This window comes from Pseudopodoces humilis, chromosome 17 (genome assembly GCF_049639895.1).
Source record: "Pseudopodoces humilis isolate 2021_Gansu_Grassland_sample_001 chromosome 17, ASM4963989v1, whole genome shotgun sequence".
Classification (NCBI taxonomy): domain Eukaryota; kingdom Metazoa; phylum Chordata; class Aves; order Passeriformes; family Paridae; genus Pseudopodoces; species Pseudopodoces humilis.
Genome location: NC_142216.1, coordinates 142,352 through 197,274, shown reverse-complemented (window position 1 = coordinate 197,274; position 54,923 = coordinate 142,352). Strand labels below are relative to the sequence as shown.

At 42.1% G+C, this 54,923-nt stretch overlaps 1 protein-coding gene across 6 annotated transcripts; it reads right to left on the bottom strand.

The window, feature by feature from the left end:
* Positions 1–11,040: 11,040 nt before the first annotated feature.
* JAKMIP2 (janus kinase and microtubule interacting protein 2) lies at positions 11,041–54,524 on the bottom strand. 6 transcript variants are annotated; one of them, XR_015773998.1, is made up of 23 exons: positions 54,446–54,524; positions 41,138–41,403; positions 40,041–40,538; positions 38,633–38,842; positions 37,643–37,741; positions 36,794–36,940; positions 34,925–35,065; positions 33,984–34,040; positions 31,101–31,220; positions 29,493–29,621; positions 28,417–28,500; positions 28,055–28,117; positions 27,788–27,886; positions 26,311–26,409; positions 25,940–25,993; positions 25,110–25,175; positions 24,205–24,273; positions 23,098–23,175; positions 22,415–22,618; positions 20,461–20,526; positions 19,735–19,807; positions 16,554–16,713; positions 15,066–15,193 (listed from the first exon to the last, which is right to left on the bottom strand). XR_015773998.1 is itself a non-coding variant. In XM_088063459.1 (22 exons), exons 2-21 carry the CDS (start codon positions 41,264–41,266, stop codon positions 19,757–19,759), a joined length of 2,463 nt encoding a protein of 820 aa, XP_087919585.1. In that variant the 5' UTR covers positions 41,267–41,403; positions 54,446–54,524; the 3' UTR covers positions 11,041–15,193; positions 19,735–19,756. The 6 variants fall into 6 exon arrangements, 4 of the variants coding, with proteins under 4 accessions (XP_087919585.1, XP_087919586.1, XP_087919587.1 ...); XR_015773997.1 differs by having other exon boundaries at positions 15,089–15,193; positions 16,560–16,713; XM_088063459.1 differs by lacking the exon at positions 16,554–16,713 and having other exon boundaries at positions 11,041–15,193.
* Between the last annotated feature and the right edge of the window lie 399 nt (positions 54,525–54,923).

The window sequence follows — 54,923 nt, the reverse complement described above, 5'->3', positions numbered from 1 at the left end:
ATGGGAAGTTCTGTAGTGGCAAGTTTCTAATTCATGTCTTTCTGGTTCACTAAGAACTGTCTAAGGGACACTGAGAAATGGAAATCAATCATGTTACGAGGTGAGCTGCACTGGTTATGAATGGGGGAATGGTGTAGCCTTCTGGGAAGTGGTCTTTAAGCAAATCCCTTTTTGCAAAAGCATTAGTTAACAAGATGGGACATAATCACCCTGACTGGGGTGCGCGTTTTCTTGTTCTGTGCTCTCAAAACGCCAGTGCTGGTTTTCTTTGTTCTCACTGGCTGCTGCCAGAGCACCAGCTGGGGTTCCCATCAGAGCCTGTGCAGGGAATCACAGGCTCTGAGTGCTGGCAGCCCAAGCCTCAGTGTATCCAGGGAGAGGCACAACGTGTCATGTAAATTTCTCAAGCATTTTCTCCATGGAGGCTGTAAAACTTACAGTTATCTTTTGAATGTTTGAACTGGAATTTAAATTTCCAGCTGAATCATTCGAATAGCAAAGGTATTGACAGAGAAGTCATATTAGGTCATCTTCCCTGCCACTGCCAAGGCATTGTGGTCCTCCAATGGGTATTTTCTGATGACTTTGCTAATTTATTTTCCATTTGTCAGGGCAGTGGGCAGTTTCTTAGTTGGAAAAACTCTACATCTTCTACTGGCAAATACCTGTCCTGGCTCCCAGCTTCCAGATGCTTTGTGCAACATCATTCTATCAGTAATAAAAATAGAAAATTGTTTAAAAAGAGCGAAGCATGTCCCAGATTGTGACATACTGTTCACACAATTCTGCCTATGTCACTGGAAGTTGCTCATTACACCAGGAATCATCTCAGGCTCCATAGCTGTGACTACAATGCTCATTAGATTCAGAGAATATTGTGTTATTTGAAGGAAACAGACTGTTGACATTAGGTGGGATTTGACCCCTTCCTTCACCAATGCTGACAAGTTTGAGCCACGTCCTGAGTGAGGACATTTCCTTCCTTGATGCCAGATCCGTACAGAATGGTTTTGCACTGATTTTCCCGTGGGTCTGGAAGCAGCAGATCTTTGATTGCATGTGAAAAGGATGTGATGTAACAACTGCATAACATTGCGAGCAGGATAAATGCACATCAGCTTTTGTAGCTTGTTTTCTTCTAAGGTCTGTGGGTTCAGGTGGAGAAGCAGTAGGACAGTGGTAGTGGAAGTTTAACACCGATTTCTTCTGATTCCTACAGGATTTGATAAAATTGCATCTCTTTATTATATGCACGTTAAGTTGCAATGATGAAGTAAGTCCTAGATGTCTTGTTTCATGCAAAGTTAGAGCTGCTTTCTCATACTCTGCAGTCATGATTTACAAGTGTGTCCTGTTTTTGGAGTCTGCCAGATAGTCAGGGTTGTTCTACTATCATTCTTGCAGCAGTGTCAGGACATCCCCCAGAACTGCCTTTCCTGTGCCTCAGGGAAAGTCAGGCTAAGTACAAATGCAGAAGAAACAGTGAAAGGGCCAAGAAAATCTGATTGTCCCACTTACATTTAGAAGCAGAGGTCAGAGATGGGTAGGCTCTTTTGTTCACCCAGAAATGGCATATTTATGAAGGGCAGGTGACTGATGAGCCTGCTATCTCAATCAGCTGGGGAAGGCCAGTAGCTGGTGTCTCCATCACCACATTCCAGTTTCTAAACTTTCAGACACAGGCATCTTAGAAGATGAGACAGAACTTTGTGATCATCCAGGCTGCTCTGCATATCAGTCCCTGGGGAACTGCTGTGCACAGGGTGTTGTCCTTGGTGAAATCCTTTACCAAAGCCAAACCACTGCAGAGTCAGAAAGGCAAAGCATTGACTCTGTCAAAAGTTTATTCAGTATTTCATGCCAAAACCACAGGGAGAGTGGGTTAATAGTGTGGTAAATTCTACTGCAGAATGCTATTGTATTGTTGGAGGGAGCAACTTCAAGCAACACGTACAGCCTGACTTCAGCATGCTGTCTGTCTGTCATACTAACAGAGACCACAAATCTGATAAGCAGCTGGAAGTTATAATCCTCTATGCTTGGTTATTCCAAGAATATTTCTGAAATGCAGTAATGCTTTTTGCTCACAGATTTGTTAAGTGCTGAGCAAAACCCTATGTAAAATTCCAGTATTTCAGCACATGAGGTATTTTTTTATCTCCTGAAATGAACTGCTAGTCAAAATGTTAAGAAATAGTAATTGTGGAAAAAGAGTTCTGAATTTTTTTTTCCTGTGGGGAATCTGGACTCTCCTGCTCTCTCTCACCAGGTCCTCCAAGGAAGGACTGCTATCTTCTCACTGTCAAAGGACTCCCGTGGCACTGCAGGCCTTGCAGTCAGATGTAAACTGAGCCACGCAATTACAAAGTTGTTAGGGTCAAAAGGCACCAGAGACAAGTAATGTTTTCAAGAGGGTCAGAAGCATCAGGATGAAATCCCAAATATTCCAACCTGACTAGAGTCTGCTGGGCCCACCAGAACTAACAAGGAGGAGCAGGTGGTGACCCTGGAGGTTCTGCACATCAGGTGAGCTCCAGCCACCTTCAGGTAAGATGGACCTACCCAGAGATGCAACTCCAAATTTCTAGGAACAGACAGGTAAACTTGCAGACATTTTCTGTTGTTTGCATGTCAATGGGTACCTTCAGGATCACAGCTTCAGGAATGGTGAGATTTCAGCCACTGTAACAGCTGTCTGTCTCAGTGTGGTGTGGACTGTTAGGGCCTGGATGAGATGGATTTATGTAAGAAAACATGCATTCTGTTTAAGTTTGCAGCCCAGAATATTCTGCCAGATATGTGCCATCAGATTCACTTCAAGAGCAGTCAGTCTCTTTCCACCTGGTGCTGTTTGCTCCCTGCTTCTTGTACAGCATCATCCAGCATCTTCTCTATGCTGTGAAGCCTGGCTTGGCTGGTCTCATTCTGTGTTTGGCCTCTGTTGTGATGGCAAATGCTGACTTGCTTCCAAGCATATCTGCTGTTGTGACTCTCTCTCATTGCAGTTTACCTTAGGGATCACCAGCTACTCTCCTCTGTGCCTGCTTTTATTCCCAGAAATGACTTGGGCTAAAGAAAGGACTAAGCTGAGATTTCCTTGTTTCCATGGTGTTGGACTTGACCTAATCAACCACTGCAGACCTAAAGTGTCCTTGCCTTCAACCTCTCTCTCCTTCAACCTGTGGCTTCAGGGGTGCACACTGATGGAAAAACAGGTGGTGTATCTAGAGATAATTAGTGATTATGTGCCAGTGATTACAAGCCTATAAGAAGTAATTAGATGTCAGCAGAGTAGAATTATAGTGGATTTAAAGGTACTATGTTTGCTTGTTTGTTTATATGGTTCCTTATGACTGTGAGGAGGCAAGCAGTCAAATATACTTTGGCCAGGCTGGTGAAGGAAACAGAACTGCCATTTGTGCATTTTTTGTCACGGCCCTGAACACCCAGGTGTAACGCATGAAAGAAGCTCTCTAAGTAGCACAGGAACCAGGCTGTGACAGAAGATCCTGGTCTGCTTTCCTGTCAGTCCATTTGCTGCTGCTTTGGAAAACCATATTCTGTAAACTGGAGTGACTGATGCCATGCAGGAGCTAGAACCTGTGCTCGCCATGACTGGGACTACTTCTTAATTTTTCACTTAATTTTCATACCTCCAGCTGATCTAGTTATATTTAGATAAAAAGAGATAATGTCCATCTATGTTGCTCACAAAGCATGTCCTAGGGAAAAGCAAGCACAGCTTACAGTTCCCCTTTTTCAGGGAATAGAAGAAAAAAAAGGCTGCTGTACTACCAAAATCCATCACCAACATAATCCTTGGTGAGACCACTCTTTTGCAAGCAGTCTTGGAATTGGTTGTTCTCTCAACTCTTTTTCCAGCTGCCCAAGACTGTCCGAAGGGCAGAACCTAATCTCAGCAGCATCAAATACACCTGGAAGAAATCATATTAAAAAGGAGGACTTAATCCCAAATAAAGCCTGCTACATCAAGGCCAGTGTCAGGCTGTGACAGACCCAAAGGTTGAGAAGAGCAGGTTGTGCCAGTTTCAGACCACCCTGCATTGCTATTTCCCAGGGAAATCCTCACCTTACCTTATGAGATTACTGTGTTGCACAGGCATTAAATTAAAATCAAGGTTCTCTCTGTATGCTTTATACCCACCTTTGCTCCTTGCTTTTCCTAACTTCTGGCTTGGTTCTTTCATCTCAGCTGTTTTTTTACTTCTAAACCAGTGGACTGTGAGTGGACCTTGTGCAGACAGTGGTAGAAAGAGCTGGGATGACTCATCAGACTGCAGGCTGTCTAATAGGGAATTGTGTACCACAAAATTCCATTGTGCTGAGTGTCACTGCTTTACGAATTTTACTAAGTAAGAAAAAGTAAAGACCGAAGAGAGAGACAGTGAACAGATAGGGAGCCAGATGCTTTCTTGAACCCGAGGTCAAACTGCAGCATTTTGATGCTGGTCCTTTCCAGAAGGTGAGTTACCAGCATCAATTGCTGTGAACTTTCAAAACACAGTGAGATGTTTTGAACTGGGAAATTATGAAAGGCAGTTTGTTAGTCATTTCCCTATGAAAGCATATGAATGTTGCATCTGTTGTGATAAGCCTTGAATTGCTGAGACTGAAATGAGTCTGCACCCCAGATATACTAATGCCCTACCTGCGGTAGAGTTTTTACGCATCCATAAAACATATAATTTTAAGAATTTCAGACCTATGACTGCCAAATGAACCACTCACATTCTGCAAAGCTAAAATCCTTTTCTCTTTCCCTGTGCTTGTTCCATTGCTATGGAGTAAGAGATTTCTCTTGGTAGAACATGACTAAGAGTATAGCAGGTTACTTTTGCATTGTGGCCCTTCTGATTCACTGTTAGTGGTTTACCTTTCCATTGTTTTTGATGCATAGGTTGATACAGGTATCTCTGTGTGTCACCCACACCTTTGTGCAGGTTAGGTGCAGGTTTAACAGTGTTTGGTACCATATCCATGGTTTGTCCTTACAGGCTTAGACTGTGTCTGTCCCTCAGAATATTCAAATCTTTCATTCAGTGACTAGGCTAGCTGATAAAAATCCAAGTATCAGATACCACAGTAACCTCTGGAATTTTCTGTGCTGAGAATGTAAAAACAGAGGCTTGTCTTCCCTGCCAAGTTGGAATGCTTGAGTTCTTTTCACAGCCCCTATCAGTTAAGGAATTGTAACTATTGGCTGGCTTACCTGGGGCTTAAAGAAGGAACTTGGGGGAACTGGCCACTTTAAAAGTTCTCTGTTTTGTACACAAAGAAGCCCAAACTTCAGCAGGTTTTTACCATAATACTTGGTTGATTTTGCTCTCCTTATCTCTTCTTAATTTTAGGAAATGACAGGGAAAGTTTAGCACCAATGTTTTCTATCTGTATTCAAAACCAAGCATCTGTTTTGAAAGTGTGTTTTGGGTCGGATGACGAGGTTTACACATAATGCTTTCCCAGCATCACCTCTGGAACTCCTAATGCTGCAGGGGGTCTGACCTCCAGCTCACACAGCTGCCCACTGCTCTCCTCTGGCTTGTTTTATAGACATGTAGTATGTATGCAATAATCATGTTAAAGAGTGTGCATTGTCTTTTCTGTAATTTTTCTGTACTTAACGTTGTTTGAAACTTGCTTAGTAATAGTTTCTAATGCATTCACGTTTTTCCTTTGAGTATTACTAGCACTTTCCGCAACAATAAGGAAGAGACCAGAGGGATTCAGATTTTCCTGGAAGAGCTCTAACAACAAGGGCAGCTGTGGAATAACCCAAAGTGTAGTGCTGGGGACAGTGCAGGCATCAGTGAGTGGTCTTCAACTGAAGAAGCGTTGCTGGGAACATGGCAGGGAAAGCCCTAAAGCACGCTGACTGAGAGAATTATTGTGGTTCAAAGATATTGTGGTTCTGTGCTGGTTTCAGCTGGGATCATTTTCTTCACAGTGGCCAATACGGGGCTATGTTTTGGATTTGTGCTGAACACAGAGTTGATAATATAGAGACTTTTTAAAATTAAAGCTGAACAGGGCTTACACAGAGCCAAAGCCTTTTCTGCTTTTTGTACGGCCACAATGGCAAGGACGTCAGGGGTGCATGGGAGGCTGGGAGGAGACACAGAAAAGACAGGTGACCCGAACTGACCGAAGGGATATTCCATATTAGATGATGTCATGCTCAGTATCTGACATGGGGGGAAGAAGGAGAGGGGGACATTTGGGAGGATGGCATTTGTCTTCCCAAGTAACCATTGTGTGGGATGGGGCACCACTCTCCTGGAGGTGGCTGAACACCTGCCTGCCCTTGGGAAACAGTGAATTAATTCCTTGTTTTGTTTTGCTTGTGTGTGCAGCTTTACCTATTAAAGTGTCTTTATCTCAGCCCATGAGTTCTCTGTCTTTTACCCTTCTGATTCTCTTCCCAATCCTGCTGGTGGAGGAGTGAGCAAGCAGCTGTCTGGTACTTTCTTGCTGGCTGGGGTTAAACCATGACAGGTTCTTATCCTGAAAAACTGTTTCACACATTCTACACTGATGACTAATGATATTTTTGTAGTTTAGAATATTTCTCCGGATTTAAATTAGGGAGATTATCACAGCTTGCAAACTCAGGACCTAAAACATAACTGCCTCCAGTGCTACATGTCAGAATGATCCTGTAGAATTTCCTTGGCTTCCATTCATAAAAATCTATTTCAGATGACTAATGAAAACAGACTGATTTTCCTGTGTGCTGAGCACTTCCAAATCTGCCATTTTCCTTCTTTTTCAGTGTAGTCTCTCCATTAATCCTAAAAAACATCCACTTGTATTCTCTGCATGCCTGGACAGGAGTTCAGATCAGTAACTTGGAAACTGTTGTTGAAATATGTTGTTTTCTGCCAGGTCTCAGACCTCCTTTATCTGTCTCCAGGAAGTGAAGCTCATTATGTTTCCCCTGGACCATTCAAAGCAGAATAATAATCTTGTTTTGTAAAGTATATTTTCTGTCACGTTAATGTGACTTAACTTCTGGGATGATTGAAAACATACAAAGAATGTACAAACAAAAGACTTTCAGTTCCGTTCAAATCTCTGAATGCACATAACTATGCCTATTGTAAAGAAATCAGAATTAATGAGTTACTGATCCTTACTGCAGAAGGGTCATGCTGAAGATGATCCTTACTGCATTTTTATCACAGTTTGTTATTAAAGGAAACAGTCTGCTCAAGACCAGAGCATTTAAAGCACTTGAGGGTCAGCAGCTGATATCCCAGCACACAAGAGAGTTTGTCTTGCTTGCCTGGGGACTTAAAACTTTGGTGAGTGGGCCACTTTGTGCCATATGTGGCTCAAATATGGGTGTTTTTCCTGTGTCTGAGGCAGTTGGGGAATTTGGGCAATTTATAGCATTAGGTTTATTTCTGCATTTTACAAGGCAGATTGGTGTAGTGTAAGGCCAGAAGTTAACCAAAGAGTTATCATTCAATTAGGTACGACCTGAAGCAGGGTTGGTGACAGGGCTCTGGACTCAAAGCCCTGCTGGCTCTAGCCAGGCGCTCAAGGTTTATCAATGCCAAAGCTGTTTTCTTTCCCAGTCATTATCATGTAGCTAGGTCTGGAAACAAGTTACACAGGGACAGGCTAACAGTATGGATTGGGATTCTTAGGGTTAGGTATCCGGAATAAAAGAGTTGTTGACCTTAGTTTATGGATGACCCGTGTTTGACCCATGACAACGGGGTCACCTGCTTGGTTGCTGATGGCTTTTAGTTCTTGTGTCCCAGGGCTCAGAGGTATCAGTTGAGTATAGCGCTGGTTTTGTGGGCTCTGTACATCCCACTATACGTACAGTACAGTATAGTACAATATACATATTATATAAATGAATGGAACAAAATTAAGCACAAAGGAGTGGAAATAGTGTTTTCATCTGCTCCAAGGCCAGAACTCAGTAAGATGGGACCCTACAGGGACTAGTATTTTGGTCAATGTTGAGGTTTGTATTTGAAGGTGCTGAAAATTTGTTACTGGTTCTTGGGGGCTCCCTCTTTATATTGAGAAATGTGACTCCCTGACAGCCAATCCATCCCCAAGGGAGTACCTGGTGTGGAGTAGCCTGTTTCATGCAGCTGGAGTCCTGCCTTTGAGTGCACACCAAGCCCACCAGACATGTCCCAGTTTCAAGATCTGCAGTAGACCAGAAATCCATGCAGCACTTGAAGATACAAATGAGCAAGAAAACGGTACGGTGACATTTTCCAATCTCTGTTATCCCTAAAATGGCATTCAGCTGTTGAGCACTGACCTGCAAGATCCCTCCGTTGGCAGAAATGCATCTCATAAATGGTAAATGTTAGTGTTTAATTATGGAGTCTGTAATCCATAGATTAGTGGCTCCATGCTCTAAAGTCTCCATCTGTTGTACACAGTAAAATCATTATGTCTCTAGTCTCAGTCCTGTTTCAGGCTTCTAAAATGGCTTTCACAGGATTTTCTTTGTTGTGCAAAGCAGTTCGTTCATGGCTGTCACTTGCTGTCCAGGCACTGGAGCAGACATAGCACAATGGCCTCCTGTCAGTGTAGCACAAGCTATGGGATGAGCCTCTGCCCAAGCAGGAACAAGGCTTTGAAATGTATATTTTGGTCATGTTCAGACTTAGCCCCCCTCAACACAAAGCAGATGGCACATTGCCAGTTATTAGGGTTTTTACTATGTTTAGACAATATCCCAAACAATGGAAAACAATGGAAAACATCCAAAGGGGCAACCCAGAGATCTTCTAAAGCAAGACTTCACTCTAGCCATGAGCACTCACTGTGCCTGCTCTGGCAGAAGCACAGTCTGGTACCGGGCTTAGTCCCTCGCTTGCCAAAGTATTTTATGATAAAATACCAGACAAAATGGAGATGCCTCAAGGGTAGCCCACACGGCTGCAATCTGGGGCCTCATACGACTACCAAAAACCCTGCCTGGGCCAGGCTGATGTGCTGTCATGTACCAGGCACAGACTCGCACCAGGCCCACCCATGGCTTGTCCCAGGACAGTCTGCAACTCCCTTGCATTGTCCCATCCTTTTATTGTCTTGTAGCTGAAGTTACTTCGCGGCTGTCCCAGAGAAACACCCCAGAGCATTCTGGACCCAAAAGCTGATGCAGAGCTCTTGTTATTGTCACAAAAAGGATCCCTTGGATGGCCATGCTTCCATGTGTACACAGGAGAAGCAAAATCAGACATAACAGATGTTATAACATCTAGGCTTACCATTACGAGCTGTATCTGTATAGGATGCAGGTTTTCTTGCACTGTATCTTCATTCCATTAGCAAAGTACTCCTGGTTTACTCCAGCAGGTGTTCAGACCGGGGGTTCATGCAGAAGCTTTTCTACACCCCTACTGATCCCACTCCCGTTACCAGCAGTTTCCCGAAATACGTTTCTAATTTTATTAGGGGTTTTTAGAAAAGTGGATGCCTCCTAGTCTGGTCACTGGGCAGCTACTGTGTTGCACATCATCTGGTGCGAGGGATGTTTGTACAGGCAAATGAGCTGCACCCCACAGCCTTATCCAGAGAGGATCCGCAAAGTCCTTCTGATCTGACCTCATCCTACAGGCCCTGTAGCACACATCTATTTAATACTGTGTATTATCATCTTTAATTCTAAATTAGTGTATTTTAATATTAAATGTTCCATTTTTTTTCCAGTCAAAGGAAACAAGACTGCTTGGTTCAAATTCTTTGCTCCGTTCGTTATTTGAAGATTATTGTGCAAGGGAAATGAACATGTTTGAACTCTTTTAATAGTAGACAACCGAATCTGGATCCAAATTTCTGTGTTTCAGGCCTATTTAATGTGTTTCAGTCTTCCAAGAGCACTTTAAAGATATGAACTGCTGCTCTTGGGGACTAGATCTTGGGAAAGATAATGTTTGGGATTTTTTTAGTATAGAATACATTAATGTATTTGGGATATTCTGTAACAATCTGATATTCTTTAGCTTTGATTTCTTGAGTGTAAAAAAGGTTGAGGTAGGTATAAATACCTGGCTACAAACGTGCTTTCCATTTACTTTCTAAGATTTTCTTGACAATTTTCTCCTCAAAAGGCTGTCTGGCAGCGCACACAGCTCCCTGTGCCCTCAGACTGGAAGTGCCGAGCATTTTGTCTCTGTGACATCAACTGCCATGAAGTGCTGCTGTGCACTGCCGACCCACTCCTCGAAATGAAATGATTCTATGATTTAAAATTCATTTTAGGCAGAGAAATTGCAAAGATACGATGGGGAGGGAGGCGATTCCAGAGTCTGAGCTTGTCAAGGGCCGAATGTGCGGCGCAGACTCCCTCAGTGGAACAGAAGCGAGAGCCAGCCGCTGCCCTACAGCCGGTCACCGCCGGGTTACGGTCACTTCCAAGGGCTACGGTCACTTCCCTGCGCTTCTACCGAGACTTTTCCAAGCCGCTCGTTCCGTCCCCGGTCCGGCGTCCCCACTCTGCCCTCTGGTGGCAAGCGCGGGGAGCGGCCCGCCGCCTCAGCCCCGGCCCCGCCCCCGCCCCGGCCCCGCCCCGGCCCCGGCCCCGCCTCGGCCCCGGCCCCGCCTCGGCCCCGGCCCCGCCTCGGCCCCGGCCCCGCCTCAGCCCCGGCCCCGCCTCGGCCCCAGGCCCAGCTGAAGGCAAGGGGCGGCGGTTGATTCATTTCAAATTGCTGCATGAGCGTTTGACAGCTCCCAGGCCGTGCGCCGAGGACTGCAGAAAGGCAGCAGCTTGCTGTTGTGTTTTTGTTTCTGCACAGGCCTGGAAAACAGCACTGAATTCATCCTTGGCCCCCGCTGGGACTGCTACCTGCCGTCCCTTTTCCTAGTGATCGTGCCAGGACCTCGCTCACTCTTTAATCCGTGTACTCCCCACGCCAGTGTGCCCCCCACTCCTTGCTGTGTCACAGCCCCCCGCGCCCCAGCATGTGCCTCCGTGGCTCGGCTTGAACGTGATTCCTCTGAACAGACTCCAGATATGCTGAATATCTCTGTGAATGTAAAGTGTTTTTTTGCTTTTTTTTTTTAAAAATGCTGCAGTTTTATTTTTTTATACAAACTAAAACACCAGAGGTCATTGAATCCTATATTAAATACATAAATTAAAAAATAACCATTAATAAAACTTTACATACAATAAGGATTCTCTCCTACACATTAATACATATAGTACATATACATGTCCAGTGTTTATCAAAGGGTCATTCTGCCAAGTCATTTACAATTTGTTCTGGAATAGACACAAAAAAAATATGGAACAAAAAGTATATATAAAACCACAGAGGTGCTGATGTGAGAGGGCAGGGGAAGAGAAAACCCTTTGGATCACCAGCAGCTGTGTGTTTGTTCTCTGAGCCCTGCTCATGTCAGGAGAGCCTGGCCTGAGCAGTCCTCATGGGATGCCATAGAACTGAAAGCTTTGGGTTTCAGAGGATGTTTCCCACTGAGATGATGGTAGGGGGTTGGAAGATGAACACCTAAAAAAAATTCTCCATTGTCCTCCATGCACATTAGTAAGATGATGGAGCTGCAAGCCAGGCTGGTAACACTGCAAGAAATACCATTTCCTTACTGCAACTCCAATTGCCTAAATTAATTTCACATAACTGGGCCCTCCTCTGAGGTGCTTAAATTAAAAAAATAGTCTTCAAAATCTTCCAGCTTTGTCATTGGAAAAAAAAAAGCAGCAAGTCAAATTGTGGTCAAGCTGATTTGTACTATCTTCTGTGGCTCACCTCCTGCTTTGGCAGGATGGATAGCCTGAAGTGCTGCTACTCCTGAACAGCCTTGTTCAGGGATGCATGGGAGGGATTCAGGGCTGTATTTGCTGTTCTAGGGCTGGAGTAAATTGATTCTTATGTTTCTTGTTGGCTTTGGGGAGGGGAAGGTTGGCTGCAGTGACTGATCTGAGGGAGGATTCTCAATCCCTTGCTTAAATGAACATCAGGAACAGCAGAAAGCCCAGGATTAGCAGCCAAACAACAGAGAAGGGTCCGGAGAAAAGGATCAAAAAATTTGTTGCCCATGAGATGTGAAACTAAACCTGGAGGAATGTACCAGTTGTGGCAGCTAAACAATCTTGATTCACTTCTCCATGCCTAGACTGAAGTATACTTTCATAAGCTATAGCAAAAATTTCTATATACAATAGGGAATAGGTAATATGTATATATATGTGTATATATATACATATAGACACATGTATATATATATATATATACACACACAAAGACATCAAACTCATTTTGATCTAGCTGATAGCAGAAAGTTTGTATTAACTCATATCAGCAAGTGTGTTTTAGGCATGGCATGTGTTATGCTTGCAAGGAGAGAAGAGCAGTGGTGGTTCAGCTCCCTAGAAGGAAGAAAAATCTTTGAAAAGTTTGCATTATTCAGGTCTGCTACAGTCAGACTACCACCCCCCATCCCACCCTGAGCCCTTGGGAATGTAATACCTCCATGGATATATATACACACAGGAGTAAGGGAGGGCAAATTAGACAAAAAAGAGAAATTAAATAAGGTAACATGGGTGAGGGAGTCTAAATGATGAAGCCTGCCACAAGATCAGTCAGGTATGTTGTGAAAGTGTGTTTTTCTATCTGTGCCATAAACCTTCTGTACAATTGCCTGAAATAAATGTTTCTAGACAATTGTATTTTTTTTAAACCAAACCAGTGCTAGAAGTTATTGCACCATCACTGAAACCACGTGCTGCTTGTTCTTCTGCAAGAACTCAGTGCTTTAACTGCCAGCCCAAACACTGAGGAAAGCAGCCTGAAGATGTGAAATTACCTGATGCTGCAACAGAGGAGAAAAGTGAGGTGGGAAGAAGGAATAACCAGAGAGAAAGCCCCCTCTTTGTAGCTAACAAGCTGTTGTTAATCTTCTCGGTGATCTCCAGCTGTCACAGGAGTGGGACCACTCTTCCAGGGCCCAACTCCAGAGCTTCAGGACTCAGCTGCTAGCTCGTGGAAAGCACATGTACATTTGGGTCAACCTTTTCCACAGAGTCTTCTGCTAGGGAAAAGGAATTTGAACAAAAAGCATGGGATGTGCCTGCAGTCCTGTAATGTATCTACCTACAAGCATATTTCTTAAAAAAATGAACTAGCAAACATACAGCTTGGTGCCAGAACTCAGTAAACCCCTTGGCCGAACCAGAGTGTTCCAGGAAGATGTGGTCACTCTATAATTAAATTAATTTTAAGGAGCAGGGGAAAAAAAATCACTTGCTAATAACTTCTAATCTTCGATGGAAGGCTTAACACTATCTCCTGGCACTCAAAAAATAAAGATGTTAGCAGTCTTTGTGGAGAAACTGAGCCCCAAATTGCAATGCAGTTGGACAAATGGACATTTCTGATTAAAAGCCGTTCTGGCCAAAAAAAAAAAAGGTGTCTGTGAGGGCAGGCATCCTTGATACTAGAGGAACTTCCTCCTTCCTATGGCTAACTGTTTTTGATGTGCTGAGTTCGTCTGGCAAGTGACCTCACTGCTTTGTGCCTCTGCTGCTTCATCTGTAAAAGTAAGCAGGCAACCAAAGGAGAAGCTCTTTGGAAAACACTTTAAAAGCTTCTGATGTGCGTAAGATGTTGGTACATGTGATCCCTGCTTTGAAGGTGTAAGTAATGCACAAACTGTATCCTGGCCCTTAATTTTCTAGTTTGTGGTACAGAAATCCATTTCTTCCAGTTAAAATTAAAGCTCCATTGGAGAAGACAGAGCCTTGCCACAGGAACCCAAAATCTGAACAGGCTGGACTCCATTCCCCAGGAAATTAAACCAGAGGCACCAAGTAGTGCACTGTCAGCCCATCAGTGAGAATGGGAGGGTGGGTGCAGCTGGCTGCACTGCCTCCCTCGGCACAGGACCCTCACAGTGATTGCTGCAGGCATTCTGCTTCTCAGGGACATTTCTGACAGAGTACTGGGTGCATGGACCTATGGCCTCAGGGAGGCACCATGGCTGGGTTCCAGGCTTTGTGATTACAGAGGTAAGTAATGCATTGAAATTAAAACTACTTTTAGTTACTCTTAACTGGAAAAATCTAAACAGACTAGCAATATTTATTATTTGTAATAAGGTTGTGTTCACAAAGTTTCTCCCCCATTTTTGGTCTGTGTATCATTGATTAGGAAGCCAACTAAAAAAGTCAGTTGACAAGTTGAACCTAAACATTTTTTCCAAGCTGGGACAAAACAGTGGGAAGCTGATGCTTTATGAATCATGTCACATGCACAAGGGGATTAATTTTCCTCCCTGCCCTGTCCTCCAACATTTCTTTTCTTTCTCAGAAGCTACTCCCTAAGTCCAATTCAGTGCTCCTCAGTGGTTATTCTATAGTGAAACCAAGTACAGTCATTATCTCGATGGCAGTCTTTAAAGAGTATGAAAAGTGTCTGATAATAGACAGGCTGTTCTTCATGGAGGGATGGTGAAGAGAGATAAGGCTTCAACTCCACTGGAAACCCTCCTTATGCCAGACTTCCATTCCTTGGCCAAGGCAGGCAGTACTGTATTACGATCTCAAGCACAAAACATGGTGACCTGTCCTGCCCATCCTGCAAAAATCCAGATTTTTTTTTTTTTTCCTTTCTTTCTTCCACATTGCAGCTGTCATTGGTTCCTGAGGTTAAAACCAAAGAGGGAGAGCAGGAGTCCCTGCAGCGAGAAAGCCGCACACTTCAAATTGAGCACTTTGTTGTCAACATCTCTTGAGTTTCTCCTACTCTGATCTGTTCATTTTTGATCCATTTGTCAGATGACAGGGTGACATTTCAATGATTGCCCTGCACAGCAGGAATAGATTTTTCTATTGTAACTTTGGTTCCATGCCCAAGACACACTGACTTGATCAGCTGAAAGTTGTTCCTTCCCTTCAAGTTCTTCCTAGGTGATGTAGGTTGTCAGTTTATTTTTCTTCCCCTTTTGTAATTTCAACATACAGGATTTCATTAGATGCAGCATATTTCATAGCTTTAGACAGTAACTGTCAGGTAACAGATTTTGAGTGATGGCTTTAAAATATAAGGTGGTTGCAGTCTTGGCTACAGGTTGTTCATTTTTATAATTTTGAAAATAGGTGTAAACAATATTCTCTTCATCGAGGGGTGGAAGCATTTGCCTTTATAAGGACTTATCTGTGTGGTCGGGCACTCTAAAAGTTTAAAAAAAAAAACAAACAAAAACATATGTATCAGATAAATTTTAAGTTTTTAAAGTTCCTCTACCTACCTATCCCAGCTTTGCCAAGATACAGTCTATCAATCAGGAAGCTGAAAAGGTCAGTTTCTTATAGCTATCAGTGTGAAACTGATTTTGTCAGTATGAAAAGCATTTGTGAGAATTCTGTGTATTTTGCTAAGCTTGTCCATTTAAACCCCACAAAGTGCAACCCTGTGGTGCATAGAAGTCCCGATGGGCATCTTCACATAAATAGTATGTATAAGTTTCAATGACTCTTAAACCAAAGATGTCTAAAATTCACCCATAACAAGAGCCGTGGCAGCAGGCAATATCCTTAGGTTGTCAGAGCAAGCCTGGAATTTTGGCTAATGCAGCACTGAGACAAACAGAAACTGCTGCTGTTCTGAGAAAGCCTATCCTATGGAAAAGAACTTTGGGTCTGAGGTTTGAGACCAGGAAAAAAAGGGCATATTTTATCTTTGTTACCTCAGCATTCAAACCTACATAGTAAAATTCATTGGCCACAAAATCCACACAGACCACACTTCCTTATGTGATCACAAATAAGTGAATACATATGTTCACAAGCACAGAGAAAATGCAGGTAGGAAAACCCCCACATAAACAGGAATTAGCTTCTGGTCTGGATACTGTATCTGCTACACATGGTTTCCTTTATTTGCACGTTCTTGTCCTTGGTTATTTCAGTACAGCAGTGAGTCCTGGGTTCACTCTGGGTGAGAAGGAAACCAGAAAGTATCATCTGTGAACACACTGTGGATTTCTCTCTGCTGGTTAGAAGATTGGTAAAGGATAAACTCCACCAAGACATGAACGAAACCAAAGTCTTTTCACCATCAAGTGGCTCCCTAGGATGAGCTGGGCTTTTTGTTTGTTTTGTCAGGGATCTGTTTGAAGTGCCTTATGATAAGGCTAAGACAGTTCACTTGCATCCAGTGGAAGTAAAGCAATTCTGCAATATATATAGTATATTGTATATATGACAATATATATAGCTCAATAGTTGTAGGAAGAAATGCTGATGGCACACCCCCCATGCCACGCTCACCTGTGCTGAATTAAATCACCTGGGTAGCCAGGTGTTTTTTAATGTGAATGCATTAAAAACAATGCAACACAAAACAATGTTAGTTATTCTCTCCAATTCTATGTATTCCAGCCTCGGAAGACGCGACTTTGCCAAAATCCCTCTCCATCTTGCCAACACCATTCCCAAATTTCTTGTGTCTGGAGATTTCCCCTCAGGTATTGACGGGAGAGGATCCCATAGAGGAAAATGCAGGGGTGAAGGCAAGGAATGAGGCGCTTACCATTACCTTGTTTTTGAGGAACTGCTACAAGACTTGATGCTTTGCACCTGTGGAGTGACTGGCCTTGGTAAAACACTCTACAGGTATCATGAGTGTTGTGATGCTGGGCCTGCTGCAGCTGTCTTTACAGTTCAAGGGAGTTCACAGCAGTGCAGATCCTCTGGAAAAGCATTGAGTTTATATATCCCCCACACACACCTCACCCGTAAGATTTTTCCACTTTCATAGTCAACGTTGATTCTCTAAATCACTGTTATCTCCACCACTGTCGTGGCTGCTTCCTCAATCACTCGGCTCACTGTAATCTGTCTTGTTGATCCCTACCTGGTGTTCATAAAGCCAAACATGAAAAAGCAGGAAGGGAAAGGCAAAGGAATCCTTTCATCTCCTGGGTGATCCTAGGAGTGCCACATCTGCCTAGCAGGCTTTCTGGTGCTGTAAACCACATTTCAGCTCCTACTGATGCTTCTCGTCTGCTCTATGGGGAACTGGACCCCTGTGTGCTCCAGGGACCAGCCATTATGGAGCAACAGTGAATGCAGTGAGTGAAACTCATCTTGGCATTGTAGTTAGAGCAGCCTTCCTGGGCTCAACAAAGTGATCCCAAATGGATTTACACCTGCTAAACCCTAGATGTTATGTAAAACAAGAGGAAAACCCATGAAAGAAGATTGGGCCAGAATGGCAGGTTGGAGGGTGGGGAGAGAAAGGGCGTAGGGAGAGAAATGAAGTCTTGACACAGTCCCTAAGGGATCCATGTAAATTTCCCTGCAATGACATCAGTTGCACTAGAAAATTGTGCAGCTGGGACTGTTGTGTCAGCCCCAAAGACAGCACAAAATGTTTATATTGTTTTGACTATTAGTCCTGTTTCAGGAACACGACAGCTCAGTGGAGAGCGAGAGCTGAACAGGACCCAGCAGCCCATGGAGGCAGGATGACTTCAAGTGAAAAATAGCAAACCTCCTAGAACTTAGGAAAAATATGGAGTTCTGACCTTAAGCATCTCATTAGCCTTTCTAACCAGCTAATACCTGCCCTCAAATTAGGCCAAAAGGATCTAAGTGTTATCAGCAAATGGTATTAGGAGGTTGGTATTGGTAAAACTAAGATGTATAAGCTTCTCACCAATTCTGTAGCTGTACTCGAAGAGGCAAGTATTCACTAGAGAACCAACACTATAGCCACACTGGTGGAAAATGTAGGTGAAAACTATATATAAAGAAAACTCTGAACCTCTTATTGCCCAAGTTTTTCTTATATGCTGCACAAGGACATAATTCTCGTTGCAATAGCAACTGGAAAGGACGACAGCACAGGTAAATTGAAAAAATTCGTGCAGGCAGATTCTTGCAAATGTCACTAGCAGTTTAAGGTGCACCTTAAATCCAAGAACTTTTTTTATTTGGAATCTCCCTCCAGGTTGACTGCTTGTTCTGGACTCATGATTCTGTGGTACAGCAAAAGACAGTCATATAAAGTTATCTGCTACTACTGTGTACGGTGAAAATCTTGGCTTCTTAAAATTATTCTGTCCATAATTTGCAGAAGAATTTATCTTTTTTTTTTTTTTTCCCCATTACAAATAAGCAAGAAACTAAAGTCAACCGTTCACCAGTCACAGCCACTTAAAACATCTCACAGCCATACCACGCTGTACTATAATTCTCAGAAATCCTGCAGTAGGAACACAATTAAGTATGCAGTTGTAACTTTATGCGTTTCATGATCACTGGATCAAGGCAGTATGTTTTAAGCAGCAGCAACTTGATAACGATATTGACTGTTGTTTACAAGAGCTGTGATCACTGATCTGTCCACATTTCTCCTAATTCTTTTCTATTGGTTGTTCCCCATTCAAGCCAAACTCCATGTATATTGCTGCCTCAGCCCCTGGAATTCATTTTCATTTTCATTTTGGGGTCTGGCTGAGCAAGGATGCAGTGGATTCCAGTTGATGTGCATAATTCTGAGAATCATCTCTGCATCAGCACAAAACTGCAAGTGAAAGCTTTGGTCCAGGTGAAATGAAGCACAAAGTAGGGGCTTTTCCTTAAAGGGAAAAGGAAAACCCACCAAACTGGACCCATGCCATTTAATTACAATCAATGCCTTGAACTGTATCTGGAAAAAAAGAATGAGCTTTTTCTGGCACAAATGGTGGAAGGGCATGGCAGAACATCTTTCACACCACTGTATCTCAGCTTGTCTCAAGTGCAGAGCAGAGGAATTATTCTTTGACACAGCTGAAGCCAGAGCTGAGAGATACTGAGAAATTTAATGGTATGAGTCTGTCCCCAAATCAGAAAATTATGCTCTGTCATTACATGTTTTTGAGACTTTAACATTATGTTTTCTAGGCTATGTTCTACTTCTGTTATCCAGGATCAAAAGAAAAATTGTCCTAGGCCAGCATCCTTGTTCTAGAAGTGGCTAGCCACAGAGGAAAATGGGACCACTATAGTTCTCTGATTTATTTCCCCATCTTCATGTTACTTTTTCAACTCTGAACTTTCAGCTGCTAAGCATATTGTGACAGACTTCTTTACAACTTGTGTCCTTAACTATAAATTTTTGTTTACTTTAAGCTTATCACATGGTAATTGTTTGTATTAGACAGTGAACAATAGCAAGCAGTCTGTCCGTCCATCCATCCATGACAAATTTTTTAGACCTCTCCAATACCTCCTTTTAGTAGTGCCACTTCCTGAGCCAGAAAAATCCTTCCATTTCTCTGTCTTTCCCTTCCTGTCTCTCAGCAGCTGATCATTCTTCCTTGACCACCTTTGTATTTTTCCTGCTCCTGGACACAGAGCCCTTACCTGTTTTAACATCCTGATTGCCTTCCTGAGTGTTAGTTCAGAGTGTGTTTATGGTTGAGGTTATTTTAACTGTTTTCCATCTACATCCCATTGAAAACATCAACAATGAATTTCACCTGCAATTCCCTTGGTTTTTGGATACTGTGAAATTCTTTGTTAGCTTTTTATTTTTATAATTATGAAAAGCACAATATCACCAGCAACTCAGCAGAACAACAACCCCCTACTGTGAACTATTACAAATTGACAACAACCTGCTGCATTCACTGACTCCAAACATCCACGAGAACACACAAGGATGGGATCCTCCACTCTGTGCAAGAAGTGCTAGCTTTGAGGAAATAAATAAACAGCCTTACCTTTCCAAGAGGCACATTGACATCAAGGCCAAAGAATAAAGGCAAGAGAGAAGAACAAGAACAGAAATAGAAACTGCAGAAGAAAAATAAGATTGTGTAAAAATGAAAGGCAATGGCATTGTAAGCATCAGAATTATTTTTGCACTCTGTAGAACAGTTAGAATATTTATTCATTCAGAAAATACTGTTATTTCCTTTGTTACTTCTGTAAGTACCACACCACCTCCCAGGCTTAGAAAACAGATCCAAATAATTTTGGTGATAGATTACAATTGGCACCAAATAGAAAGCCTGAGGTGTAACTGTCACATCATGATAGCCCATGGGTTGACAAATCATAAAGCTAAATCTAAAACAGCATGCATAGTATTTTTAAGCTGTTTAAAAACAGTGGCTGCAATCCATGCTAGAAACAGCCTGGATATATAAATATATAAATAATTATATAAATAAATCTATATGTACACATCTATATATGCTTATAGGTACAAATACACACACACACACACATCAAACACTCAGCATTACATGTTTAATAATGTAATGCAGTATTTTAAGATTAAAGGCTATATCTACTGACACAAACTGAAAAGAAAGGACAGTGGACCACCACCAACATGTGCAGCTGACTGAGCCAAACAGAAAGGTCATATAGTTCAAGAGAACTAGGTAATTACTTTCAAAATAAAGTTACTCATTGTGCTTCAGAAGCATAACAGAACCAACCTTTTCCTCCAGATCCTTAATTTGTCTCTTTTGGATGTCAGTTTTATCTTCTAAATCTCGGATCCTCTGGAAATCAGAAAAGAAAGCATCAATACTAAGTTGTCAGTAAATCTGTCCAACTGAACAAATAACTGAATGTTCCAAGTGCTAAAAGCCTAGAAATCAAGGAATCCATTTCCATGGCAGGGATAATCTTGCGTCATACTGTGACTCCATCCACTCATCCTGCCAAACCACAGCTTTACCATGTGTGCAACTGCTCAAAATATGATCCTGCATATATGTAATGGGATCCTTAAATGCTGGAAATTAGTATCAATGATTGATCTGGTTTTGCATTATCTATTTATTAATCCTGTGTTAAACAGTTGAAAAGTATATGATCATGGTTATAATCTTTAGAATTCTATCATGATTCATTAAGATTTCTAACAGTTTGATGTGTTGAAAGAAGATTAAAGTGTTATTATTAGGTCCAAAATGATAAATGTATACCATACTATGAATGTATTGGTTCTGTGATGAGTGATAACTTTTAGAGAAGGTGTGTATTTTCAGCAGAACCAGGTACTTTAAGAAAAATTATGTGGCATAACTTAAACTTTTGCCTGCCTGGGAGGAGAGATCCCCCAGAACAGAACTTCTTAGTATGAAAAATGAGGCCTTGACTCTCAGTATCTTTTTTTAATTAAGTCAGGTCATAAGACAGCTGTCCAGCAAATAGCAGAAATCCAAAGAGGCAAAGAAGGAGATGCCTGAAGGCCCGAGCAGCTGGAGAACAGGTGACCTGTGACTGTCTTCCTCAATGTCTGGAGATGTGATGCTTATGGCAGCTTTCGAATTCTATGGAACCACAAAAATCAGAGAATGAGTCAGGTCGGAAGGGACTACAACAGTTCAACCTGGTCCCACCTCCCTGTTCAAGCAGTGTCATCCTAGAGCACATGGCACAGGACTGCATCCAGATGGCCTTAGAATATCTCCAGGGAGGGCAACTTCACACCGTCTCTGGATAATCTGTTCAGTGCCTGGTTACTCATGCAATGAAAAAATTATTTTTCATGTTCAGGTGGAACCTCTCGTGCAACGGTTTCTGCCCACAGCCTTCTGTCCTATTGCTTGCTTACCTTCTCCTTCCTTTGCCTCTCAGCCACTTCCAACTGTGCCTGCAACTGAGGCTGGCTCAGAGTAATTCTGAGAAGCCAGACCTGCTGTGGCAGTGTCCCTTGGGGCAGCTGTCATGTTTAAAATCAAGAAGCTTCTAATGCGGCAAAGGCCTGGCAACAAAAGGTAAGGGTGGACCGAGTCTCAAGCATCCAACTCAGGATCAGGCAAGACTGTGAGAACAGAGCCTTCCTGTGAACCAAACCCCCCCCAACCACTGGGATGTGCTGCTTCTCTTACTTCCATAAACATCTGAGTCAGATCTCTTTCATGGTGCAGCTTTCACACTATTTAATGGACTGTGACAGTTTGCCATTTTGCTCTGGGACCTCACAGCTTGCAGAGCTGCAAACTCAGTCTTTGAAGGTGAAATGCAGTACCTTATCTCAGCAGTGAAAAGCACAAATGCCCACTTGGGAGGGACAAGTAGTATGTGGAAAAACAGACAGCTCTCCTCTGCCATACAAGTCAGCAGCATTTACTCCATTTTTCTTGTGCCCAGTCCAGTAACTAGGGATGACCATTTTTATTACAAAACTAGAACCTTGCAGACAGAATTCTGGATGAAAACTTTAGGCTAGAATTGTAAAATTCAAAATATGCTGAAACAATCTTGCACAAGCTAGTATCATGTGTGCTTGCATGCACTGAAAAGACAAAGTATGAGACAATTGAAAAAGCAGATGTCAGGCTCCCTCATGGGCCTGGAGCTTGCCTAGATTTGAGCTCAGATTGTGTTCCTACACAGAAAGGCTGAGAAGATACCTCGTGTGTGGTTCCTTCTTCTTACCTGATGAGCCTGCTGGAGCAGCTCCATCCTCTCCTGAAGAATCTGGCAATCATATTCTCTGCTTTTCCTCAGCATCTGACGTCTTAGCTTTTCTACTGCTGTCCTCAGCTCTTCCTGCTGTTTTTCAGTGAGTAGTTCCCCAAACTTTATCACTGTTTCTTGCTGCAAAGCATTGTACAGGGTGGCTTCAAGCTCCTGGATCCTCTGGTTGATGCAATACCAAAAGTCAGTTAGAGATGAAACATGATTTAAGCCACATTGGGAACTGGGGGATTGGTGGCAGATTAAGGCCCCTGCATGAAAAGCAGCCCATGTGCCCAGTTGTGCAAATATGTGAAAAACTGAACTCAGAAAATGGTTGCATGTTCTGAAAAAAGGATAGGAACTTTTATTTTTAAAATATTTCAATATTAATTTTCCCTGAAATCCTTCACTTTTACTCTTTTTTATGGAGTTACAGAGTTGGATAGAATTTTCATATCTGAAGTGCAAATTATTTTTTTTAATTTATTTATCTTTTGTATTATGCTAGTACATCAGAAGAATGAGGAAAGAACAAATTTTAAAAAACCCAATACTAACAAAAAGCAAACACCACTCCTCCTGATTCAACAGGAATCTATGTGCTACTGCAGAGTTGGCCAGTAAGTCAGTAAGTGCTGCAGAATTTCCTTTGTACATACCATGTATGCTTGGTCAAGAGCTTGCTTCCTGTAGTCTAATTCTTCCTCCAAATAACCTTTTATTTTGCAAAATTGCTCCTACAATGAAGGACCATTTGGACAGAAAAACAAACTAGTTACTTCAAATATTTTAGGAAGTTTTGTCAAATCATTTACAGATATCTAATTCAGAAGGACAAGGAGACTGGTTTTCAACTGATGCTTGGCAGTTATTAATATCTAACTCAGCCAGAAAAGAAGGAAGGGCAAATAGCTCTAGATTGCTCTCGTAGATGAATACCTCTGATCTACATGGAACTAAATCCATCCTCTCTGTTCACTTCAGTGGTATTGCTTGGTATTTCAGTAGTGAAATTTAGGGTGTTTGTGATTTTTCTAAAGATACTTCCTCTGGCATCAGAAATTACTCTTTTTGTGCTTTCTTTTATTTTGGATGAGGTGTAAAAGTGGACTAAACTAAACAGGAACTAACTAGATATTCACATTCACATTCTTTGGGGGCAGCTGCTGTGCTCTAACTAATCAGTCCACCTTAAGCTGAACAGACTTAAGTACAGACATACCACAGGAACAAAACACAAGCCACTACAGCTGTCTAATTCTTGCAGTTATGTTTGTTCATCTTGTAGGCTACTGCCTACTACTTAGAATAAGAACTAAGAATTAACTGGAATAAGAACAGGGTAAGGTACTAACTTTACTTAGAATGTAATGAAAGCCAACAGTGTTATTATTCAGTTCAATAATTTCTCACATGCTGGTCCTGAATAAAATGCAATACAACAGCTGATGTTTAGGCTGTGAACCTTATAAGACAAATAATGCATGCATCCCTGAAAATTATTGAGAAACCTTTGAACCCTCTGTACTTATTAATAAACAGTCATCCTCATAAAAGGAGAAAGGATTTTTTTTAACTTTTACTATTTCTGTTTCTGTTATTCTGCTGTTGCATGTGAACTGGACTAGGAACAATTTTATAAATTCACCAGTTATCAGTCAAATGCTGCATAGCTCATTTGCCAATAGACTTTCCTAGTTATTTTTTGGCACATCAAGTAAGTGTTACACAATTATTAAAACGTGTAATAAGGAAAGTTTTCTTACCATATCACTTTCCAGTTCTATCATCTTCTGATGCAGAGCAGCTTCAGCTCCCTCAATCTGCTGGATCCACTGGAAAGACAATGAGACCTATAACCTGCTGTGTTTTCTAGCACACAAGCAGTGGCAAGTGGGATAACTACAGCATCTTGTTAGTCTGTTTTTAGCAGCCTATTGCTGGTGCTGGGCTCATCTTGAGGCTGTTTGTGACAGAGGCAGGCATGATGTCTGCAGGTAGCACTTGGCAGGGAAGCAGCAAGAGGATTATCACTGCTGGGTCACCAAAGCTTGGAAAGCACACACCCTTGGATAGACAAGGAACCCATTCCATCCCATGGGTAAAGGCCCACAATGGGGCTATAGCATCTCAAAAATAGCTTAGTTTGCTCAATGGCATTTCTGTTTGCAGAGGAGGCATTGTTGAGCAGGGTCCTTGGAAGCTGTCATGTTGAAAAAACTGTGTGCTGCATTTGAGCCTTAGAAAGCAACTTTAACCAACCCCCACATTTTTCTTAATTTTTGAAACAAGGTATGTAGACAAATACTTCCAGTGAAATTTTTGCACACAGATCCCTTTGGAATCTTCAAAAATCTCAGGAGTGTAAATCCCAAACGGTACCGAATTACGGCCTAAATTTTTGATGATTTCTCATTCAGTTTTCAATTCCAAGTTTTGTTTCATATTATTTTTGTATTTGTAGCTTTTATACTGCACAGCTTGGGCCAACTCAGTTTGATATTTTTGCTGCTTCAGAAAGGTGTTTGGGATTGTGCTGGCAGAGTTTATTTTATATGGGGAATCACTCCCAACACTAGAAAGTTTCACAATATTGATGACAACAACTGGCCAGAAAATGTGTTAGATGAGGCTTTGGATAACACGTGAGAAAAACAGGTACACAGTTTACCTTTTCTGCCAAGGACAATACCGTGGAAGCCTGAATTATGGCCACCTGCTCTTCATTCCTTAAATTCTGTGAAGAGAAAGACGGGAAAGAGGAAAGTTGGAAGCAGTTTCCTGCATGAATAAAGACAATCCAGCCTACAAACCACGTCCACAGTTTTCTGAGGATCCCTGTACTACTGAGTACTCAGTTTCCATTGAAATATTCAGAGTCTGTTAACATATTAAGAAGACCACTACTTTTGCCTTTCTACATTATATGGATTAACTGTATCATTCATTCAATTACATCTTAAGAGAAATATAAACTAAAATTAGACCCATTTGCCTTCATGCTGATTTTACAAAGCTGAATTTCCATTAATTTTTAATATTTTGTTAATATGTTGTAAAAATAGTGCTGATTTACATCAGCACACGAATAGACAATAATGACCCTTTGTCTTTATTTCTTACAAACTTTTTTGAGACATTTCTAATTTTGGCCAGAGACACAGGATCTCTTTTATGTGGGCAGCTAGGCCCTCTTAGAAAGCCACAGGGAATTTGATAATTTTTGCCTACTTATGAAACTCTTAGAAAGAATCCTAGTCCTGAGGAAGAGTGGTTTACTCAGACTGCCAAACTAATTTGTGTGTTTCCCTGGGTGAATAGGGTGCAGAGTCAGGGCCAGACCCAATTATTGATAGTCTTTGGACATTCTTCCCAGTCTGCTAAAACATACATAACAGATGCATAATTTAACAAGTATCTTAGAAAACGGTCATACACATCACTTACTGCACTGTACAAAATGCAGCTTGTAAAGAGAAAATATCTCCCATTTCAACTTACCCCATTATCACCTAGGATGTCTAACTGCTTTATAAGGTCTGGGATGCTGACATCCTGCAAAGAGACAGTAAGGTAAAGGCATGGCATGCACCTTTTATCATGGCTGCAATATCCACCTATCCTATGAACCATATGGAAGTTAGCCATGTTGTTTTATCCTATGGAAATGTATCACACATTGATTTCAGTTGCCTTTGAACCAGATTTTATCATTATGGTGAGAATTTTGAGACTAATTGAACTGTGTCTGTCACCACACTCTTATATTACATTAAGTTTAAACGAAGTTTAGTGGAGTTATTTGTAATGGATTAATGGGCAGCACCCACCACTCCTGTAGGGAGAAGCATTGCCTTATACAACTGACCTACCTTAACCCCTTCCTTCATGCAGTAGATCTGTAGAGCACTCACACCATCTGAGAATGGGTGAATCTGGAGATTAAATGGTGGGGACCGTCTCTCTCTTTCCTGCAAATAAATTGAAAAGATACTAGAGAATCTATTAGAATGAAGGAGATGCACACAGAAAATACCATAGCTGCTGTTTATATCATGCTTGGCTTGCAAAGCCAAGCACTTCATTCCACAAGCCAAGGATAGAAACATCTAGAACTAGTATGAGAAAATGAGCCAAGTGGGACAGGATCCTAAACCCAAGGTAACTGTTTAACAGGAGATTATTTGATAAACTAGGTCAGTTTTCAAACTGGCTGTGGAAAGGCTGTCACTAGCTAAGATTCAATAGATTTTCTTTATGAAGTGTTGAACAACTATGCATTGCTGTAAATACTCCCTTTTGAAACAGATGTTTGACTTTAGACTATTGGGAGACTCAGATTACACATTTTGCTCATCCTGGTATGCTGTACATTCAAACATCTGTGGGAAAGAATGCGTTCAAAAAAACTGATCAACTTAGCTATACACCTTCATTGCTTAAAATTTACAAATATTTGTCAGTTCTAAATGACCAGAGAGAAAATAAAATTGAAGATGTTATTTCTCATTCCTCTCAGGTATTCAGGCAAGCACAGAAGTGAAGATTAAACTTAATTTTCACACACATTTTTGGTTTATGAGCGTGTAATTCACTTGATGAGTTCAGCTCCCTGTCATTTGGATACACACCTGTCAGGTAAAACTGTGGCGCAGTTCTATGAATAAGGGGCAAGTCTGACACAGCATTAATTTATAAGACCCAGGAAAGGCTCTGTGTGTGGCAAATGTATTTGGCTTTGGACAGCAACTGAAAAGAACAACTAAAAAATACACCAGCTTATTCTGGGGAAAAGAGCAGGTGAAGTTTTGGTTGTCTGGCACTCCAAAGAAGAGCCTGTAACTACAGGCAGTCTGGGAAGAGGAAGCTTGAGGTCCTGAAGAGGCTTGTGAGGCTCCTGCATCAATGTCCAGTGTCACCTGAGAGACTGTTTTTACCCACTACTGGTCATGGGAGAGCTGCTCAACAGGGAATGTGTCCAGTGCCCACAAAAGGAACAGCACTTGCACATGGGCAGACAGGCTTCTCCAAATATTAGAAAAATTATGCCCACAGGCATGGCAACTAAGACACACCCTTACGTTAATCAGCTAAGCTTACCTGTGCCCACTGAGGGCACCTCAGTTCACCTGGCTCAGGATGAAGTGAAACACCAGGTTATGGTGCTTACTATTTCCAGGATATTAGAGCTGACATACTTCAGCTCACAATTAAAAATGCTGGGCCTGATTTGTTACTCTGTTCCATTGCTACAGCACTTGAGCAAACCCTTGATTAAAGCCGGTGTCCAGTGCAAGTGCAGTCACTTAATTTTCTACTAGCTCTGCTGTAAGAAGAAGGATCCATCACCTCCAGCTCAAGGTTGCGGAACTCCAGCAGCTCGTTCTGGTCCCGCGCATCCTGCAGCTCCTGTTGCAGACGGTTGTTTTCGGCTTCCGTTTTCTCTATCTAACAGAAATACGTTAAACCGTGACCTGTGTGACTGTTACAAGAACCATGAAGTATTTGGTGAGTGGTATTTGAGGTAGAATATGCTGTGCAAAATCTAAACCCTTAAGATGTCTCACAGAATCCAGATAACCCTTCAGAGTGAACATGCAAACCTTTGGAACGTACCTTGTCTAGAAGTTCTTGGTTCCTCTTAATGAAAAGCTGCTTATCTTCCACCCAGTGTGAGTCCTGTTGGATGAAGCAGTAGTATTACAGAATAATCAAGTTCCATGAGGCTCCAATTTATTGAAAATTGGAGCCACAATACTCAGGCTTTAACATCCTACAGGAACAAGCTGTCTTTTACAGAACAACAACATTTTAAAGTTTACCAAGATGTAGCAAGGCTTCTGAACTTGCTAGAGCTGCCTGTTTATTGACTGGCAACATTACATCTCATGGAAGCTTATACTGAAATTGTGCTAGGTATTTTGTAAGCAGAGCAGGCAAGGCACAAAATAGGGAAAAAATACACAAGAATTACTTACCTGCCCTTTCTGAGCCAAAGTTTTCTCCAGATCTTCTATTTTGGCTTTATACCTCTGGACTTCAGCTTGAAGTTGCTCCTGAGCCTGTTGAAGTCAGGCACCACATTTAAGAGTAACAAAACCAGCAATGTAACTGGTGTTATAAGGAAACCAAGACCAGCAGAGCCTGGGTTCATGCTGTCAGTTCCACTGAGTGAGCAACCATTAGAAGGATTCTGACTCAGCGATGTTTTGTGCCACCCCTTAGACTGGCACACAGATGACACAAGGGAACAGAATGGTGCATCAGCCCCAACTCCCCACCCAAGCCTGTTCCATCGTGGACTGCATCAGAGCAGCAAAACACAAGCTCAGGTACTTGGGGTGCTCTGATCAAAGACCCTAATAAGGGGCAATCCCTAAATTACAAAAAAAGTGCTTAGTAGATCAGAGTGGCAACAGGCAGTGGGAAGAGGCAATTTTAACTGCCAGGGGGTCCTCAAGAGTTGACTTAAGTAAGTACTAAACAAACTGATATGATTTCACAGTTGACTGCTTTGAGCAGGAATTAGAGCTGGATACTGCCTGAGGTGCCTTCCAGCCTGAATGATTCTAACATTTTATTAGAGGGGCAACATTTTTAGCCTTGGAAGGTTTACTGTAGCCTGCATCACATTAAAGTTTGAATGTAATTTGCATTTCTGTTAGAAACATACAGATGTTCCTAAAGTTGGTGCAATGTGTGCCTTTGTGAAAACCCACAGGCCTTCATTTGCCTTTTAAACCAAATCCCAACACACTTAGGCAAATGCTGAGAAAACCCTTGGGATTCTGTGTCAGGCTGCAGAGTTGTCTGCTTTGGCATGCCTGCCTGACTGCAGAGTTTTCAGGTTCACGTGGAGGACAGCTTCCTGTAAACTGAGCACGTCCATTCTTAATGGTCACACTCTTTAATAAAAATGTACTCAGTGAGTGACTGAACAGACACTTCTCAGTGTTACGGATGCTGTATGTAGCTCCATTCCACTGTATGTCCCTTTGAATGGTTTCTTGTCCTGACAGCAATGAAAAACTGTTACTCTCAAACAAATACTGACCCTGGCTTCTCTTTCAGCATCTATGACCCCTCCTGTCTGTTCCTGCAGCAGTGCATATGCTCTCTGCAGGGCCTGGTACTCCTTTGTCAACTGTCGAAACCGCAGCTCTGACTCTTCTGCTGCTAAACCCTGAAGAATAAGAAAGGACATGTCTAAGCCATGGAGAGAAAAGCACCGTCAAAGCAAAGAATGCAAATGTGATTTGTTAAGCACAGTAGTTGGTTTACAGGTCTTGATTCAAACAGCTTTTTGGATCACAGTGAACTTGCTATGATCTGAAGTGAAAAAATGTGGAGATTATACAGCATTTATATCACAGTATCAGCTGAGTTGGAAGGGACCTACAAGGATCATTGAGTCCAGCTCCTGGACTTGCAAAGCACCATCCCCAAGAATAACAGAGTGTTGTCCAAACACTTCTTGAACTCTGTTAAGCTTGGCGCTGTGACCACTTCCCTGGGGAGACCATTCCACTGCCAATCATCCTTTGGGTGAAGAACCTTTTTCTAATATCCAACCTAAACCTCCCCTGACACAACTTCAGGCCATTCCCATGGGCCCTGTCACTGGTCACCACAGAGAAGAGATCACTGTCTGTCCCTCCTCCTCCCCTCATGAGGAAGCTGTAGACTGCAATGAGGTCTCCCCTCATTCTCTTCTCCAGGCTGAATAGACCAAGTGACCTCAGTCGCCCCTCATACAGCCTCCCCTCAAAGCCCTTCATCATCTTTGTTCCTCTCCTCTGAACACTCTCTAACAATTTAATATTTTTCTTACATTGTGGCACCTAAAACTGCACACAATATTCATAGTGAGGCCACCACAGAGCAGAGCAGAGCAGAGCAGGGCAATCCCCTCCCTTGACTGGCTAGAAATGCTGATGTCCCTCAGGACACGAGTGGCCCTCCTGGTTGCCAGGGCACTGCTAACTCATATTCAACTTTCTGTCAACCCCCAGGTCCCTTTCCAGACATTGCTTTCCAGCATCTCATTCCCCAGTCAGTCTGTAGATTCAGGGTTGCCCCATCCCAGGCGCAGAATCGGGCACTTGACCTTGTTGAACTTCATCTGGTTGGTGATGGCCCAGCCCTCTGATTTGTCCAGGTCTCTCTGCAGGGCTTCCCTGCCTTCAAGGGAGTCAACAGCTGCTCTCTATTTTCTATCATCTGAGACCTTGCTCAGTATACCTTCCATTTCCATGTTCAAGTAATTTATGATGAAATTGAAGAGCACAGGGCCCAAGATGGAGCCCTGCAAAACCCCACTAGTGACAGGTCACTAGTATGATGTCATCCCATTCACTGTAACTCTCTAATATGTCTTTAAGCTAAAAGATATGTGATACAGCTCATCTCCTTGAAAAGGGAGAGGAAAAAAAATCATCTCAAATTGCAGGGAAGGCACAGCTATATACTCTATGGACTAGATTCTGGAAGAAACTCAGCATTTCAGTATTTGAGTACCAAAATTAAGGTGAAACTTAGGAAGTACTTATCACTCAGTATGCACTGTAAAAATCTGCGTGTTTTTGAGAGCGTAACAACTTGTTTTGAAAGTCATTGTCTCTTGAAAACCTGTAATTTGTCTGTGAAAAGAGTCAGATCTTACCTCATCCAGATCATCATCTGGGGTTGCTGGTGTCCTGTCTGTTCTATATGAGGCCACAGAGGATGTTTCAGAGTCCATAGAATCATCATCAAACCCAAAAACTGTATCCACCACATGTCTCTGTAGAAGGAAAAACATGATTTCTGAACCTTCATGTAAACTTGTAGCACGTGTTCTGGATAGGGGCAGAGGGAGGAGTTGCTAGATACTTAAAAGATGAGGTGTGAAAAGTGAACAGTGGGCTACCCCTGCAATTGTCATCTTCAAACTCAAGACCCATTGAAGATCAGGTCTTGTGCTGCTGGAGAATAAGTTTGCTGAATAATTTTTCCGAGGGTCTGTCTCAGTCTAATTGTAAAACATAATGCGAGAAGCAATATGCCAGAGGAAAAGTCTCTACTCTTGCATGAAGGCAGGAGAATTGTTTGTTAACCACAAAGCTCTTCAGAAGACATCTATCAACATGCTGATTAGTGTGCAAAGGTAACACCATAAGGAGCTGGAAACAGATGTAGAATAGGCAGCCCTCCTTCTTCTCTCACAGACACTGCTGATACTTTTAATGTCTAGGTGCTTCTCTTGCTGATATTGTTGTTGGACTATGTCAGTGAAAGCTATGCTAATACAAAACTAACATGAAGGAACTCATATTGCATCTTTCCAGGATTACAGTAACTGCACGTGTTATAAACAATTGCTCATGCTCCACAGTTTGACTGTATGTCTGACACCTCACTATTGCCAATCTCGTAGCCAAATTAAATCAAATGAAGAAAACTGTGAGATGTGTCCTTTGAAGGCACAGATGCCTGACCCTGCAGGCTTGGTTTCAGGGCACCACAGATCTGAGCATTTAAATATTTGTCTTATGGAAAATTCTAAAGACAAACTTTGATTGTCTTTGACAATCTTGCTTTGATTGACAAGCAATTAAGATTCACTTATTCCTAGCAACATCTTTCACTTTGCCAACAGGATAAAACCTTCTAAACCTGGAGATTGAATCACACAAAAAACATGTACCAAAGAGGCCAATTAGCTTTTGCATATATAATTATTTTTGTTCATTGTGTTGTCAAGTGAAGACAATTGACATATTCTACAGTATTATAATCTCTGCTTTAAAAATAAAATTAACTGATGAAAATACTTTTCGGTCCTTGTTGTGCCTGCTGTGCACCGCTTCACGACCCACACAGAAACAATGTGATGACACAGCTAGGATTTGCTGGTCTGAAATTCCCAGTGTGTAGACAGTCTAATTGTAAAACATAATGCGAGAAGCAATATGCCAGAGGAAAAGTCTCTACTCTTGCATGAAGGCAGGAGAATTGTTTGTTAACCACAAAGCTCTTCAGAAGACATCTATCAACATGCTGATTAGTGTGCAAAGGTAACACCATAAGGAGCTGGAAACAGATGTAGAATAGGCAGCCCTCCTTCTTCTCTCACAGACACTGCTGATACTTTTAATGTCTAGGTGCTTCTCTTGCTGATATTGTTGTTGGACTATGTCAGTGAAAGCTATGCTAATACAAAACTAACATGAAGGAACTCATATTGCATCTTTCCAGGATTACAGTAACTGCACGTGTTATAAACAATTGCTCATGCTCCACAGTTTGACTGTATGTCTGACACCTCACTATTGCCAATCTCGTAGCCAAATTAAATCAAATGAAGAAAACTGTGAGATGTGTCCTTTGAAGGCACAGATGCCTGACCCTGCAGGCTTGGTTTCAGGGCACCACAGATCTGAGCATTTAAATATTTGTCTTATGGAAAATTCTAAAGACAAACTTTGATTGTCTTTGACAATCTTGCTTTGATTGACAAGCAATTAAGATTCACTTATTCCTAGCAACATCTTTCACTTTGCCAACAGGATAAAACCTTCTAAACCTGGAGATTGAATCACACAAAAAACATGTACCAAAGAGGCCAATTAGCTTTTGCATATATAATTATTTTTGTTCATTGTGTTGTCAAGTGAAGACAATTGACATATTCTACAGTATTATAATCTCTGCTTTAAAAATAAAATTAACTGATGAAAATACTTTTCGGTCCTTGTTGTGCCTGCTGTGCACCGCTTCACGACCCACACAGAAACAATGTGATGACACAGCTAGGATTTGCTGGTCTGAAATTCCCAGTGTGTAGACAGTGCTGCGTTACTTTCACAGAACATGGCTGATGCACTACAGGATGTCCTTGGAGGACTGAGTGCAACCAAGCAACCAGTATTTCCACTTTTTGGAGGTGAGACACGAGTGTTGCAAAGTCACGCTTCACTTACAGATGATAAAGGAGCTATGCAAACCACTCCTGACTACTCAGCTCTAAAATTGTTGTAAATTATACCAGCTTTGGACTTAACCCAATTCAGGGTGATACAAAAGTTAGTCAAAGGCATGTGGAACTAAGCAGGAGAGAATGACACAGTATCTCAGGCAGGAATTTCCACTTGAAAAATAGAGATGCACAAGGATTTGGCTTTAGCCCATATATGCTGTAAAAATCACAGAAAAAAATGGGAAGGTCTCTGATAAACCTCTCAGCATAACAGACCTTGAGACCAATAGACTTATAGAAACCAAATGGAAGGACAATTATTACTACTCAGGAGGGGATGGGGGATGGGGTAAGGACGATGAATGGGACAGGAGCCCCATTTTGCTGAAAATAAAATAGCTGCATACCCTTAACAGAATTTCAAAGTGGATTTAAAAAGCTCTCCCAAAGTAACTAAGGAATTTATAAACCTGATCACTAAAGCAGATTGTTATAATCCACAAAGCTCTCTTTAATCAGATTGCTAACGTGTGTTTTCCTGCACAGCCTACCTGCGCACTGTAAATAAGAAACAACTCTTCATCTTACCTTGATTGGTTTTGAGCTCCTTTTATGCTTTCTCCGACGAATCAGTTTCTCCCTGTCCTGGAAAGGAAGATTAAAATGTTTCTTCTCTTTCCAGCTGTTAGATGACCGAATATACACAGGAAAAAACAGAACTTCCAGTGACTCTTCTCATATGTTCAAACAGGAATCTGATTACAGGTAGAAGGAAGGATTCACATCCAAACCTGTATGTGTGTCAGCTGAACACCACCTGAAAGAAGCCCTTGAGTATTTGCCTTGAGCAGCTGTCAAACAACAGGAGCTGATGGACTGCCCTCTAAAATCACTGGGAAACCTGGTGCATGGGTTTGGGCATTGTATAAGGGACTGTCTGCCTACCCTGATGAGCAGATGCTGCCTCTGTCTCAGTCATTAAATGATGGGAGTGTTGATCTCACCATTCCTAGCAATGATGTCTCAGAAGAGACAACAGCCTGTTTTGGAATCTTTTTCCTCCTCAGTATCATAATAATGCAAAGTCTGCCGACAAAGGATTTGTCTGCATTAAATGACAGAAGAACTGGAAATTCACTGTCTAGCTATACATGCTTTTCCAGCACATGATATGGCACTGTGGGCTGGCCTCTTGTTAAGGAAACACTTTAAGCATGACTTAGTTACAATGGTAAAACATCTCGGCACAGCCCTGTCTTGTGAACAGGTAGGTACCTTCCAAGCTCCACAGTTCTTAGTCTGCATTCCTTTCTGGAGCTCAATTCACAGTGTTGTGCTTTGAGTTGTAGGGGCTGATGCTCCACCGCGAATTCAGTAAACTGCACACATGCCTGCCTACAGCTAAACATCTTCAGATGTTAAAAGCAGATAAGGTATTAATGCTCAGACCTCTAGTTGTAAGATGAAATACTATCAGTGGTAAACTGTACACAGCAATCATTCCTAATTTCTTTGTGCTCTAGACATACCCTTGTTAACTCATCAATTATGTTCTGCTGTTCTATGACCTGAAGCTTTAAAAATTCAGTTTCTTGTTCCTCATTAGCCTGATCCAGGTCATTGAGAGATCTTAACTTCTTTAGAGGAGGATGTGATGTTATTTTTTCTCTCTGTGGTAAGAAGAAAAGATAAGAGAGAAAATAAGATTCAGCAACTGAAAGACCACTTTTCAGTTAAAAACTAAACAACACCTTTCATTTAAGCTATACAGACCTTTAGATATGCTTCAGCTACACAATTTTTTATTAATGCCCATCAGTGCTTCTTAACAATTAAGTAGTACAAGACTGAGTTCTTCAACCAGAACAACAAAGTTTTATCTACTTGCTTACCTTGTGGCAATACAGCCTCTACAGCCCTTAAAGGTCACATACCATAGCTCTTCCTTGACCATGCATCAAGATGCCCCCACATGTGGCAAATAGAGTTGAACCTTTCTAGTGAGTAGCCAAATAGCTATCTACTCTCACAACCCCATGTCCTTACTGACATTCAATGTAGGATCATCTTATGTGAAAGAGATGCATCCAGTCACACCAAGAGGAAAGGCAAAAACCGTGGTAACAGATCTATTTTAAACACAGGTCAACATCCTGCCTGCTCCTGAGCATATGTGGGAAAGGAGATGGCTAAAACCTGTGAGAATTACTCTAGCCACCCACAGCTTGTTAACTTTTTTATATGGGCATCCGTAGAGTGAAGAGCAAACATCAGGGATGTCAGGGAGCTAACTTAGCACGGTGTCCACAGATATGCACCAGAGGTGCTGCCCACTGATGCCTAAAGCATGCAGATTCCTGAGTCCTTTCTCTTTGCTGCGGGAGACCCCAAGGGACTGTGATCTGTACTACCACAGCTGTGGAAGAATAACTGTGACCCATGACACCTGCAATGAGTTTATCTGTCTTCTAGGCATGGGTAAATTGCAGAGTCTTTAAGTGGATTAATCGTGTAGCACTGAAGTCTTTTTTCTGTGTGACAAGAAAGTGAATCTGATCATCTCCACTTAATCAGCAGGGAAGCTGCTCCCACTGCAGGGCACTCAGCCTGCTCAAGACAGTGGCTACTACAAGTCAGGGCAAGGTCCATGAACACCCGTAGCAAGGGAAGTTGTCTCAGTCTGCTAGCTTACATCTGGCAACCCAGAACATCCACCTCCTTTTTCATTAACGCCAAAGCAACACCAGTACATGTGTAGGAACATAGGGCCTGGAAGCAGACTGATAATCAAGGCAATCCCATCTGGAGGATATGCAGACATAACCGCTTTGACCCTACTTCATATGGCCCTGACATGGGAAATGCACAGCCCTAACCAAATTTAAACACCACCATTCCCCCTTTCCATACACACCTACCATGCGTATGTTTTATGGAAAGATTCTATGTGCTTAGTGCCATACCAGAAGTTTACTTTGTCATCATCAGCTCTAAAAATAATGTGTACATGATGCAAGAACATCATTCTAGCTGAAAATCACTCTTAACAGCTTCCTTTTTGAGTTCCAGATGAAAAACAGCACAGTAGGATATGCCTCTACGATATAACTTTCTTTCCTTTTTCTTTTTTTTGAAACAATTGAAACTCAATATTCTAACTTTGATAATAGAATTAAAGACTGCGATTATGCATTCATGTAAATACATTGCCCATATATGCATAACCCACTATGTTATGGCATGTAAATCTACAGACCCAACCATGGCTGTATCTTAGCAATAGTATTATACATTATATACAATGCATATTCTCTGCTTATATAAATCATGCACTATGCAGATGTGGCCACCAACACATAGACCATCCAGTAACCCTCATTTTGCTCTTCAGTACCAACCATTTCTATATTTTCTTTAGTGACTGCTTTGAGTTTGTCTTCCATGCGCTGCAAAGACTGCATAAGTTCATCATTTCTCTTCGTGAGGCACTTGTTCTTTTCCAGAAGAGGTTTACATTGTTTCTCAGTTTCTCGGACGCGCTTCAACTGGATTGATAATAGTAATTAATAATTGTCACAAGAGACACATGAATATACTTGTAATTTGCAGTCTTGACCTCTATTTTGCAATTATGACAAAAGAACACTGAAGCCAGCTAAACTGATATGAAAGGAGTGCATTAAGATTTCTAGCTCAGGAATAAAAAAATCCATCAAGACTTGAATTTATCACCCTCATCTTTAAGCAGAGGAGTAGGAATATAAATAGGTTAAATAACCAGGGTCCTTATTCAATACATAGATATCACCACAGAGTAGAAAATCAGATAAAGGGATCAATTCGTAGTTGTCAATTCTTCCTAGACCCGGTACTTAATTATTTTCAACCTGGTCAAATACTGGACTACAGATTTTACAAACATTATTTCATTTACCAGGTAAGTCTCACCATGCATTAGGTAAGTCACCAAGCACATGTTGTGTGCTTGAAAGGAGGGCACAGAAGCATTCACACAGAGTCCTAGAAGCCTTGCTGCCTCAACCTCCACTGTGATTTTGTACTCACGTAACTTCAGTGAAATTTTTGTTTAATTCTAGGATAAAAAGTCCTCCTCAACGTCCTGAGTGATGGGCCTGATGGATGGACAAGGCCTGTTCATCACCAGATTTATCCCTGGATCCTCCCCCTCTTTGCCTTTCCCCATAGTTCACAACCTCCTCTGTCTGCCAGTGCAAAAGCTCACATACCAGCTCATTTCGTTCATCAACAAGCAACGTGTTCCGATCTTCCAGCTTCCGTATCGTGGCATTCAGCTCTGCTATCCTCTTCTGGTTTCTGCGCAAGTCCTGTGCACGGGCAACAATGTCACACAATTACTGATTCTCTTCAAAATACATTCTTGGGAAAAGAATCCTTAAAAAACACACACCAGTCAAGCTGTCATCATCAACAAATTATCTTTAGGGACTTTTACAGTACTGAACATGCTGGCAAAAGCATATATATTTTCAGGAGGAAGTATCTGGTTTGGGGGATACTTTAATTGAAAATTTTAACTCGTTTACAAAAATCAAGACAACACAACCAAACAGATGATAATTTTTTATTATGGAGATGAAAAAGCTAAAAGATTCTATTTTTTATCGCCTTTTCCTATAGATTGCTTCTATTTGCTGAGCCACTACCTCAGGTGAAAAAGTCACAACAACCCTTTCTGTATCAATTACATTTACGTTTTTATTCCTCATTTGTCTACATGTAAATATGCTTTTATATATGCATTGGTCGTGTAAACATCTTCAGTTTAGTCACACAATGGGTGACCTTTGTGCTTTGTGAATGACACTCAAGGGCTGTCTGTGGGAAGACGGACAAAGAGGAGGACCCCCTAAGAGTCTCGCAGATTCTCTGTGCCCAGCCTTCTCCTTGCACCTCCCTACTCATCCTCCTAATTCTATCTGGTTTTGAGGATGCATGTTATCCAGGTAGTTAGGTTCATGATGATTCTTTCAAAGGGGCACTGATTATTTAAGATGTGTTATATTTACAAATAGAATGACTGATGAAAACCAGCAGTACAAAGCTTTGTCCAACTAGCATGCCCTCCGAAGACTCTACGGACATTAACTTGTCTCTAGTGAGTGAGTGAGAATGTTTTCCCAGGGCCCGAGAAGGTATGTCAGCAAGAAACACACATCCATGCTACTGTTGTGCAAGGACTGGTAAAACCTGCATACAGGGCTGCTGCAGTGCTCCGAACCATCTCCAGCCCTTCCTGGGATCTCTCTCTTGGGACTGCTCATGTTACATTCTGCCTCCTTCACCAAAAAGAGTTGTTCATCCAGAGCTTCCTTTTGCAGCTGCAGCTTCTGCACATAGCCTGTCTGTGTCTCCAGTTCTTTTTCCAATGAAAATATGATCCTGTCTTTAGCCTTGATCTCATCCATCTGAATGAAAGAAACACCAGAACAATATCATTATGTGAAGGCATAACAGTATTTCTTCAATTTGTATTGTACGATCTACTTAAGAGCAGCGATCACCCCTCAAATCTGCTCTACCATACTGCACCAGGGCTGTAAAACACAGTGTGAGCCATACTCAAACCTGGCACAGGAGCACATTCACTGAGCATTTTGGCAACACAAGGATACACCTCAAGGATGCAGACTGTGAACTGGGAGGACTGGTATCATTATTTACAGTGCAAATTCCCATTTATTTTACTTAATTGTCAATTCTTGAATTCCAATTTTCAAGCTAAACTTTTTACCTTTACAAGTAGGTCCAGCTCTCCACATGACAGCGTGTCCTGGTTCTGGCCAGGACAGGGTTAATTTTTGCAGCAGCCAGGGGACCCAGAGGTTATTCTCTATCATCTCATGTAATTTTCTGGGGATGGGGGAAGGGCTCCCTTCTGGAGGAGGGTAGCATGGCTGTGGTAAGGTCCCAGGCTCCATGGTGAGCATTTTGCACATAAGCCAACTCTCCTCTCTCATGTCAGCATTTCACTGCTGTTTCCAGTAAAGTGGTCTTTCTTCAACTCATTATCTCATCTTTACCTTTTGTGCCTCCAATTCTCCTCTCCAGCCCACTGCAGGGGACAGGGAGTGAGCAAGCTTCAGTATGGTTTGGAAAGTCTAAGTGGGAGCACAAACGGGAAGTTTCTAAAGCACAACAAAAGGAAACAATGCAAACTACACTTTTGCTGGTGTGGGCTTCTTTTTTTTCACTCTCCACAGTAATTACTGAAGGCTACACCAAGGCCAACCCAAAGATATCTCCTCTCCCGGTTTATTGCTTTTAGGATACCATAACACAGGCTGGAGAAATCAAAAAACTGCAAGCGTAAATGCAAATGGTCTTTATCTAACCTTTTGCACCTTGCATGTATTTGCAAATCAGAGAGCCAAACCCTTATGGATTACGCCAATTACTCTCCTAATTTAAATTGTTAACTGCCATCACAGTACTATAGCTGACTCACTGTGAGCTATTTATTCCTGACAAATGACTGTGACAAATCTGTAATACTTTTCAAAGTGAGTTGCATTGCAGAGATCTGTTACACAAAAAAAGCCAAGAGACAAAAAAGGCAAACCCAGTGCAGCCTAAGAAAGCACATGAAGCGTTCTGATTACTTACCAGGCGTCGAATATCCCTTTCACTCTCCCATTTGATCTTGGAAATGGCTTCCTGGTGGGATTGATGCTCACTCCGAAGATCGCCTGCCTTGATCTTATCGGCCTGGATCATATTGTTAAGGGCCTCATCTACCTGCTTTTTGGCAGACTTCAGTTCAGTAATTTCCTGCAGAAGCTTAAGGCGCTCAGAGTCAAACTGTTTTCTGGCCTCCTCACGAGCCTCAATAGTCAGCGCTGTCCGTACTTTATCACTGCTCCCATCCCGCAGTGCACACAGCGCTGACTTGAGGCGCTGGATTTCACTGTCTCGGACTTTCACCATCCTCGTCATCTCCTGCTCGTGCTGTTTGATGAGGTTCTCCCTCACAGCCTGCAGCTCCTTCATTTTCTCCTCATGGAGTTTGGCTTTTAGCTCTGTGATCTGCACAGTCTGCTTGCGTTGCTCCACTTCGCGGATACGCTTCGTTTCTTGAGTCTTCTCCCTTTCGAGTTTAGCAACCTACGTTGAGATAAAATGAAAGTCATCTGCTACCAATGTAATATTATCAAACCAAGCCCATCCAGACACATCCGTGTCAAATTGTGAAAGACCCTGCTGAGACCCAACAATCCTCCACACTCTTAAAACAAAATATATGCCAGCTCCTGAGGCATCCACACAGATTACACTGTCTTTACTCAAAAAAAAGCCCTGTCTTCTCCAGGTGTCCTGCCTCACACAATGCTGCTACATGTATTTTTAGTATTTTCTTAGGAAAGAAGACTCCATATGTATGTGTGCATTTCTCTAAAACCTTTTTAACCCAGCAGTCAAATTCACCAGAAAACTGGAGGGCTCAGAAATAGCAAAATTCCTGTATGTCTCACATACTGCTCTATTTGAGGGCTAGAGGTTTCTCCAACTTGTTGCTTAGTAAAATGGAGTCTTTTCCAGAGAAGCCACAGGACACACACAGTACATGTTTTAAGCTGGGAAACAATCAGACCACTGTTTTCAAAAAGAGTTGCATGGCCTCTGTTGAATTCTGTGATACCGTTTTCTCCACATGTTTGTCTTCTTCAGCAGACACTTCTATTTAAAATCAAACCCTTACTCACCTTGGATTTCTCCTGATGCAGCTCAATTTGAATGTCTGTTAGCTTAGTCCTGAGTTCCTCATTGGCAGCCTGTAGGGCAACAATCAGTGCCTCAGGCTTTTCGCCCTTGCTCCGTCCTTTTCTTGACATGGTTTCTTATCAGTGAGAGTCCACGTGTTTATTTCAAATATGGACTGCCATCTTTTTCTGTTCCTTTCAGTTCCAGTTAGTTCAGCAACTACTGTGTGACATTCCTTAAGGTCCTGGACTCAGCTGCTTTGGAAGCCCTGTGAGAAATAACACACACTATCATCTGTCAGTGGACACTGCATCTGCACAGCTCACATGCTTAGAGAACATAACAGAGTGGTCCCATCTCCAAACACTGCAGTCTTTGTCAGAAAACGATGAAGGGAGATCCCAGCACAGTCATGCTTCTGAACACCAGCCTGGCACACTTGTGGGAATTCCATGTTTGCCCTTTTCCTGCTCTCAGAAAGGGGCACCATGCCTTGAAGATAGGCGTTCATTTACCGTGAAGATAAGTCATGTTGAGAGTACACGACTAGAAGGGACAGGTTGCTTAATCCAGTCCTTGCAGTCTGAGGTAACCACAAAGCAGATGCTTTAGTCTCAAGGATCTACCAAAAATATCATTCTCTTCCCCTTTCCAACCCCTGATCCCCTGCACGATCCTGTGCCAAACTCTCCACAATGCTCCCACCCATCTGTCACAGGAGGAAAGGGCAAGTGAAGTCCCCATCAGCACTCCAGGTCTCTGTGGAAGCAAAAAACTAATAACATGCAAGGGCCTGTTCAGACTAGAAATTGTCCCCACAGAGTGAGAAATGAGTGCCTGTGCCTTTTGGAGGATTAAGATCCTAATTTACAAATGAGGCAAGAAATTACAATATCAAACTGTAATCTAGCAACTGGGGTTTTAACATCTGGTTATGAAAAGCATAAAATAAAATTCTGGACATTAGACAAACTTCATCATTATCCCTGTATTAATTTCAATTTGATAGCATTATTATTCACACTTGTGGCTACTAGCTGAGAGAAAATGTTTGGAGATCTGGTATATCAGTTTGGAGATGGGCAAAGTGCTGAAACATTAAGACTGCAAAGAAGTGGACAGAGCATAACGTAGCGGTAGTGGTGAAACTTTCCAGCAATAATTAGTGCTCCAGTGCTAGATTCCAGGCAAGCTTTCCTCTGTTATTGTCAGGTTGCACATTAATTTTTATATTTTATTTACAAAACATAATATTTTTATGTACAAAACATAAATAGAATCATAATCTCCTATGTTAAAACAGAAGTAAAGAGATCTCCAAATATGAAAGCCTGTTTAACTCGACAAAAAATTGCATGCATCAGTAGAAGGAAGGACAAGAAAATAACTTAATGTCCCTGTGTTCCAAGAGGGAAGTTTGAGGCTGTTTCAGTAAGTCCAACCAATCAGTCATCTGAAGGCGTTTCCTGCAGCACTTTACTCACCCCTGCTCTTCTTTAGAGCGCTACAGTGACAGCATCAGGACATTGTGACAGCAGCTTAATACTGAGGCTGATAGAGAAAGATCACATGCAAGCTGTAGGCCACTTTACCTGTCACGTTCCAGCTGTGGAGTGCTGTTTGTACAACCAAGAGCATCCACATACCTTGTTTAGGCAGAAAGGTATATAGAATTTGCCATCAGTATCACAAAGCAGGCAAAGTACAGTAAAAAATATCTTGTTACGTATGGTGATACAGTCAATATGGAAACCGAGATGGACTTCGGAACAAAAGGTTCTGTATTATCAATAATATTTCCATTCAAAGTCACACACTAAAACATTCTCAAAATTAAGGCTACCCCAGTTCGTTATTATATACCATAGAGGTATGAGCAAAAATTTAAGATGTAGTCTCTGCCCCAACAATCTTACAACTTGTTCAAATATCCAATTCAATTACTGTGAACCAAGTACTTTCCAAAACACAGAAAAACCTGTCCCTTTTCTAACACCAGACGCTGCTGTCCCTTTTGACTGCACAGCATGCTTCTGTACCACAGCCATCACAGTCCTTTACTCTTAAGGCCTCTACCTGCACGCCTCATTACAGAAGAATATGCATGTAGCTGTACATTTATAGCAAGAAGAAAAACTGCTAATTATGCAACAGCTGCCCAATATGAGAATCACCAAATGCAAGAGGCATCTAAAATAGCAAAACTCATAGAAACACTTGTGTGAAATAACTTTACAGGAGAACCACTGCAAAACTTGCTCCAGCTCCATAATAGGAAGTTCTAATCTTACAGAATAAATATCCAATTGCCTACTGTCATGGAGTTACTTTACCTTTAAGAAAGTTTAAGTTGCTGGGAACTGCCTGGAGTCTTTTCTCCTGACCAATTATCGGTCATTGCTGAGAACTGACAGCAGTTTAGGCCATTGAAAAGTGGGATCAACTTGTGAACCCTACCTTGAAGTGTAAAACCAGAGCTCTCTTGGTTCTCTTTGTTTCCTGGCTGGGAAGGGTGGCGGAGCTCCAGGCCTCCCGTTCCCTGCCCAGGCCATGCGGCCGGGCGGGGACTGGGCTGGGCCCAGCGTCTCCCGGCCGGGGGATGCGGGCCCTGCGGAAGGTTTTCTCCGGGCTCTTGCTCGGCTGCAGGTTTTTTGCTGTAACTAAATTCACTAGAAACTGCGGAGTGAAGAAAGAGAGGCTCTGGGCCTGCAGCGGGCTGGGCGCGGTGACTACACTCTCCAGAGCAGCCGTGAGGAACTTTCCATCGCAGACGGCTCCAGCTCCTGCACCGGCCGAAGCCACAGAACTACCTACAACAGCTTGGGCAAGATTTTAACTCTTTCATTTCCCAGATGAGATTTGCGGATTAATCTTTTTATCCAGAGAGAGAAAAAGAGAGTGATCAACATGAAAAGAGACTTTATAAACTACCAGTGACAGGAAAGAAAAGAAGCTTCAGAAAAGGTAGAGAATTAAGAAGATGCTTTAATTAAGCTGAAAGATCTTTCTGTTAAAACTATGGAAATGGGCAATAAGGTCTTGAAAACACTCCTTTAATTCATGACAGTATATAGGGAGGAATAGAGTGTTCAAAGTGTAAATTTTGAGTAAAAAGTAGAGTAATTATGGTACAGTGAAGTGAAGATTTGAAGCCTTGAGAGGCAATGAGAAAACTGTTTTCTAGTGAAGCTCACAGAAACAGATGAAGAAGACTTTTTGCCTTTGAATAACTCATCCTTAAAAATCCCATCCCTAGACTCATGGCCCATACACACTTCAGAGTGATGTGAAAATGGGAGGAGTGGGCTCTAATAACAGCAGCTCTGGGCAGCTAACATTAGGGCAATGGAAAACTATAACAAAAATAGTTTTTCTTGTGAGACACTCCATAAATTAACAGGAAGAAACTTCTGTTTCTCTACAAAGACTGGTGAAAAGACTGTAGCAAGAATTGGGACTGTTTTAACCATCAAAGTTACAAAGTTTTTGTCTCTTTTGTCATGTGAACAAGGGAATAGTGGGTAGACAGGGGATGAAAAGGTTTTTCTGGAAGTTTATTCTGGTGTTCTTATTATTGTAGCTTGTCACTAAACTTTCTTTTTTTCCTTTTAAGTTTTATGCCTGTTTTGCTCTTGTTCTAATCCGTATCTCACAGCAAGAAATAAGTAATTTTCTTAGTTATTGGTTTAAAACCACGACACCTACCCAAGTACAGTTAAAAAAAAAAATTATACCTGAAATATGAAAAAATGCCTGCAGCTGAAAACCACTCTACCAGTCTATACAGGGCTAAAGTGAAAGGGAACTTCGCCATTGACTGGAACAGGAGCAGAAAGAGGAGACCAATATGCATGAATCCCATGGTAACTAATTCCATAGAATGTGTTAGAGATGAGCCTGGGGACTTAGAAAAGAAACAGAATTCTATTAACTCCTGGAATCTTAATCAGCCACACTGCCTTTCATCTTGATAAACAAATAAATTAATGTACTCACACTTCTTCTTGCTCTTTGAACAATGCCCCATAATTCCACCAGAATGCTGCAGTGATGTGTGCATAAGGTTGGGCTGAGGATTCATAGCTCTGATCTGACTGAGAACACTTCAACAGTGTTAAGCAGTATCCAGACTATTCAGAATAACACATCTTAATTTTCTTTCCCAAGAGAGATACAGAGAAGCATCATTTAGCCCAATTAACTTTTAAATATGAAATGATGTTTAAAGTAAAACGTAACTGAACAGCTCCCTTTGCTGCATAGGTGCTATCTGCTCTGGGTGTTTGTTGAAGATGGGCACAAGTACCCAGCTCTCATCTCTGCTGCGTAACCTCTCTGGTTCAGATGCTTGGGCTCTTTTCAGTGTCACTTGAGCTCTCTTTACCACAGACTTGAATGCTAAAAGACATATATTGTAATCATAGGTGCGTGGCTTACTAGACTGGTATTCAAACGAAAATAATTTGGAATACAATAGACAAGACTGTGCAGGACAAGCTGGAGAGAAGAATAGAAAATACTCACTGACAGGTGTTACATGATGAATATAATTGCACTACAGTTCAAAGCGGTGATTTATCAGACACAGAACTCTAGAACACCTTGGGTTATTGTGAAAATCAAGAACAGACTCAGCAGTCTTTCTTTTTCCAAACAGGAAGAAGGTGTCTGAGCTAAAGAGATTTATGAAGTGCCTTTCGATTCAAAGCAAGGGAAGGGAAACAAATGCTGCCCACATTAAGTGAAGTGTAGCTTGGCTGAATAGTTGGTGTAGGCTGCTACACTGTGGCTGAACTTTGTGTTTGAGAAATGTTTGTTTGTGGGACGAAAGTCTACCTAGGGAAAGAGAAAGATCAGGCTTGTATTCCTGTTCCCAAATCTAACAACACTTTGCTTTATTTTCCTAATCAATATTATTTACTTCTTTTTCCCCCCAAAGACCTTGCTGGCACCAATAAAAAAAAGACAATTATCTGCGCAGTACATGAAGGTTTTCACAGAGCCCCATAAGTTCACAATATCACCCTACTAAGGTTGCATCTAGAGAGGGTTGCATTTCTCCCTAAAAAAGTACTGGCTCTATTGAGTCTGAAGGCATCATATTATAAACCAGATCGTAATTAAGACTGTAAGACAAATCTGCTCTGTGTAATTTCTAAATCTCTTCCTTTCTCAGCATTAAACAATTAGAAAGTGCTGCAGAATAGGGGGAAGGAAGAAAAGAGTAGAATCTAAGTAGATTTCAATACAGTTGCCAAATCTAGAGCTGGTTTTAAAAAGTCATAATTTGTGTAGTGTGAAAAATCTTGGAAGTTAAGAATTTCCCTGCCTAGCAGAAAATAAATTGAAACCTTGATATCTTTCTTTTGGAAATATTGAAAGTGTCCTACTAAAATGCCCTGCTATTGAGAAATCAATGCAACATGGCTGCGAATATTATTTTGATTTACATATGTAACACTTAAAAATGAAACAGCTGTGTCAAAACAAAGAACCATACACTAATTAAACACTGTTGAAAATTGTAGCAAAAGTGTTGCTTCAGGTCACACCACCTGTGAGTTTTGTCAAGATTATTTACTAAAACTGACATCAACTGGTTGTCTGGCAGGACAGTTTTACTGCTTAAAGGAATACATCATAATCAATAGCAGCCACTCTTCTACATCATTCTCAAGCTGACCTTCACAATAATAATCTCCAGGAATATTAAAATATCTTCTGAATTGAGCTCACAATACCCCTTGGATATGGGGCTCTACACAAGGAATACGGGATGAATCTGGTGGTGCTAGGCTCCTCATGCTAAAATTACCATTGGCCCTTGCTCTAAAACATTAACCAAAAAACCCTATCCAAGTAGCTGGCGACTCCATGGAAACAGTAAAAAGGGGACAGAAGCATTATTGTTACCCACAGCAAAGCTAAGCAGATTTGCTAAAACAATATTCAAGTATTCTGTGGCTAAAATACCATCTGTCTCTTTCTCATACAGTTATTTTTCTAGAAGCTGGCATAACACAATGCACACTGAGAACACTAACAGTGGTAAAAAATATCCTGCCCTATCCCAAAAGGAAGTGGACATTTTCCAGAATTAGTACTTTTCAGCATAAGATGTAAATGGATACTGACTGGAGATTCTACTTAAGAATGGCAGGAATTGTCAGAAAAAAAGACAAGCTCTATCAACCTGCCGAGCTCACTGCAAGATGGGAGCATAACAAAACATTTTAGTGGCTTTGTGCGTTATTTTATGCAAGTAGATCACACTCAATCACCAGACAACACGCACCACCTGGAAGAGAAACACTGCCGTTCATGGTGTTTATCATATCAGGCTCTCCTTTACTTGATTTTAACAACCCAACAAAACCCTCTTTTATTTAAATGAAATGCATATAAACAAGAAACAACAGAGAAGGAAAGTTTATGCCCCAGATCCTTCTCCTGAAAATCCTTCCTTTTCCTTCTAAGGCCATACAAATGATCGCCTCTTGCACTACAGATACCAGAGGAAGGTATTTTACATTCACTACTAAAAACTGTCAGATATTTAAGTAAGTTCTCTACTCAAAGCAGTAAGGTTAACTTTGGAATTTTTTTACCATTTTTAGCTCAGCTCTTCATACAGTCAATAAATGCAGACATTGGTTTCAGAACAGATCAGAAAAAAATCTGCACTCTAGCCTCCCACATTTCTTTTAACAACACAGATCTCTACAATGAGCTGTTTCCTTTATCGAATACCTTACTTCCAAATAGATTACTACCTTCTCACAGTTTCTTATCAGCCTGCAGTTCAATATAGCTTCAGAAAATGTACTTTTGTCTCCCACCCTATTGCCATCAATGCCTTAAAGAACCACATGTACACATTGCTCTAATTTTCCATATCCTGTATCCCTCTTGCTTTTTTCTTCCATTTTCTCTGAAAAGAATATGAATGTTCCCATTACCAGGGAAGTTCAGCAAAAACAAAGCCAGCAGTTTATCTCTTCACATTAACTTTCCAGCAGAGATGTAAACACATCTTTTAGACTCAAAATACCTCTAAAAAAAAAAAAAAAAACCAACATTAGAATAAATGTTTTTTTCTCATTTGCGAATTGTTGCAAATCTTACCCTTCTATCGTAAGGGGAAAGATGGGTTCCTTTGTCATTCCTACAGTCTGTGAACTCTTTAAGAATGGTCTGAACAGAAATCTTTTCCACCACTGGCACAGCTCACCTGAGAAAAAAGTACCCATCATGCTTTGCCTTTGTTTCCCAACAAAACAAACCAAATGAAAATGTACTGTGTAACACCACGCATACTGACTTAAGCAGCTCTGCTCAAACGGGAAGAACAGAAATTGACAAATGAACAGCTAGAATAAAGTGAAACTCATGTTAAATGTAGAATTTATCCTTACAGTTTACTACTTTTTAAATAGTAAAACTTTCTGTATCATATGTAGCTGGGTTGTGCTGCTTTAAAATGGAAGCACCAGCTTCCGCTTGTATTATGACGACCAGGGCAGTAGTATTCTCCTCCCAGATAAGCAGGTGATGTGCTGATTTCTCAGCTGGAAAAGGTGTAAGCATGAAACGCCATGCACTAGATCCAGCTGAGATGCTGGCTCATACGTAATGTGACAAAGTGCAAAAAAAAATTAAGATGTTTCACTTATAAGACATTCAGGATACTGTCCTGAACATGCAGATTTTCATTAAGGCTGAAACCAGAAACATATTCTATGATAATTTCAAAGAGATCTGAATAAGCATTAAGCTACTGTATGCGATTTCAAATAAATTTCAAATAAAGACAATGCTTAAATCCTTACTGAGTTCACCTAACACAGGCTACCACGCAGGTCACAGATACCCACTGCATATTCCAAGAAAACAGCAACATGTAGGTCATGTTGCAACCCACAGAAATCCGTAACATAATGCAGAAGGGATCTGCAAGCAGCGTTGCTGGACATGAGCGGGGCAGTGATCCAAGCACAGCAAAGGCACAGATGTTTGTCAGCTCTCCACTGTGCCTCTGAAACATGTACTGGACACACACTAAACTTACAGGTTTGTTCTTGAAAGCACTTCCGAATTAATTACACAGCCTTTCCTTAGTTATAAGGTACCAAGCAGTAACCAACACAATTGCTCTTTCAAATGTAAATAATCCAATCTTTTTCCAGTGCAACAGTCCCCACATACTCTTTGTTCACCTAAGAGTACCTGATCACAATTTCCTGTCAAAGAGGGGACGTGAAAAGGGGGTATTATTAAATATTAAATAAATTGTATTAAATAAAGCAGATTCTCAAAAAATGACTGCATTTCATTTTGTTCCTCACCAATGCACAGAGATGGAATAGAGCATCTTATAGAACCTTAAATATTAAGTCCAAATAAACACTGAAAAAACACCCAAGGACTTAACTACAAATCACAGAACTTAAAAATCACATTCATGTTCAGGAAAATCTAAGCGTATATTATGTATTAACATAATTTTAAGTCTTATAATTTTTGTACATCAAGCCTACCCCAAATACATGCCAAACAGTACAGTATTGATTCTAATTAAGTTTATCACTTGTAACATTGGGAGTTCTTAGGATTTTGCTTACATTACAGAAATGAAAAATTAGAATTATTTCTGCACCCGTTTAAAAAGTCAGCTTAGTGAACATTAACACATCAGTGCACATACAGGGAGGGGGGAAAAAAATCCAGAAGCCCCAGCTCTACCATTTCTCCCAACTTTATATGCTCACTCGTTACTGGTTACCCTAAACCACCTGTGACCTCAATGCAATTTTCAACAGCTGTTTCTTCTTCTTTTCGGTTTTAATTTCCATGTCATTTAGGCCCTTTGTTTACAGTCCATGCAATGTAAGGTTTAACAGGTCTTTCCCTTAAACGCTTTCGGGAATACTGTAATATACAATTTCAAAAAATTAAACTAATAGCTTAAGAAATGGAGTACAGAGTAAAGGTATTACCTCCTGGATGGAGATGGAAGGAATGCATAAAAAGAAAATGTGAACCAACATGTAATTTAGCATCAGCCCCTCTCAATTAATTCAAATAATTCATTATTTTTTATAAAATAATCTGAGATGCTGTTATACTTTACATTATCACTTTTAACATAAAAGAAGACCTGGCATACCATACCAGATCTTCTATCCTAACAATTTTCTAAGGTACATGAGTCTGCTTTATTATTCATTAGAGTACATTTCATCCAAAATTAGACATGGAATTGTAGTCTATCCAGTCTTCATTTATATTCCTTATTTGTTGGTATTTGTTAAACTGTTAGCTAAGGTTTCCTTGCTCAGCTGTGTACTAAAGTGTGTGCTGCATTTGCATGCCTCTTTCTTGTGAAATGCTGCTGTGTGGATGGTCACATATATCAGTTCACTTTGCTTCTCTTGTGACCATGGATGATGCACACTGCTCAACACAGGGAAATGTGATGTACCAGTATGATCTTCTAGAGGAAGCACAGATCCCAAAGTTTACGGGATGAGTGATGGTTTCTCAGCAACCCAGCAGTGATCCGAATGCGTGAAAAGCAAACCATACAGCATCATCGGTTCTAGCAAGAAGAACCGAAAGCCCATGTTCCTGAAAATATTTGCATGTATTTTTTTTTCCTTTCAAGTTCACTGGATATTTCAGAGTCCAAACTGCAGACTGTGATCCACACTGTTCTGTCGTTTCCAAAGAAGCTGTATTTACACTTAATTGACCTGACAGCGTTCAGTGTGGCCACACCATAGAGCTTTCTCATGGTTCTTCCAGCATGCTGTTGAATTTTCTATTTAGAGCCCTACCTCCTGAAGCAAAGATTTCTAGGCCTCATATTTTAAAGGCGAAATTAAAACAGACCTTAAAGATACAGAAACTAGAAGTACTACCAAAATTACATTTTTCTACCCTCATGGATTCTGGATTTTGAGAGTTGATGACATAGAACCGCACAGATGCTTTGCACAGACCTATAAAGAGAAGGCAGCAGAGAAACCATCTTTGTAGATGGGAGGATAGATTTGCTATAATCTGATAAAGACCTTGAAGGGATATAAATTTATAAAGGAACTTTGAAGATGTTACCTGCTTGGAATTTAACTAAGCTATTGATTTCAAAACACATAATTCAAACATGTAATTATAAATTCCAGTAAATAATATTTTTAAAATTTGGTTTTTAAAACAAAAACATTTGGTTTGCAGTCTTGTAATACAAATATTGCATTGCCATGCACAAAGATTAAAGAGAAATCTGATGGACCTAGAAAATACAACATCACTGGAAAGTGATTCAAAATTCAGGCATCTGGTACGGACTATTTTGCTGCCTTTCCACTTCACAAAGACAATAGAAAGCAAAATATTTACAATATTAAAAATTACCATGACTGAGTAGTGAAAGCATCTTCAGGCTCACACAGCGTGGTTACAAAGAAGACGGGAAAACTCCAGAGGTTATCATTAACAAGCTACTTGGATTTTAACTGCTCAAGCTACATCTGAATTATACCAGCCTTACAGCAGTAGATTCCATCACCACACCTTTGTTACAGTTGAAGGACTATTTTTGTAACTTTCTAAACCACACTGTCAACTATTAAATGAATGAATACAGTAATGAAAATTACTCTGGGCATCATTCTATGGTTACATTTCACAGCATTTTCCTGACTTGAATACCCTGAGGTCACTTACGCTTTGTAATGACAGAGAACTTTATGCAGTATCTTTTCAGCTACATTGAAGTCTTGATAGTAAAATGTCTACCAGAACCCAGCATATATTTACGAATTAAAATAGCTAATCACCTCCTTAAAACACAACCACACACAACCATACATAACTGTACATAAATTCCACCTTATATTCCATTCTTAATGTACAGGATACCAAAGCTCTTATTCAGAAGATTATTTAGCTGGGAATGGCCTCTGAAAGCAGCAGGATTTCAGAAGCCACTGAAAGATGACAGTGGGCAAGGTTCTCAGAAGGGAGGCTGAGTCAATGCATTAGCAGTATCACAGAGCTTGAAGTTAGGCTTGGGGAGGACACTGGAAATACCTGGCTCAAAATCATCTCCAAGGTGAGAGTCACATTTCTCTACCTTAGGCACTACCAAAACAGTCAGTCAGAGAGCAGAAGTCAGAAAGGTTGCAGTATCAGTCACTGACAGTCTACTCCCTTCTGCTAGGAGTTCTGCTGACAAGCAGGGAGTCCCAGCAGACCACCAAATTGCCACAGCTCTGGGAAATGGACAAAGCCAAAGAGACAATCCATCAACAGCTTCTGGCAGCCACCTCCGCTGAGTAACTCCTATGGAAACCCCAGCAAAAACTTTCCAGCCTTTCCTCCCTGAGGCTTCTCCTTTGGATTTTGCTTCCTGTGGAAGCAAGGGTGGAACAGGTTCCAATCACACTACTTGATTAGAATCACAGAATATCTCAGGTTCAAAGGTACCCGTAAGAACCACTGAGTCCAACTTCCTGCTTCTCACAGGACCACCTAACACTAAACCACATGGCTAAGAGCATCATTCAGATAGTCCTAGAACTGACAGGTTTAGTGCCCTGAGCACTTCCCTGGAAAGTCTGTTCCAGTATCCAGCCACCCTCTCAGTGAAGCAGCTTTTCCTACTGTCCAGTCTGAACCTCTCCTGATGCAGCTTCATTCCATTTCCTTGTGTCCTACTGCTGGTCACCAGAGAGAGGAGATCAGCACCTCTTCCTCTGCTGACCCCCTTGAGGAAGCTGCAGACTGTGATGGGGTCACCCCTCAGCCTTCTCATCTCCAAACTGAACAAAGCAAATTAACTCAGCTGACCCTTCTAGAGCCTTGTCCTCAAGACCTTTCCCCATCTTGGTCACCCTGCTCTGCACATACTCTCAATAGTTCAATATCCTCCTTTTATGGAGGTGCCCATGACATCTTTTGATTGACAGAGAACTACTTACAGAATACTTGTGTCTTGTGCCCTCTTCAACAATGACCATCTCACTACTCCCATATTTCACAAAAATCATACTTATACCTAGAAAATCTTTTAAAATCACCAGGTGTTTATCTCACTGAAGTACCTATCTGAGCAAGGTTGAGTACCAGCAGAGGCAGATTTACAGCACAGAAGCCCTGGGTTTGAAATTCCCATGCAGAGCAATAGGCCAGATCAATAGAAACAAAACCTGAGTAGAGAAGAAACATTAAACCTCCCGTTATTGCCTGAAAAGGAGCTAAACAGTCTCCTGATGGGCTACCCTGATGCTTAGACCAAGCACCATACCTGCATCACGGCAGAATCTGACCCAGCAAATCAGGGACATTGAGAATGGGAGTCCAACATGTCATCTTACAGTGAGGTACAGGACAGCACCAGAATGAAAATGTTTTTTAAAACAGCATCTCTGTTTTTGTTTTTCTTACAAGAGGTCAAATTAAATTTTAAAATACGTAAGTTTCTAGGTTCCCAACGTAGAAGGCATGAGCAGCATCTTTTAAATATTTGTATTCACAGCAAAAAACAGAAACCGGTTACAAATAAGTATTCAGTGCCATAAGGTAGCTCAAATGTAGGATCTAGATCTCTCCTAAGTGGCCAAAATGAATGAGAGATGTCAATCCGGTAATTTAAGCATAAATTGCATACCAGTCCAAGAGGCAGGTTTCCTCCATCAGTGGCTGTGAAAGAGGCATGCGTTGCATGTACAAAGATGCATTCTGCGGGGTCTGTGTGTGCAAGACAGAATGTATTCTCACACATAGACACGCCAGCCGTGACATGTACAGGTGCAATTCTGAACGTTCTGCTGGGCAGGAAGCTTTGCGTACCGCCGCGGGAGGGGACACAAGATGCACCTCGAGTGGAAGGGAGCGCAGTGAAGCGCCTGCAGGGCCGCACTGGCCTCGCTCAGCTCGGGCTCCCCCGCGGCGCCGAGGCCCAGCCCGGGCTCCGCCGATCGCCCCCAGCCCCGGCGCATCCCCTCCCTTCCCTGCAGCAGCCGCCGCACCCAGCGCGCCGCGCCCGCATCGGGCGGACAATGACCGGCGGGCATGCAATGGTGCGCGGCCGGCGGGAGGCCGAGGCGGCTGCGGGCTGCCCCTGCCACACCTCTCCCGCCATCTCCTCTCCATCACCAGGGCCGGCGCCCGCTCGCGCTCCCCTCCATCACCTCCATCGCTTCCTCTCCCCCGCCGCGCCGCCGCCCCGGCCCCCCGCAGCCAGCCGGTCATTGTTCTACCGCCGCGGGCGCCGGGCGACCCTCTCGTCCGCCGCCGCCGCTCACCGTGCCGCCAGGAAAAGGTGCCGAGCGGCGCGGGGTGAGCGCGGCGCATCCATCTTCCTGCCGCCGCGGCGGCTCCAGCGCCCGCCCCGGCCCCGCCGCCTCCTGCGCGCCGCCGCTGAGGGCGCGCCCGCCCCGCCGCCGCCCCGCGGCCGAGGCTGCGCTGCCGGGCCGGGGCTGCGGCAGCCCCGCCCGCCCCGCCGCAGCGGCGCTGGCAGCGCCGGCCGAGGAGTGCTCGCGGCGCCCCGGTCCCCGCGGCTCCTTCAGGACTCCTTGCCGGCGGGGTCTGACCAAGCCGGCCTCTGAGGGCGGAGGGCCGCGGCCCCAGGACCGGGGTGACACGAAGCGTCCGGAGCCCCCGTGGCCCCAAGCTGCAGCTCGCCCCAGGCCTTGCGACTCCCGAGGGGCACACCTCATCACTAGACTCCATTTGGACAGCACGTCAATGGCCACGGTATTTGGGAGCGTAACCTTCGTCACC

What these genes read in the sequence shown, in the direction of transcription:
- JAKMIP2 (XM_088063459.1), bottom strand. Translation starts at nt 41,266, where the DNA reads ATGTCAAGAAAAGGACGGAGCAAGGGCGAAAAGCCTGAGGCACTGATT. An exon ending in CGGAGCACTGCAGCAGCCCT is followed by an intron (nt 37,742 to 38,632) that starts GTATGCAGGTTT and finishes GCCCGTGCACAG; the next exon opens with GACTTGCGCAGAAACCAGAA. An exon ending in CTTTGGCTCAGAAAGGGCAG is followed by an intron (nt 28,118 to 28,416) that starts GTAAGTAATTCT and finishes TTCATCCAACAG; the next exon opens with GACTCACACTGGGTGGAAGA.